The sequence below is a fragment of the Vidua chalybeata genome, chromosome 2 (assembly GCF_026979565.1).
Source record: "Vidua chalybeata isolate OUT-0048 chromosome 2, bVidCha1 merged haplotype, whole genome shotgun sequence".
Lineage (NCBI taxonomy): Eukaryota > Metazoa > Chordata > Aves > Passeriformes > Viduidae > Vidua > Vidua chalybeata.
This window is the reverse complement of record NC_071531.1, coordinates 30,214,569-30,285,537: the sequence shown is the minus strand read 5'-3', so window position 1 is coordinate 30,285,537 and position 70,969 is coordinate 30,214,569. Positions and strand designations below refer to the sequence as shown.

The following is a 70,969-nucleotide window of genomic DNA, read 5'->3' as shown; positions in this document are numbered from 1 at the left end:
CTCTTCACCATGTGCAGGTCAGGACAGGACATACCCTCTATAAAAGATTTAGCCACCAAGCTCTAGGACTTTACCAGATTGCATAGCCTGTGTTCTTCAAAAGTTTGCCATTTTCCCAGGGGTTCTATTCCACAGACAGCATGGGGATATTTCAAACACCAGAGTGACTTCACCTTCTCACTGAATTTTAAATCCTTCATCCCTTGCAAGAGACCAGGGTAGCACAAGACTTTTTTCCATCAAGGGCACAACACAACCTAAGTAACTTTACTTAAGGGTATTCTCAGAAATCACATAACCACTTTAGCTCTTAGATACCGTCAGCAAAATTAGAAGTAATCAAAGCCAGAAGTTTATAAAGAAAGCATTTCAGAAGCCTAATTGCACCTGGCAGTATCAGTTCTACAGCCTGTAAAAACTAACCACCTCAGCCAAATGCCTTCAACTGCTTGTAAGCTCTGCCAAGTTGAAGATGGGGTGATCTGCCCTTGCAGAACTCATCTCAAGTAACAGATGTTAAAGCAAAACTCAGGTAACTGCATGGAAGTCCAGGTCCCCTGACACTCTGGCCTCTCAGGTGGAGCAGAGACTACACTAGATCTTTCTGTGCCTTTAGCTCAAGTGAAATGCCTAGCAGACAGCGTGTTTCAGAATAATACTTTACAAAGAAAGCCCTCAAATACATGTTAAAGTTTCAGATGGCAAATCAAAGTACTGCTCGCAGTCTGGAACATTAGGTTGCTCCAGATTGCAAGTACACCCCTGATGATTGGTGTGTCAGGGAAAAATTAAAATCATGCATCAAAACAAGCTCTTGACAATATTCTGTGTACCCTTTGTTAGCTGTAAGCACTGGCAGCCTACATGCTAATTTCATTCCGCATGATTGAACTCAGAGGTTACAATTCTCTTCTACAGGTGTTTGCTGATAATAAAGCCATAAATATTTTAGTTCTGCTCTGTCTCCTACAGGAACTTTTCACACTTGCTAAACATGTTACTAATTCCTTCAGGACTTTGCCTCAGTCCAAAAGCTTTGTTTATAAGGCTCAGCCATCAATAAAGCTTATTTGGTGTGCTGCCCCCCCCAGTGATAGCTTCATGTCTGACAATGGCAGATCCCCACTGCATAAAAGTGCTCTTTAATCTCCTCTTTAGGGACAGGAAAGAGGAGGTGGATTGAAGATTCATGATTCATTTTCTAGAGGAGATACCTGTTGGAGTGGGATCAGCAGAGCCTGCAGCAGTGATGCCTTGCAGAGGTCCTTCTGAGCAATGACATCTACATGCACTCTGCCATGCTGACAGTCAAGTCAGTCTGCAATTAGAGATGGGATATCTGGATTTGGAGTCTGGTTGCAGCATGCTGTCCAACCTCCTCCCTGGATTAGGAAGGGAGAGAGGCCAGGGATCCCAAAAACTTTAAATGAAGAACTTACTCCATGAGACTCTTTACCTCCCCTCTTGTTTTCTACCAAGTCACTTCTGTTTGTATCAAACATCAACTCAAACATGGACAGGGGAAGCACCATAAGCTTTCCACAGGAACAATAAATCTTCCACTAAAGAAAATGTCAAGGAATTCCCAATGTGCTCTTGGCTTCTTTCAAAATTTGACATTTCTTTTACCATCTCTAAATGTGATTAAGTGCTAAAGAAGAAAATGGGGCAGGAGATGGCAATATCTCCCCAGATATATATAACCGATGCCATGGCATACAAGACTGGGCTGAAACTATGTGGCTGTGCAAAACTGGCCCCACTTGCCTCTGTGGATCCTTCTCCTCCCAGTGAGACCACCCAGCACTCATGCACCAGCCCTGCCCTGCTGTCTTCACAGCCACAGCTCACTGGGCTGAGACAAGAGATGGGACCTGGAGGATAGCTGGGAGCTGGGGTTGTTAGGGGAGACCATCTTGCTCTCTACACCTACCTGAAAGGAGGTTGTAGCCAGCTGGGCATGTGTCTCTTCTCCCATGTAACAAATGACAGAACAAGAGAAAATGCCTCAAGTCGTGACACAGGCGGTTTAGAATGAATTTTAGGAAAAAAATTCTTCAGTGAAACGGTTGTCAAGCACTGGAACAGGCTGCCCAAGAAAACGGTAGAGTCACCATCCCTTGAAATATTTAAAAGCTGTGTGGCTGTGGCACTCATAAACATGGTTTAGTGTTAGGTTAATGGTTGGACTCCATGACCTTAGAGGTCTTTTCCAACCTAAACAAGTCTACAAAGTCAAGGCCTCTGCTGCTTGAACAGGCAGTGGTATAGCACCCTGTTATTATTTTGCTCCTTTTGTATATACCAAAATGACAACACACAGCCTCAGGGTAGGAAACCTCCTCCTGCTTTCCAGCCTCAGCTGGCTCCTGGCCAACTCAGACTGGTTTGTCTTTGTGACTGCATTGTCTTCTGGCTCCCCTCCTTCTCTGATGTGAGATTCTCTTGCTCCTTCATTTGTCCCAGTACAGGTTTAGACACCTTTAACACCCCCTTCTCCTTTCCTAAGCTTCAAACACCAGCAGCTCTGCAACTCTGCCAGCTCCCCAGAGTCACAGCTGATGAGAACTGGAAATGGGCTGAAGGCAAGGCCTCTCCACAGCCTTAGTCACAAGACTCATATTTATTGGCCACTCAGTAGTGTGGCCAATAATACTTACCAGAAATACTTACCCGGATGCATGCAGAATCAGGTGGTAGCTTTTTCACAGCCATGTTACAGTGCTGGCTTGTTCTTCACAAAAACCTTCAGACTGTCCTTCTGGGGTAGCCACAGTCCAATTACACACTTCCCAGTGCAAAGTGCTTAAACCTTAAACAGTTTCAACTAGAAGCTGCAGAAAAGAGTTCCCAAAATAACAGAGGTATGAAATTTTTGCCAATACTACTTTAGAACAGGAGGAGAGTACACAAGACAAATCTACCATGCTGTATTTTAAGACCCAAATCCACAAGTAAGAGGATTACAATAAAAAAGCATCATCATCTAATGAAGTTATTTTCCCCTGACTGGTAAGCAATCATATGACAGATCCTTACATGGAGACAGAAGCAATGCACCTAAGTTGTTTTCCATCAGAACGGCATTTCCAATGATCTATTAAATCAACTCTAAACCCACAAAAACCAATTACAATTTACTGCAGTACTTTACTGTCACACAGAGGTGCATTTAAACAGCCTGCTAAGATTAAAAACACTGCTGTTATCACTGGTCATCTTCCAGAAAAGTGAAATCATGTTTATACTCTCTGGTAGTCAAGAGAATTAAGGAACACACTGTTACTGCTCAGAAAGGAGAAATAACACATTTGCTCTATCTTTGCTACGCAGTACTGTAACACTTGATGGAACAAAGGTCTCACCTACGAGAATGTTCCCCGATTCCATCAGAGAAGAGCAAGTGTGTGCAAGCATGCAACCAAGACACTGAGAAATGCAGCTACACTACACACCATGCTCCCTGTAAGGCCAAGAACCTATGTCCTAAAAGCTGTCAGAGTATATAAGACAGAGCTAAAGGTTTGGAACTGTGAAAGGGGGTGTGTGGAAGCCCTTTGCTCATGCTGTTTCTTTCTTTCCTGCTGCAACACTGTTCCTAATCCCCTTCCTCTTACACATTTTGAAATCTGTAGCTTTAACCACAAATATGTACCCCAATGGGTTTTAGAGCAAAGAACTAGACAGAAAAGATAATGAAAGCAGATGCTGTAGATGGAAGCAGCATACAAATAAAGGTCTGCTTTGGAGTCCTGTTCTCTCCAGAGTATTTGTGACTCTTCTTGATCATTCCCTTTTCACAAGTACAAGTGCTACAGCATTGCAAAGAACAGTCAGAAATCAAAGAAACTGAGTAAGGGCAGAGTCTGTACTCTTAACAAAATACAGGGGAATGAGAGCAAAATAAGTGGATCCAAATTGAAGCTTTGTGGCATGGCAAACTTCAAATTTTACATGCTGTAAAACCTTACTGAGAGTTATTCAAAATGTAAGAACAAAGATGCCAAATACAGAACAGTGATAATTTCTCCCTAAGTAGATTTCTGCCCAACACATGAAACATCTAAGAAGCAAACCATGCAATCTTAATGTTTCAGTCACCACTGAAGTTCATTCATGATTGATAAAAACTACCTGTATTTTTCTTGTGTTTCTCAAAATTATGGAGAACATTTTGTATTTCCTACAGCCTCTTCCACCCTTCTGACAAGAAAAGAATGATGTGTCCTACTGCAGTGTATCATCCAAGGACCTCTCAGGACATAGGAAAGAAAACTGAAGAAAACAGACAGGCTGCAGAGAATAGGAAAAAAAGATGTTCAAGAGAAAATGTTCCTATTTCTTAAATCACAGCAGGTGCCTAACACTTGGTTGTTGAGAGAGCTAATTATCCCCCAAGAGCTTTTTCTACTTGTATGCTTTCACTATAGCTATGCATTTTTCCTAGATGAGATCCACTTAGGCACAACTGGGAGCCTTGGCCAGCTTCTCAGTATTAAATCACTTTCCAGAGCACATATAGATGCCCTATGATCGTGGTTTACCTTCCCACTTGCAGATTTGCTTTGGTCCTTCCTGCAAATTGCTCAGAAATTATTTGTGCACATCCAGGGCAGTTGGCATGTTTCTGGCAGTAAGACTGGGTACTGCATTTCCAGGGGCGCCGCCTTCAGGATTATTTTTCCATTATTTCCTTCCCACCTTTTCTGTTTCTTTCCTCCTTTCTGTGATTTCAAACAGATACCCACAGTGGATGCTTCACACTTTCAGCCTGCCATGTGCGTGCTGTCCCATCAGCATCTGCTCCTCTGACACCTACCAGGAAGCTTCAGCAACTCTCCTTCAACATGTTCAGCATCTCTGGGGGCCTTAGAAAAACTGCCTATGTTTTTTTTTTTCAGCATTGCTCTCCCAGACTTTGCCCTCATTGGGTTTACCAGTCTGGAATTTCTAACAGCATGGTTCCTTTTCATGACTCAAAGCAAGCACACATATTTGTTCCCTTTCACTCCTGCCTGGATTAAAGGGGAAAATGATGATTTTTCATCAGGAAGGCCCGAACCATTTTCGTGCTTACACCAGCCAGTTGCCACTGGCTGCATGGCTGCAGGCTTAATGCTGCTCTCTTCATAAGGGAAATGTCTCTTGCTGCATAGCAAAACAGGCTGCAGGCCTTTCAAAGCCACTCTGGTGGCAAAGAGATGAGTCACCTCAGGCTACTGCCACATGCAGGAAACCAAGCTGACAGCTCAGCTGCACACAACTGCATAAAATGCACAAAAATAGAGATTTATACAAGGCAGCACCAAAGCTGGCTGCACACATCAGTGGGAGCTGAAGTCACTCCTCCTTCCAGGAGGGAGGCACTCCGTTCACCAGCCCAAGCACTGCAGGCTTTGCTGCTAATAGGATCATTTCCTTCTAAAACCTTCCCCACAGCAGCAGCCCAGGAACATGCTAACTTAGGCTGAAAGGGAATTTTCCACCACCCACAAGCCTCTTTCTACCTTGCATAAATCTTATCAAGCACAGGCCACAAAGAATCCACACCAGCTCTGCAGATAACATGTAACAAATAATTGGACAGGATAAATCTCCAGCAACCAACTCCCATGTCAAGTTTCCTTTGCACCCTCACATTTCAAATAAGCATATGTTGACTTTACACCTCATTCCAGGTCCCTTCATGTTGCTATAACAAAAAAATAGGATGGGGGCTTAGCATAAATCACTACAAGGCCATTAAGCAGAAAGATCATTCCCTCTCTGTCAATTAAGAGATATCAGATACAGGCAGATACACTGACAAGACATCCTTTTTCATCTGAGAAAATAAGCTTAAGCAATCCCTATATAATCACTCTTTTTCTCAGCAAACTTTCTGGAGCACAGATAAGATCAAAGGCTGCTTTCCCAGCCAACAAAGTTATTAACACCTCAAGGAAAAAGTGATGTTGCACAAAAGCCAGAGCTGCCTGATGGCTTCCCTAATCTGAGGATGGAGACACAACGGAACAGCAGGGAGCCTTACCCCCAGTACAAACAGGGCAGCATTTGCACATGAATCAGAAAACAACACGCTTTTTTTGGGAAGAATTCATATTTTTGAGACATTTTCTTTGACAGAACAGTTCCCAAAATAAAAAAAAAAGAAGCACATGTATTTTTAACTACAGAAAAACATCTTCATGGCACGCAATCAGAAAGCACAGCAGTGACAATGCGCTGTGTGCTGAAGTTAAAAGGGGATAGGCATTACCACAAAGTTGTTTCACAAGCAAATAAATTCTGAATCTGTTTTCACAAGACAAACCCTCTTACTCCCAAGATCTCAAAAAACCCAGTCAGCTCAATTTTATTAGGAACGTGAAGATAACAGACCCATGCACTACAGCTGAATTTAATTTTTGTCTTTGTTAGCTAAGAGGCCAAACTGTACGGAGCACTAGGGAAGGGAGTCCATTAGAAATCAGGAGATCCATATGAGCAGATACAGTAAAACTGTACCCCTTGAGTTTCCTTTGCAAAATGTGTACCAAGGATTCAATGGGCCAAAGGATTCAAAAGCTGCTGAGGAGAGACAACAAAGAGACACAGATGCACAAAGTAAGGATGTGAATTTGTTTTCTGAAGCTGTAACAATAATAAGAAAGAATAATCTGGGCCAGCAGTTCCAAAAATATGACATAAGTATCATCTGCAGTTTGAAAGTGGTATGCAAATAACATCTGAACAGCCAAATGATGTTTGTGCGTGCCACTGAGACTACATTTGTAAAAGCCTTGTGCAGAGTACAATCAAGCTAAAACAAACCACAAGCATTTAATTTATCATAACTGGCGTTGCAAGAGCCTCCTCCCTAACACAGCACACTCTGACTGTCCTGCCTGCACTGCACCAATTTAAGGAGAGCCCTGCCAAGGACCATCACGGTATCAAAATTGCACCATTGTTACTTCAGCCATGTAAGGAAGAAAAAAAAAAAAAAAAAAGAAACCACGCTTCTAGAAAGAAAATATAGCTCAGGAACATATAACTGAAAGGAGAAGCTTCATTTGAATTGAAGAAATGATAACATACATTCCAGTTCCAGCCTGAAAAGCATGGGAACACAGAGATGGGAGAGGATTATACACCTCTGCCTACGTCAGTCCGTAACTCTGTTCAGAGCTCAGAACTCAATGCAGAGAAAGTTATCAGAAAAAAATATTATTACTTAATATTTATGTAGCACTTTTCATCTGGCAATTTTTAGGCAAGCAATACATTAAGTAATTTACCAAGGAAAAAGAAAAACATACATTGGCCTTCTGTGTGATCAGTAGCTTATACTTTCAGAGGAAAACAATTCTACTTTATTAAACTTTAAGGCCTGAATTTACTATACATTATTCACTGTTACATTTCAAATTGGCAGCAAAGTAATCAATCAGGTTATTAGCTCCAAAATGCATTTAGTAGTGCATTTTACTAAGTTTCCATATTAAGAAAACCACAGAAAAACCTGGAGCTGTTAACATCTTTTTGTCATTGGTTAAGAACTAACAAGTTAGGGCACTGTAATTGTTGTTAAAAAAACCAAAACAAACCAACTTGAAAAAATATCCTACCTTCCAACTTTGCCACCCTGGATTATTCTCTTGCTAACAATGCCCAGTTAATGATTTTCCTTTATTTCAGTTCATCTGTTGAGATCTTTCTGAAAACATTTCCACCTACAACAGGGCTTCCTGTTTGTGGGTAGCAGCACATGTCAGCTTGGCACAGTTTTCCTGTTACACAAGTGCAAGATGCTTCCTTGTGTTAATACAGAAAGCTATCAAAACACACAGTGGCTGGATCTAAAAGCAGATTCCATAGCACTGGCCATCATTACCATTTCTAGGAAACAACATTATGCTGATTTGAAAATAAATCTTTAGGGACTATGATTTAAAAAATACAGTTCACATGCTCACTGCGACAGAGCAATTCCTATTTCAGATATTTGGTCTATCCCTCTTCTGGCAGCACGCTGATTTTTATTGCTGGTGAACTCAGACAAGAGACTGCTCTTTATATGACACAAGACAAGCACAAGCAAATATGATGGCTGCATCCACTCAATACAGTTCTTCTTTTTTTTTTTTTTAATGCATAAAATGGGTACACAAATTTAGGTGACATTTAAACTTTTGGCAAATAGCCAATTTACCATGTCAGCAACATAAATGTTAGTAATTTTTGACTTGAGACACCATGGCAGTAAATCACTGGAAAAATCAGGGATTCATCTTGTCTTCTTCTCTCCTTTAGCAGTAGGAAGATGAATTTTCAGAGGGGGATAATCTTTCTGTTCTCTGAGGTACTGAACTGGGCAAGGCTGGATATAAGAAAAAGGTGGATCTTTAATCCAAGTAAGCAGCTCTTTAATATGACATCTTGCTTTATTAATCTTAACTGTTAGAAGAAAAGACAAGTTAAATTGTGTGAGAGCATCTTGTGATTATTATATGTACTCCCACAAATACAACTGATACTTTAAATTAATTTTCCTTAACAGTTTCATATTTCTTCTATGCTCCACTTGCAGCTGGTGGTCTCACATAACTTACATAGCCAGGAGTTAAATAATCCCTTGAAAATCAAAAGTAGAATTATGAGGCTCAGTACACTAGTAGTAAATACAGTAAACACTTGGCAAAAATACAGAAAATTGGGATGTGGAACCAGTTCATTTTCTTACATCCCTAAAAACGTCTGTCTAATTAGGTTCATTTTTGGACAAACAAGAATGGGATTAGATCAGCGTTATTGTAGCAGTCACATGGCAGAACACAGATGGTTATATTTGTCAAGCATTTAATTAATTTCTAGTCTTGTACTGGCCTCTCATTTACAAAGCTCATGGGAGACTACATGACTTTCTCATGAGCAGGAATCATTATGTTTACCCATGTGTCAGGGTTAACCTACAGTGAAATTGCCATCTTTACAAATACTTCACAATATTTCAAAAATGGCATTCTGTCTGGGAGGAGAGGAAGACCATAGCCCATTTGTTCTCCCTTTTTTTTTCCTGGAGGGAAGAGGGGAGAAGTCAAATTCTGTATTTTAGATAACAGAGACATAATTCCTAACAGATTGCAATAATGTACGGAAAACATTGTCAGGAAACAACAACTGTAAGCCCCTACTTGTTCATATGACAAATATTTCACTGAAAAGAGGAGCAACATCAAAAAGCTAGAAAACAAATGGTCATTCTCAGCTCTGCCAGTGTTGCAGCTGGTATTCACACAGGATTAGATTAATCCATAAGACACTTTTTCAGATCTTATCCCAGGTGTCAGTTAAGCAAGAAATCAGGCTCACGATAACCAAAGAGTTTAAAATCACCTTCAAATCGTGCATAGAGGCGTCTTATGTCTCTCTTGCTAATTCCTGAAAAATACCGCTCTACTTTTGTTTTGTTGTACACTGTTATGCCTGGTGGGATTGTGGGGTATGATACCAAGTGGTCTATGCCAGCTGCTTTCAAGATATATGGAGCGTCGTCCTCCAGGGTTTCGTGGTGTCCGATCACACTGTATGTGATTTCACAAGGAGCACAAAGTTCCACATACGTTACCCAGTGAATGATGTGGTCACCAAACTGAACATCCAGCCATCGGTGATTAGGGTCCCCCAGGTAGCGCACAAAATCCTCAAACTGCAGCCCTTTGGTCTCTGTGCGATTCTTCCTGTACTTACGAATGATGCCGGGAGCAATTTCATGCCGGTACCAAGGTTCAAACCGAGGATTGTGCACAAACTTGTCCTTAAACGCAGAAATAAGTCTTTCAAATGGATCTCTAACAATAAAAAACTTGAAGTATAAATTCAGTCTAGACAGAGGAAGAAAAAAATTAAATAATTAAAGAAAGTGTTTAGCATATACTTACAAAATGTACATGAACTCTGACCACAGACACAGCAACATGAATCTTAGAACACTTGCCTCAATATTATCATCAATAGGACTAAATACAATTTATGTCTTTTTACTAGCAGTTTTTACATACAGGACAAAGAAGAAATGGTTAATCCTAGTTTTCACATTTTATTCAAATTGAAGGACTTTAGCTTATCTCAATCCATAATAAACAGGAGACAAAAGACACTGAGAGCTCCAAGTTAAAGATATTTGTAATGTCATGTGATCAAGCTCAAAAAGCCAAAATACATAAGGACATGGAGAAAAGTGCATTGGTGCAGCTAAATGCATATAGAAGGCTGCATTTTTCACTGGTAGGAAGTTAGATAAATTGCTGCTTAAGTACAAAGAAGTTAAGAATGGTATTTTATTTTGATGCTTCATCATGCTTTCAATAATGGCTGAAAGCACCACTGAAACATGAGACCACAGTTTTCAACAGAATTTAATTTAATACTGTGATACTGTAATATGTAATATTCTGTAGTCAGATTATATGTAGGAGAAATAAATTTAAAACAAAGTTGATTTCAATAAATAGCTAAGAAAAGAGATTGAGAGCTCAGTCCTCACTGAAATAAGGATGGATGGACTGGACGTGGATGGCTTCTTCAGCCTGTACACCACTTGCATCATACTTCAGATACTCCTGACTTACTCCTAGCCAGGCAGGGCTAACAGAGGTCAGCAAACTGAGTCAACAAATCCACACCATCCTGCTTTCCACACCTAAAACTCTGGCAATTTCAGATCCAAACCAAACCCATGTTACACACCTCCAGCATAGCTTCCATGCTGAGCAAAATGCAGCAATCCAAGCAATAATGGATTCAACTTCATATATCCTAAATAGGGCTTACCCCCCGGTGAACAGCTCCTTTCTGCAGAGCTGCTCACAGGGAGAGAAACAGATCCACGTTCTCTAGAATGCAGTGACCGTATTTTCCTTTGCACAATATCAACACAATCAAGTGACCCCAATTCTACAGGCACAGCTGTGACAAATGTCCTTGTGCCACTGCATGCAACAAAAACCCTTGGGCTGAGCTCTACTAACATGTAACACAGGTATAAAGGGCTGACTTTTCAGAATGGTGTAATGCACACAAACTCATGCAAGCACATGCTTACAAGTGTCCACTGTCATCCTATGTCCTGTTGCCATGTTCCCACCCCTTACAGGGATAATACATGGCATAGGCTCTAGTAGAGATGAGAGCAGGCACAGTTAAAAATCTAACTAAAGTAATGTAGAAGTTCTATTGCAGAGTATTTTTGGCTCTGAAAATAACCAGAAGCACTTAAACAGGAAGACAAAGTGGTTCAGCTGAATGGAAAATATTCTGGGGCTAAGAAGCACTAACAATTGAAATCTAACCAGCTCAATCCCAGTAAGTAAGTCTGCTGCAATGACAATCTTACCTGTAGGCAGTAAGGTTTACCATACGAGACATCAGGATTGGCTGTCCAATTAAACCTTTGGCTCTGAAGGTCAGCTATCTAACAACTAGGTAGGCACTGAATTACAGAAACCTTATATCCCAGGGAGTTGGTTGGCTCACCTAACTAAATCACAAATTACACTGGTGTTCTCCTTCAAAGCCAGTGGGAAGGCAGATACAGCAACATCTGTGAGGATAACAGAATAGTGCCATAATACAAGTGATGGAGCAGAAACCCTGCTGCCCTCAGTTTCAGATGCAGACTTCAGCTTGATTGCTCATAACACCACTGACCTCAAACCCCTCCCACACTCACTGGCAGGGCCACTTACCGTTTTTTAATTTCAGAGTCACTGAAAGAGGACAAGCGTGGTAGGCCATTCTTCTCATGATCATGTACAATGTTTTCTGGGATCTCTTCTATGGAAGAAAATGCTCCTGGACAAGTCAAAATGAGAGAGTGAGTCATTCAAGGGAAAAAAAAAAAAAAACAGTGAGGATAAGCAAGCATGCATGCCTTTGGCTGACACTTTTATGTCTTTCTCTTTTCTTTATTTTTACCATTTAAAGGTACTATGTTTAAAACTGTTAAATTATGAGAGAGTCTGACTGCGAAGCTGAAAACTCTTAAAATTCTTCAGGGTATGTGACATCAAGGTCCAAGACCAAATGGCCCCAAAATTCTCAGAAAAACATATTCTACAAATTTCATCAGCAATTATGTCTAAGCCTGTAACTCCTCACATGTCAGTGTCCCCATTCTCTTTCCCTCTGCCTGCACATATAAATGGAGGAAGACTTTCAGGATTAACTCAGAAGAAGGAACCAGCTTTTTGGCTGAGCTTCAACCACCAACAAAAATAAATGCTATGAGCTGCTTTTGGAACTGTTTCAATGCAAAACTACTTTGCTTTCAGGATTCATAAAGTTTTTTTTAACAAGTATGCTGTGCTGAAACAAAAATTCCAATCAGAGAATACTCCACAGATTAAAAGGCACTAAAATTAACAACATAAGTCTCCAGATACTCATTTCTGCAAGCACATGAGCTGACAAGAAAAATAACGTCACTTAACTCTGCTGTGTTCATTTTAGTATCCTGATCCTGGAAGGTTTTATGACCTTGAGAAACATCTCATGTGGCCCCCTGGGCTTTAGGTATAAGCCTTCACACAACAGCATCGTTTCAGAATATCAACCTGCAACAAGCACAGGGTGCTACAAAACAAGCCTGTTAAGTGAAAGCCTCTACAGCCTTCTTGTTTCCAGAACTGAAGTGAATAATACACACCACTCAGCTGCTCAGTTTTCCAATTTTTTTTTCCTGGAGGGGGCAGGGGTGAGGGGTGAAGACTGTATTTTATCAGTTTCAAGTTTTCAATTGTATATTTTGGCACCATAGGTGAATCACATGTGGACAACAGATGTCAGATGAGATACCCTCAGAAACCAATATCTTGCATTCATTGAGAGAACATAGTCAGTACAAGCAGTAGTAAAGTTAGCTCCCTCACAGCACCACTGTTGCATTTCCCCCTCCTGAACCTCCAAATACCACTAAGGTATTTGGACATAAATTATTCCCCCTCAAGTATCAGCCTTGCCTTCGGAGTCTACCAAAAGAGGAGAAACTTAGGTCAACTACAGCAGTAGACTTCATCAGCAGATACCAATGCACTGGCAGCTTAAGGCAAAAGAGACCAATGTTTATGTGGAAGCAATTTTCTATCATTATCCAACATGACAGAACTAGGAAACTCAAGGTGAAACGTTCCCTGCTGTTCAGATGTGAGTTATCCTCCACTCAGCATAGCCAATACGTGCCTGCCCATCCTGAGGCATTCTTTGCATTTATCTCTCAAATGCTGCTAAGAGCAGGTACTTCCAATGCCCACACATAGTTCCATATTTAGTACTTTGAGTGTGGCTTTCATAGGTATTAAGAAACATGCACACACATAGGTATGGGAATATCTGCTAGATTTTTAGCTCACACCCATAGACCAAGGATGAAATTAACATTGAAGGTTTTAATGTTAGTAGTGCTTACTAGAAAAGCTTTGCTGAGGGACACAGCTCATTTGCTAATTATTCAAACACACTCGTCCCTTTATTCTTTCTTTCACCATCTTTTATAAAATACCTTTGGTGACCAAACTATTGTGTTAAGCACCTCAAAACTTTCGTAACTCTTTAGATGGTTCACTGACAGAACACACACAAGATTTCAGCAAGATAGACCAACAGGAGCTGCCAAGTTTTAACTGGCTTTCTTCATGGCTAAAATATCTAGTTAAAAGTCACTGGCCTTTAGCCAGAAATTTCATTGTTACTTAGCAATTATAATACCTTGTCACACACTTTCAAATTCTATAATTTAGTACACCCCTTCAAAGATAAGAAACCTACCTACTACATACATATGGGTACTCTGTCATGACTCAAATAACTTTAGAGCCATGTAATAACAATACTTACTTTTACAGAAAGAACAGATCTAATTTTAAGGGGATGTTTTGAATGGAATAAAAATAACTGTGATAAATAAAAAGCTGAAATTAAGTATGAGTGTACAGACATGCAGAAAGAATCCATTTCAGTTGCCCCAGTTAGAGCAATTCCATTTCCTCCTCCTCCTCAAAGAAACCCACACACCCACAGAAAAGTTGGTACCATTTAAAACAATCAAGACTTTTTTCCACTGAGTGTTGCCCACTTTTGGCGTCTGACAAAACAGGATCTTGTGCTTGTCACACACAAATATTCGGTCCAAGACGAATTTGGAAACTGCAGTATGAGAGAGATCTCTCAATGCAGTGTCTCTGCAGACATTCCTGAGAAGCTCAAGTCTTTCCATATGAACCAGGGGCTGGCGGATCAGATTTCCTGAAAAAGCTTTTCCAGTTGGCTTTATGAAATGCAGAGGAGAAAGAAAAAACAAAAGTTAAAGATTTTAGTTTTCAGATCAAATTCTAAAGTATAAAAATCCCCAAACTATGCACCCTAATGACTCCCAGATTCATGATTAAAACATTGCTACGTATTAACTAAAGGAGTAGCCCACAGTTTGCTTCCTGTGCTGCTGCTGTACTTTGGTTCAGCTCTTAAGACATTACATGGTAGTATACAGTAGTAAGAGCTTTTCCATACAACAATTTAAGTCTGCTGCACAGCAACAGAGCCTTATCTGTGTGGATAAAACATGCTTTGATCAAATACTGGAACTCCCACAGAGTTTCAACAACCTGTAAGAAAGCTTTTGAGAGGTTAGGACAGGAATTTCAACATAAATTATGCTTTACGCTCTGAGAAGATGGGGTTGACCATGGTGTGATTCTTAGGGACGTCCTGTGCAGGCTAAGAGTTCGACTGTATGATCCTTGTGGGTCCTTTCCAACTCTGAATATTTTGTGACCCATCTGGCTGTGAAAAAATTTAGGATAAAAGTTCTGTGTTGTTGTGTTGTTTTCTAGCACCTGTAGGCATCCAGTGTTTCCATTTATCCAAGTTGACATAAAATCAGGTAAATAAAAATGTGAACAATGAGCATCAGTGTGACAAATAAAAGTAGCAGGATACCATTCCCCAAAAATGGATGAGCTGTTTCTCATGTCTCATTTTTATGAGACTAAAGAACCACAAGCACCTTTTGCCTCACAACTAGTGGAGAGGAAAAAGGAACTTCTCTACTTAAAGAGGTGATAGGAAAGTTGAAATTTCTACTGACAAATTTTCACCTTTCCACTAACTGAATGGCAATCCCTAATATCAATACAGATTAGGGGATGAACTGATTGAGATCAACCCTGCCAAGGACTTGAGGATACTGAAAAGTGAAAAATTGGGTATGTCCTGGCAGTGTGTACTTGCAGCCCAGAATGCCAACTGCACCCTGGACCACATAAAAAAAGTACAGTGGCCAGTAGGTCAAAGGAGGTGATTCTCCTCCTGTACTCTGCTCTACTGCCACCTGGAGTGCTGCATGCAGCCCTGGGGCCCCAGCACAGGAAAGACATGGACCTGTTAAGGGAAGGTCCAGAGGAGGCCATGAAGATGGTCCAAGATGGAGTACCTCTCCTATGACGACAGGCTGAGACAGCTGTGGCTGCTCAGCCTGGAGAAGAAAAGGCTCCAAGAAAACCTCACTGCAGCCTTTCAATGCTCACAAGGGGTTTGTAAGAAAGACAGACTTTTTACCAGGGCCTGCAGTGACAAGACAGGGGGAATGATTTTCAACTGAAAAAAAGCAGGTTTAGACATTAGGAAGGATTTTTTTTCCTCTGAGGGTGGTCAGGCACTTGAACATGTTACCCAGAGAAGCGATGGATGGCCCACCACAGAACTGTTCAAGGCCAAGTGGGATGGGACTCTGAGCAACCTGGGCTAATGAAAGGTGTCCCTGTCCATAGCAGAGGGCTTGGAACTAGATGGTCTTCAACAGTCCCTTCCAACTGAAACCATTCTGTGATTCTATGATTTTAGGTACCATGTCCAAACTACAGATGAAAAAGGAATTATTTTACTTTTTGTCCCAACCTTTCATAAGGAAAAAAAAAATCTGCTTTTTCTGTTTGTTATTCTTCTCCAATACCTCCTGCTCAGAATGTAATCTGAACCATCTGTCAGATTATTTTATCTGTCCAAACAATTCTTTCTGCATGTAACCAAAATTAATGTTGTTAGTCTACGTTCCATGCTGTCAGGAAGTCAAGAGGGAATTGTTTTAGATCCAGAAACCTTATTATCCTCTTCCATACTAGTAAAGAAAGCTATTAAATCTCTCTATACATACCTACCTTCCACTGAACAAAGTGTTTTTCCCAAGTATTTTGAAGGTAACTGAAATTTTGTGCTTTTGAAAAATGAACACAAAAAGAGTCATGTTTACACAGCTAACCTACCTTCCATGCTGCATCACAAAAATACTTTAAACACAAGATGACTTATGTACTAATGCAAAAAAAGAAAAAAAAAGATTTAGTGAACTTTGGAATTGGTCTCAAATTTACATTTGTATAAAGGATTTTCAGAGTTTAATTGTCAATTTGCTGAAAGCACAGAACTATGCATCTAAAAGATCAACTGGTATTGACTACTATTGTGTTCATGTTCTACTTTGGAAAATGCTGAAATGTGAAACAGAAAGAGCACAAAATACAAAGAAGAAATTGACAGTGATGAAAAGAAACAGAGAGATTGGGCAGAAGTCTAAGAGAATAGAGCAGACACAGGCTTGCCCTCAACAACCACAAACCTGATTGCTATGGCAAGACAGAACACAAGAAATCCAAAACTGGGCCATTATATTAAAAAGGCTAATAAAAACAACTGTCCTGACTTGATGAAGGAGTACTGTAACAATTTTCTCCTAGAAATGGAAACACATTAAGTTGAATAATTCAGATGAAACAAGACAGCAGGTTACTGTAACAAACCAGCTTTGTGAAGTAAAAATGAATTCTGTCGGCTCTATCTAAATAGAACAGTCTGAATAAAAAAATCCTGTCTAGCAATTCATCTTAACAGCAGGAAGCCCTTCCATAATCTCTTACTTTCTTCTACTCTTTAATACACATAACCCTTATCTCAACAATATGCACCTGGAATTCTTCAGGCCAATGTTTTTCCTCTGGCACATGTACCTCCTCCACTTTTGTAACAGCTGTCAGTATCAATGGCTCTTGCTTGGCACCATAGCCTAAAGAAGGGAGAGATAACAGCATTACAGAAGGTGAGGGGAAAGTACCTATTTTTGCTTTACAACTAAAACACATGAACTTTACTGTCTGTATTAAACTTCCAAAACACCCTAGTGTTTCTACATGGAAAGGTACTAGACAAGACAGACACAGACTATGAATATTTTAAAGGATGTACTCTGAGAATTTTGGATGCAACTTTATTTGAGTTTTATCAAAGAAACATACCCATTATATTTGACTTGGTTTTTTGATTGTTTTCTTTGCTTTTTTCTAAAAAGTATGCAGAGACATCAAACTCGAATCCAAATCGCAGTTGATAGACAATTTGTTATAACTATATGGACTTGTGCATAGCAGATTTTTGTTTTTCAATGAACTTGCCAAAGCATGTCCAAATAAAAACTTAAATCTATCAGGTTCCTCTCTCCCCTTATGCTAGTAAAAAAGTTTCTTCTTTTGTAGACTATTAAACTTGCAAAAAGAAAAGTGTCGCTATGGACACCCTTTTATTTCTGTGGTACTCTAAGTAAGCACCTATAATCAACAATAAAGATCCCCTCTTCCTTTATTACTTGGACTGATGGCCTTCCTTAGAGAGTCTCACAACAACAAACTCAGCTAATATTCTTTTTTAGTGATTTTAGGACAGCTAATAGTTTGAGACCAAATTAAACCATGTAAAGAAGAACTCTTTTCATCTTTTGCATTTAGTATGGTACAGAAAAGTCAAAAAATAACACAAGGTTTTAGCTTTAGTCTACACCGTGCAGAAAAATAAAAAATAATTTGAAGCAGCTTTCCCTAACTACAAAGCAAAAATAACATGTTTTCTCCCTGAAAATTTATTTCCATCCATATTGGATTACTTTTCTCTTCACATAGATTCTTCTATGAATAATGCTTCCTCATCTGCATCCACAGGGGCTTACTGTTTTATGGTTGAGAAAATGTGTGCACTGCCTATGTCCTTTTCTTCAGGGAGTACTCTACTCTGCCTACATTGGATTTTAACAAAGGGCATGCATGGAAAAGCAAGTTAAAACTGAAAGCAATGTAAGCATTCAAGCATTCAGAAACTGTAATTGTTGCTGTGCACAGACTTGCTTCATGGTGTTCTTCTGTAAAATACAAGTAATCTGATTCAGTGAAAGAGCAGCTAAACTATTTTTCCACTATCATTGTGTAAAAGCATGCCTGTAGATGCTACTAGGAACGATGGACAGAAACTTGCTCCTTAAGAAGTTCCTATTGCTCATGCACCCAAGACATCAGTAGAAGGCTTAAACAAAAGAACATTGATTCACTGAGCATCTGATGGTTTTATTCCTTCTGCTAGGAGGACACATCCAAATAAGAAAAATTTCTGACAAGTCATATTTTATTAAGTCTAGAAGAGGTTCTCCAGGATTTGCCATCCTGTTTGGACTTCCTCCAAAATTCTCTTGGTATATTCAAAGTATTTCCCTTAATTAGTTTTATTACAAACATCCCAACACATATATACACTTAACTATAGTCATGCCTTTGCAGGACAAGCTTAAGAATTTATGTATTATCTGCTCAGAAAACTATTCAATAGGAGTGGAAGATTCAGCATAGGAAAAAAAAAGAGAAAAAACTTGGCAAGCCAAGATAATAAAAAGCAAATAAATGCAGAGGCTATGCTCTAGTAATTATTTTTTAAACTACATTTTAATTTTCCTGACAAATTCTGATGAAAAGAAACACACAAGGAATACCTGAGCTGGGAAACTAGAGTTGTCATAGAGTGAAATACTGAAAGATATAACTACCTAACATAAGACTAGCTGATTTGCAGATGTACGAGGACAGAACAGCTGGGTCCAAGGAAAGCTAAATTAGTCTACATTTCTCCTCTGTAAGACTTGCTGAATAAATCTTCACACAGATGCATATTATTTAGAAAGGTACATCTAATGTATTTATCCATTATCAAGTAATTGAAAAACATGGCACAAGTGTCAATTTTTCAAAAGTTGCGTATTTTTTACATGTCTTAAGAAGATGCAGAAACACAGATCTCTTAAGACTCGAAGCATATCATTACCTTCACCCAAAACTCTCTCTAGGGTAGCTTTGTAAGAGCAGCTCCCAAGCAGACACAAAAGTAACATACTGTGTGGTGTCATCAATCATCAAATGGCTTAAATTCCTCATCATCTTAATAACATCTCAGCTACTTAAGCTGAGCAAAAGCTTATAAGCTGTTTACAAGTCAAACAGCAGGGGATAAAACTGAACGCAAGAAGCAGGCCAGAGGTGGCTAGGCAAAGTACATTGCAAATGAAATAAAACTTTCCAGAAGTTTTACATAACGCCTCAGCCACAAGACAAGCAGTGACAGAAAGACAGAAATTAGTATCATGTGAAATGAACTCTTCAGTACCCTCTGAGTCTCTTCTGACTTTAAACAGGTAATAGTGCTCTGTTGTTTTTGCACATAACTTCTACCCCTAGTAGATAACGATACTGAAACTAAATGCATTTGAAAAAGCAGACCTGCCAAGACAGTACAGCCAAACATGATCCCTTCTGTTCTTAACCACCAAAAAAATCTCTGGTGAGGTTAGATTTGCAAGAAAAGGAGCTGAATATCAGCACTGTCACTTCCAGAAATTTAGTTGTTCTGTTCTCAGTCCTAATGAAGAAGTGATAACATGCCAAGAACTACTTTCATAGAAAAGAGTATTTTTGTGAAGCACTATTCAGTTTTTTGTTTCCCTTCAAACATTAAAACTAAACTTACCATCTGGGTCTTTAAAAGTCAATGTGATAAACTTGCTAGCAACCATGAACATGAATATCACCCAAAAGCATGCAGCTAGCAGCAGCCACTGGTGGTGCATGTTGTCAGATGTGAGCCATATAAAGTTGGCACTCCCTGTTTGAAACAGAAAAGATTGACACATTAATTATTTTTGTTACAGTTTAGAAAAAATACTTTCCATAACCAAAAATAAAAAAACTTTAATACGTATGTGTGTCATAAAACATAGCAGTAGATTCCACGTTTAACTTTTTGTCCATTCAGCCATATTTTTAAGCAACATTGAGGCTGAGACAATGTAACCACTGACTGCTATCAAAGGGAGGCTTCACTCCTTCACCCCTGTGTACACATTCCCCACTCCTGCTTGTGCTGGGAACAGCACTGTCTGTCTGACTGTTTGGGGACATAAATCAAAACCCCCATTTTTTTTAAAGAAGAGTTTCCCTTTGACTCAGCTTAGCAAGACAGCCCGTTGTAGGAAAGGAAGGGAGAATGAAAAAAGCTGTGCTCTCAGTGGTACATGTAACATTAACACTATACTTGGTCATCCCAAGTTAGCTTATGACATATAACATGGACTCTTCCCCTGCCCAGCCTACAGAAATTACAGGCTGGAAGCTACCAAGCTGGAACACTAAGCTTAAGCTGACCCGATATTTTTCGGTTTCCTTGCAGCACTGCCTACTACCTGTAGCTGTTTCCCTGCAGGTAAGCCTCAAAGACAGAACTTCCTCAGGAGTGCACGAAGGGTTACTCAAACAATTGAGACAGCAGTTTTAATGTGCAAAGAAACCACCCACAGGAACCAACTGAATACACACGGTTCTATCCTGATTTTTCAAACTGCTGTCTTAATAATTTTTTTTTCTATGAATGTAAGATTAAATATAAGGAAATCAATGATAAAAAATATTGAAATTCCCAGCCACTAAGAGAAATAGAAAATATTAGGCTGTATCTTAAGCTGAATTTCCAACTTCTGATGGGCAATACACACGGGGATGGACACCAGGTATCTGTGAAAGCTCTACTGCAAATTAAAAAAATTACCTACATCCAAAACCTACAAAAATATAGCACTATTGTCTCTACTGTTGCTGGAGAGATAAGACACCTGAGGCACTGAACTCAGGTGCTGAAAAGAGTGAATGCTTCCTTTTGAGAACACATGCAACACAACATCCAAGCATTTAACCAAAGAGGATCTGATACAAAAATCTCATACAATGACATCCTCACTACAATCCTATAACTTGCAATAGGATCAAACTCAGTCCTAAAGTAGCCACATGCAACTTCAATGAGAGAGGGTCATTGGTTTGCGATCACAATTTCTATACTGGCATTTAAGTTAATTGCCAAGGAATACAAGAAATGCCCTCATTCCCAGTTATGATGCAAAAAAAAAAAAAAGTTAGTTAACACTTCTAAGGAAGTCTTTATTAAGTTTCTCAGTCATATACCAGTATTCCACTTTCTTCATTCCCACAAAGCTTCAATAACAAAAGTAAGCCTGGTTTTGATGTTGTTTCAGCATGTCCACCTGCAACATCACTACTACTGCTACAGGTGCCAGTGCTTTTCCAACTAGCTTTTGCCTTCCAGCAATGCAAATATTTTCAGGAAGAATTCTCTCCACAGCTAACAGCAGTGAACCATCTTCAGGATATGCTGAAAACCTGTGCAGGCAGTCAAGCACTGCCTGTTCAAAACAGACTTGGGACCCAGACAATGTATGCAAAATGGGTAAGAGGATGAAAAGAACCGAATATCTCCAGTTAAAGGAAAAAAAAAAATCAGCAATTATGGCAGTGTTCAGGCCTACTTTTATCTTCTCATTTTTCAGCTCAGCTTCTGAAAATTTCTTTCTTTGCCCCCTCTTCTTTCTTGAGTCCATTTTTAAGTACTTCTAAAAACATGACACCTAAGTATCAACTGTCTTTTGGACACTTGCAGGTGCTGTGACCTCCATTAAGACAATGTTTTTCATCTCCTGTTTTTTGCTGCAATTCCCTGGTTGACAACTGATCATGCAACATCCCAAACATGTTTATTCTTCATGATCTGGAAAACTGTTGACCAGGAAATACAAATATTGTAGGAATTCCATCAGACTGGCCTCTTTTCAGCTAAGTAGTTCAAAAGTTATTCCCATCCTACCACTGCACTAGTGCAAGCCTGCCCTAAGATTCATGCTGAAAACCACCACGTCTCAAAGGTCCTCATTTTTCAGTCTGCTGTGAAATGCACCATCTTCCACTTAAGCACTGAGATTTGTTACCTTTACTCTCAGACACTGCATTCATTTCCAGCCCTCACATAAGACAAAAATTCAGATATGATATCAAGACATAGAACTGTAGCAATGACATTTTGTATTTTTAGGTAGCTCTGCTAAATCCATGAGAACTGTTCAACATTCAAAATGCTGAATGCAGCAGACTGACAGAAGCTTGCAGAGAACACTCTGCAGGGGAAAATCTCTAACAATCAGCTATGGGCTTTTCAGAGGTATAATGAGAAGTCTGGGCCAAACCTCTCTGCCCGACTCAGTATATTTGTCCTAGATAAAGCAGGGTAGAAATGGCCTCCAACATTCACAGCATCCCTGCTAGTCTGCCCACTTCTGCAACAGTGATGGATACACACCATTCAGTAAGGACTATTGATCTATATCCCCTTATGTAATTTATGTATTGGATTTCTAAGAAAATGTGTTCAATCACATGGGAAATGCAGTTCTTGTGTGCTCTGACCTGAAATGCAGTTAGTAGAGAGAGGACCCTGCTGCCAGGTCCTGTGCTGCAGGGACAGGAGAACATTTCAGCCAGTCACCTACAAGCAGTACAATTCTCACCTTAAGGACAGGGCTTAGAGAGCAGGAAGGGGTCAGAACTGCAGCCCCATCCATAAAGAACCACCACTTTTACCCTTCAAGAAGTGGAAGCTAAGAGGAAAACATTAAGCAGTTTTGTCTACTCTTTTTTTTTTTAATGTGCACAGGAAATCTGCAACCATACTCATGAATGTAAGAGTCTTGTCAGAGGATCTGTCATAATGTAATTATGATGTTACTACAGTGTTACTTCTAGCATCCTAAAGTATATCTGTATCAGCAGCTCATCACTGATCTCAAGAAGCAGAACTATTCAAAGTTACAGACAGGAGTACCTCAGCCATTATGCTCGCTTAAATGTAACGATCAGTACTTTAAAAAAAAGAATGTGTTTATGCTGTTTCTCTGTCTCTACCTTAATATTTTTGTTGTTTTCACATAGGGCAGTTACATTTCCTATTTTATCTCTAACTTTACTGCATTTCTGTTGCCTCTCCTGCACTTATTTTCTAGTAAATACAGGTACTAGTTTCTGTTTTTTCTCTTTAAAAGGCTCCTTCAGCTTCCAAAACAGTCTTTATTTCTGATTGTCTAAAACACAATTTTTCTTTACAAGTAGACAAAAGCAAGAAATATCTTGAAGGTTTAATCCATTTTCTCACAATGAAATGCACAGCTCTCTGGTTAGTTTCTCCCTCTTATTGCAATTCTACACTTTTTAGGAGCATGAGATTTCAAAACTCCTGTCCCTACCCATTCCTCTGTCCTTCCCTCTCAGGGCTACCACAAAGGCAAACTGTCACATAACCCTCAGATTAGCCAGATGAAGGGTTTTGCATGAGAAAAAAATGGGATCACCAACACACACGCCCTAACACAAACATAAACCAAAGACCGAGACACAGAGTTGCAGGCTTGACCCAAGGCCCGCAAGTAACCTGCTACCTCGAATAAACACTCATTCTTTGCAGAAGACTGCTGTCTTCAAAGGGCGAACGATGTAAGCAGCATTAAAACTCAGCGCACAGTCTCTGGCTCTGCAGCTTATGCTGCTTGCACAGGGGCTCCTTGGCAGGACAGTCCCTGTACGCATCGTCAATGGCAGTGACACGCCAGGAGGCTCAAACTCCCAACTGCTTGCCCATCAGCACATGATGACTCACGTCACTGGAAATGGAACTGGTAAGGAAGGCCAAGCAACAGCTAACTGGGACAACCTACTTCATTTTCATCAATGCTTCCTTTGTGTTATTTTACAGGTAAGAAAATCTGGCCAATTTGTTACACTTAAAAAAAAATTCAGACTAATATATATCACAGACACTCCTTTGGCAAGCTGCGTGGTGCTACTTAACGTTCTAACATACATTGTAACAGGCTGGTTCTTTCCTAAGGCTCTCCTCCTCCCGAGGGCACCAACAGGCCTGTGTGTCTGCTCTTCCAGCTCCTGCTGGGGCCCGGAGCGCTCCCTGAGCGCGCAGTTCACCTGTCAGCGGCATGTGAACCAAGGACCAGGGCAGCAGCGCCGGCACCAGCTGCGGCACCCACCTCGGCCCGGGGCAGGCCCGGCGTGCGCCCGTCCCGCGGCCGCGGGCTGCGACCGGGACCCTGCGTCCCCCCCGCACGCCGTGCCCTGTCTGACAGACACCAGCTCCAGTCCAGCGGGCACCCCGCGCTCTTCACTGCTGGGAACGGCAGCTTCCAGGCTTCATGGGAGCTCCATTCATACCGTAAGACCAGAGCGGTCCCCGCCAAGAAGAAGGGTCAGGACCGTGCTCTGACGGCAGGGGACGAGCCGAGGCAATGCCCAGCGCCAGTCCCAGCCCGGCTCCGGGCGCAAGGACCTGGGACGAACAGACATAAACTTTTCCCGTTCTGGAGGAGGAGGACGAAGCTGAGCGGACTTCCCCTCACCCGGCAGAGACGGACAGCACATGCCCGCAGCGCCCGCTAGCTTCCCCGCCCGACCCGGGGTGCCGGAGGAGCCTCTGTTTGGGGCTGGCGGCCGCCAGGCCTCCCCCCGCGGCCCTGCCCGGCCCCTCCCCGGCTTACCGGCCCTCCAGCGCCGCTGCGCGCAGCCCCGGCCCGCGGCGGCGGGGTCTCGCCTCACTCGGCGGCACGGCCGGCCCGCTCGGGCGGCCCCGGCTGCCGGCGCATCCCCCCCGCCCGGCTGCGGGCGGCGGCGGCTCCCCGGCCCCGCTCAGCCCCTGCCGCCGCCGCCCGGCCCTGCCGCCGCCGCCTCCATCTCCTCCCGGGGCCGCGGGCAGGCCCCAGCCCCGCCGCCGGGAAGGGGAGGAAGGTGAAGGCCGCCGCGGGGACGGCCCGGTTCGGCTGCGAGAAGACGCAGCGCCGCACCCGGCCGCCCGAAGGCGGGAGGGAGGGAGGGAGGAATGGAGGAATAGAGGGCGGGCTGGGCAGCTCTGCCCTCCCCTCCCCGCCTCTTCCCTCCTTCCCCTCGGGCGGGCGTTCCAGCTGGACTCAGGAGTATACCGTTGTGTACGTGTGTTTGGGATGTTACGTTTGGGTTTTTTAACTGTTAAAATATCTTTCGTAGATAGATACGCTCATGTTTAAAAAATATATATGCATCTGGAAATTACAGAATCATTTATACTGGAAAAGACCTCTAGGATCTTTGAGTCCAACCGTTCCCCCAGCACTGCCAAAGCCACCACTAAACCTTGTCCCCGAGGGTCACGTCCATATGGTTTTTGAACGCATCAGGAAGGTGATTTAGCCATTGCCCTTGGCAGCCTCTGCCAATGTTTGACAACCTTTCCATGAAGAAATTTTCCCAAAAAATTTCAACTTGAGGTGCAACTTGAGGCTGTTTCCTCTGGTCCCATCACTTGCTACTTGAGACATGAAATCAGTCCTCGTCTGGCTACAACCTCCTGTTAGGGAGTTGTGACCAATAGGGTCCCTTTCCATGTGACTTCCTCCCTGATGTTTCTCCAAACACCTCTTACTGTTCCATTTTCTGAAGCCCACCATCAGGCAGGAAAGTTGTCCTTGGTCAGGCAGGAATGAAACAATTCACCCAAAAGCAGCTGGCAGAGCCAGGCATTCCCCAGCCCCTCACCCTGACACGGCAGACACAGAGTGGGTGCAGGTTCCAGGAGAAGAAAGCTGCCCTAAAGCACTGTGAAGAACAGCTGTAGTGTGATGGCAGGTGTTATCTGAATGCTGCTGTAGCCCAGCCCAGGCTCCTTTTCCCCCAACGGCACTGTGTAGTGCACACAGTCACTGCACGCAGCTGTGCATTCAGTGCTCTGCTCACTGGACAAAAAAAAATGCTCACCTACAGGACTCTGATACCCACAAACACCATCAAAACCAGGTGTGCTGATGTGTTTCTTTTTAAATAGGTCCTCTTGACGACATATTGCAGTCTTACAGTGCACTCGTCCCTGTTAGAGGAGGATTTAGACCATGATCTGATCCATGCATTTTCAGACTTGACTACTGTGGTGCACTTTGCTGAAACCTGACCAAGGAAGTCCAAGGATTCTGTCACTGGTACAGATACCATGGCCAACCTATGGAGTAGAACAGGTTAATGCAAATATGTTAGCAACCATGTGTTCAGTGCTATGCTGATGGCTGCTGGTCTCCAGTGAAGCAGCAGAAACATTTTCTCACTGGGAACCAGTGGCCAAAAGCCAGTAATCAGAAACCTAATTCTCTGCCTGACTGTGTTTGTTTGTATCAGCACCTTGGGACACCACATCCTTGTGCATCCCTTCCTCTCTGCCTGTGAAGTAGAAATGATGATTGTGACAGTTACCTTTTTAGCAAAGCACATTGGAAATCTGTGGCTGTCATCAGTCTGAGTCTTGCACAGGCTAGAAAGCTGCTCCTTTCTCCAGGTTTCAGTGATGACTGCAGTTGCAGCTACACATGGATTTATTAATAAGCAGTCTCCAGCTGTGGAACCAATTCCTGCCAGATTATCAGGCTCAACCTAGGAATTTTAACCTTTCAAGGATGTTGTTACTGACATGTATAATAATTAATCCAGTACAAAAGAGACCAATTTTCCAAATTAAGCCCAGTTAATACGCTTTGTTGTGAGTAATCGGGCCTGAAAGTGTCTGATGAAGTTGAAGAATGTGTTGCATAGGCAACTGTACTGTTGGATTATACAGTTGCTAGTTCAGGCCAACAGGATTCTTGCTACTAATAATGCTAAGCTGTAGTAGGGTTTAGTGCTTTAAATAGGCAGCAAAATCAATGTGTGAGTCTGGGTTCTTTTCAATGCGAGAGAATTTTTACATTGCCAGAGCAATGTAAAGGATAATTGAGCTGGTGAAAAGTCACCCTGCTCTCTCTGGAATATTCTAGAGTGTCTTTCTCAGATAGATGATGCTAAAGCCAATGGAAGTGATGTACCCATTTTTTCTGTAAAGACATGGGCCTAAGCCTAAAAAAATCATCTTAATAGCATGTTCAATGTTTATTTCACTAAAAAAAAAAGGGTGTATACCCTAATAACTCTTGTGTGTCTTTATTCCAGTTTTCACATTTCTCCTGCAAGGGTCTTACAGAAGATCCACATTTGCAGCTTTGCCAGTCAGGAATGACCAGGTGTGGCTCATTCAAGCATTTTAAGAAGTTGTTATCTGTCAGTGGCAGGCTGTCTTGACTGCCCTTAATGTAAGTTAACTCTAAATGGCATTTAAGCATATCAAAATGTTTAAATGAGCCCCTGGACAAGATAAGTAATCATCCATACTGCAGTTTACATTTGAACACATCCAGCCTAATCACACTGAAAGAACCTTCATTTTCCTTCACCTTCCAAGCTCATCCTTACATTCAGCAGAAGCCTAGGCTTGCCCATATTGTTAAACTTATGCTATGCTTATTTTGTGCTTTTCACTGTTATTTCAGGATTTAATCCAATGCCAGTTACTAGGATTAGTCTTGGTAGACCTTTTTGGTCATGCTTTGTTTCCATAAGAGCTGATCTTAAGGCAAGTCACCTGCTCAGCATCAAGTACTCACGAGGATTTAAATAAATCTTATTTAAATCAGCAGGAAGGCATGCTTTTCTTAGTGCAGTGCCATTACTAGTGAAATCATCTATCTGCTTCATGACTGCAATTTTGAGGCATGGCTTACCACCAGAGGAGATCTCTTATGTACAAGTACCTTGATTTACAGGTCAGACATGGCACCTTTAGCATGTAATATATTTATTAGAGTGTGATCTTCATCACCAGATTCTGTCTCTTTCTGGAACTTATTTAAATGTGGTTTGGGTTGATACAAGATAGAATACTTGGTGGCCTCTACATTATTAAGAGACACTGTGGAAACAAAAAAACAAACAAACAAAAAAAAAAGCAGTCCAATGCATTCAGGGAGGTACAGCCTCATACAGATGCAGGATTTACTAATAGCATAAATATTATATCTATGAAGTAGCATGTGTTTCCTGGATTGTTTTGTTTTTATAGAAAAGCATCAAAAAGTGCACATCAAAAACAGCTATTTCATAGGAAAGATTGAGGTGTGTGGAGGGACTGGGGGGACTTAGGGCTAATATCTGTAGCAAAATCATACTGGCTGTAGTAGGGGTAAAATTAGATCCATAAGCAGCAAATGAGATATGTTCATTTGAAGATTAAGTTAACTTTTTATTTTGAGTTAGAAGTAAGTGTTACCTCATGATGAGTGACTTGGAATTCTTAAATCTTTGCACATTATTACACCATTTGATTGCCTTTTAAGAAGGAGACAAAAGTTTAGATTGAGGTAAGTAGGTCATTAGCTGAACCTAATCTAATTTATCTTACATTCTTCAGATGTTTAGTCTGAGTTGATAGTCTGAAAAATGAAAATAGATTTGTGAACTGTATTAATAGCAAAGAATGAAACATGCTGCTAGGAGTGAGCTAGAGTAGCGAAGAACTACATTTAATTATAAAATCAATGTCAATTAAAATTGAACCTAATGATTCAAAGTTAATTATATGGGTCATAAAATGAGTGCAGCCAATCAGCAAATTATCATGTCATTGTAGCAAGATAAGTAAATTCTTTAAATAAAAATCAGAAATAACAATTGAATTTTAAGTCCCAGTTATGGGTGTTTTCCATACACCCAAAGCAGTGAAATTAAGACAATTGACTGAATCAGTGTGCAAAACAAGTATAGCAAAGTGACCTGCTACCCTGTTTTAACCCTCCCCTTTCCCCACGGCCCAAATCAGACAGCTGGAGTCAGCTGACAGAGGCAAACTCATCAAGCACGTGAGCCTTAAATTCACCTGCTGCATTCCCCAAGAGACAGATTATTTCCAGGTGACAGAGTTGCTGTGACCCTGCAGGTACAATGCTCATGGTTGCATCTGTGACTTAGGCTCTAGTGTGGATGAGCTGCAGGTACCCATGGACCTGCCCGTTCTGTGGCTTGACTCGAGAGGAGCTGCAAGAGTGACATTGCACAGATAGAGAGCACCAGAGCTGCTCTAGGCTCACATAAAGAAGGCAGATTTTTAGGTGGGGTTTTTTGGCTCATTGTTTCTCAAAAAATATTATTGACTGGAGGCAGCTGTGCTACTCTGAACTAGTACTTCTCTCAACCAGTGTTTGAGATTACACTCTGAAATATTGAAAAAAAACCTAAGGACAGCATGCTAAGGAGAAGACACAATTCCTGAAGTATCTGATACCAGTAGCACTGCTGTAGCAAAGGTTGGGAGAGCTGTTATCTTCTGCTTGATTATCCCCAGGTTAGAAAACTGCCAGGTTTGGGGTAAGCAGGAACACCTGAGGGAGCCTGAGGTGTGACTCGGGTCATAAGGGTGTGAGATTAAAAAAAAAAAAAAAAAAAAGTGGAGGCAGGTACAGAACCTGGGTCCCATGTCCTAATGAATGTATGTAGGATTAGAATGTTTTACATTAAGTGGAACAGCTTTCACAGGGACATTGAGTGCTTCAAATAATTTATAACTTGCTGTTTATGGCTGGCTCTTGGGAGGTGGCAGATGCAGTATCTATCAGGAGGAATTTGAACATTTGTTTCCCATATCCTTATAGCTTAATAATTAACTAGGAACTGCACCACTCTTGTGAAGGCAAGAAAAAAGTGTTTGTGCCAGAAATTCAAGGAGATGTAAGTCTAAAAGGGTTATCCTAAAATGACAGACACTGTGCTACAATCCAAACTTAGGAGGGCCAGTCTGGGAGAGGTGGGACTTCACAGCTCTTGGCACATCCTCTTGACCAAGACCATGCAAAGGCAGGCTGTGCTCTGGCCACAGGGAGCAACGCCCCAGGGAGGTCCCAGGTCCTCCTGCATGGTATGGCCCCTGTGCCATACCTCAGAGTGTGCTCCTCTGGGGGCATGGTTCTCATCCAAGAATAATTTTGGAGCTATTTATGTGTGAATGTTTTCAGTGGAAACTAAGAGCCCATCATTTTACAGAGTCGGGAGCCTATTCCATAGCTTCCTTGACTCTTTAAAACAAACAAACAAAAGAAAAAAAAAAGCCAAAGGAAAAAAAATCCCCTCACCCACAAAAAGAAGAGAAACACAGTTTGAAAATTCTTTGTGTTTTTCACAGATATTTTTTTGCTGCCTTTCTGAATATGAGCTGTTAACTATGTTACCATGTGTCCTTGAGCTTACCATGCGTGTTCACGTTACAATAGTAAAAAGAAAAAAAGAGACAAGGAACTTCCCCAGTCACCACATAGACAGAAATAGGGATGGGAGAAGTTGGACTGTTTTGAAGAATGTGATCTTTGGATTTGCAACCCTGAGGTGAGACAAATTCTTCAGTCATTGAAACTTATGTTGAAGGTTCTTGCCCTTGAAATAGAGAAACATCAGGCTCACAAGACCTAGCTTTGCCTTGATTCTCTGTCTGTGGCAAATTTTATTTCCTTCAGCTTAATGTTTCCCATGATATTAGGGCACAGCCAATGTTGCACTGCAACAATAAAAACTTGTTCTCACCTAGGTGAGAACACATGGGAAATTGTCTATTTGAAAATGCTCATTTTTAAAATAAGTGTAGTTTAACCACTTATGGCAACCATGACCAAAAAGAACCCTGAAAATATGAGAGGTAGGGTAAATATAGAAAGTTTTAGTGACATTGCTTTCATCCTCACTACAAGGAAAGGCTTGAGAGTATATGATTTCAACATTTAATAAACATTTGACATCTCCCAAAGTATAACTGATGGTTACCAACTAGCCTCTCCATTTATTCAGCTCACCCAAAGAGCAGTTGATGTTTTGGAATTTTGTGACCACCAGTCATTCATCAAACCTTGTGTCAGGACCAGCCATGATAGATCAACCATGAAAAGCGTTATGTTTTATCTCCAGAATTTCTTCATTTAAAAAGAGGGAGAATGATTTTACATCTTCTTGCTATGTATTCCACTTAAAGAAGGTTAAGAAGATTGAATTCACCTTCACAGACAATCTCTGACAAGTATTTTAAGATACTCAGTTACAAAGCCCACAGTTAAATTAATAAGTTTCCTGTTATTATTGCAATTGGAAGTTGCCAGCTTTATACTTCAACCAAAGAAAAGCATGATTGTTTAATGCTTTATACCCATCACTCTAGTGTTTAAGAAAGTATCATGATGTGTTATCTCAAGTCATGTCGCTCTATATTGCAAAATCTACTCTGAGCTCAAAATGATGAAATCAAATAAAAAAAAGAGTAAGCCAATCCAATATGTGGTTTTTAAGTGTGAACTAAGTATTATAATAAAAAGTACATTGGTTCAGTGATACAGGGCACCATCTTGTAGCACAGATCCTACAGACTCTTTTCGCAGTTCCTTTGAAAACATTGTGAGTAGCCCATATCAGCTGTATTAAGCATTCCTCTCTTACCATATAACATCATAAATTCTTACAATCTTTTTTGGCCATTCAGAGCCAAACCTTTCCTCTTCTTAGGCTGTCAGCTCTTGCCGAAGGGCACTAGATCCTCTGTTCACCTTCAGGCTCTGCTCACAATAATCTCTGAGAATTACAACTGTTTCTTTTTTTTAGTATAAGGAACAGCCCTGCATTTGGAAGCATCACATCACTTAGGCAGGCATATTTCCACAGCAATACTATCTTTGTTTTAAGTTGTATCCCCAGAAAAGGAGGCTGCCATCCATCCACCCACTTACCAATTCCCTCTAGACATTCTGTCCTTTTATATTTTACATCATTTAACTAGTGGGGTTTCCTGGTTTGAAAAAAAACCTACCAGAGCAGTTAGCATGTACTTTGCTGCGACATTCTTATTTCCTAATTTACACATCTTTGTTGAGCACTCACTTCATTAAGGAAACCGTGTCACTGAGCAACGACCCACCGATCCAGCCACTGCAAAGAGGGCAGATTATTTTGTCCTTCAGGAATGATAAACAACAGCAACACACTGAGCCTCATTCTCTTGGATAACTCATGGTGCCACACTGTGCCTTGCACTGTTGTTGTCTAGATGTGCTCTTGTTACAGAACATCTATAGCTCATATAGAAGCTCATATAGAAGCTCATATCAGCTTCTGCTATTTTCTTGATATTGCTGGAGTTAGAACAGGAAAATTACTTTTGGCTATGTTTTCTCCAAACAGAAGGTGGGGAGCTCTGCTTGACTGTGTTTTTTTGGGTTTTTTTGTTTGTTTGGTTGGTTGGTTGGTTGTTTTTTTTGTTTTGTTTTGTTTTGTTTTTTAATTTTATTGTCACACTGTAGTCATTATGAGATTATCCTTAAGCCATTGCATACAGATTTCATCTTATCCAACTACGTCACACAGGAAAAATCTCTTTTCTTCAACTGAATTTTATAACTGGACAAGCAAAGTACATTATTGATTCCATGGCAAAAGCAAAGCTGCTTTGAAAAAGTGTTTGATAATGGTAGTTTGATACAAAAGTTGCTTTAAGACTGCCTTTCTGAGTTGCAAGGAAGAGCAGGAAATGCAGCAGCATCTCTGGTTTATGCCAAAAACTCAGCAAATTGCTAGAACCTGCCAGACTACACTATAAAGCGAATGTGTATTTTTTTTAATGTAAAACCAGCAGAAACTGGATACACAAATATGTTTCCTCTGTAGAACAGAGGACATTTAAAATATTCTTCAAATAATAGCCAGGATTTTGGAAATATATTTAATATACTCGCTAGAAATTGCTTTTTGTAAATTTATTATGCCTCCTGAAGCTTTATCATGCTCTTTATTGGCTTCTTTAACGTTGTACTCATTTATCTTACTGTAAATTGTTATAGATTAATTGATTTTAACTTTATATCATTCCTCACTATTCCATTAAACATCATCTTCTTTAGGCAGTCGATATTGCCAACATGGAATATGATAACACTTTCAACAGAAAGAAAAAAAGAAAATTGGAATTGAATGCAATTAATTCTTCTGTCTCAGGACTATTCATCCAGCAAAATAAACATAACATAATCTCCAGTTCCATGTGACTTCATGATAGTCACATACCTCTGGCCATAATAAATCTCTGAGGTTTACAGTGATAAACCAAACGGATTTGCCAGTTACTGCACTGTATCTTATTATAATAACAAATTATGAGATGCGGTCCCAATGTGTCATCTCTGCTAAACCTCTCCCCAGTGACATGTACTTAGGAGAAAGGTACCTGATATAACCATTGATGCAGCTGTCTGTTTTAGCTTTTCCTTCTTCTTTAACAATTAAGTTAGGTAAAAACCCTAAGTCCTCTGCTCAATTTTGTGTGGGGTACAGCAAGCTATACTGCAGAAAAATGTCTGTCTTCTCCACTTATATGCTAGAGAGGCTCCAGCCTCCATATTTTTGTGTAGTAGGGCTGAGAGAAGCAGAGACTGCATTTGACAAAACACGAGTGATTAAGTGGTGCTCTGCCAAGTCAGAAAGTCGTTTTCTATGTGGATAAGCGCTCCACTCTTCTTTGTCATTATTTCCCTCAATTTCTCTTTCAATTTTTCCCCCTTCTGTTTTGTCTTTGGAGTCATTCCTTCTTTATCTTGGAGCCTTCAAAACAAGAAAATAGTGCAGCAGTTGCCATTGAAGACAGACAAGATGCATTCTCAAGATGCATTGTTATAAAGGGGAAGAGCAAGCTGGCCTTACTGCATTTCATGCACAATGTTCCTAGCATTGAGGGATGTTCAGGTGCATAATTATCACAGGGAAAAACTTTGCATAGTTTAAATCAACTCAAGACTGAAGTATTTTATTGAATTATTAACAGCACATAATTGATCAGCAATTTGTGAAAAATATATTCAAGAGCTACATCAACAGATAAACCTCAACATTAGACACTTACAAACTGTTACTGAACTAGAAATTTTTGAACGCCCTTGTATAACCAATCCCCAAATGCTCAAATTCTGCACAGTGAGGGACAAGTGCCTACCTCTTTCTCTAGGGTAAGGGGCTCCCCACCTTCCCACTTCTCCTTTGGGGGATGTGTGTGCTCTGGCTATGTGTGATCCCCCACTGCTCCAAACACTCCCCGAACTCTCATGCCACCAGGTAAGTTCTGTTGGAGCACAGGTGCAGAAGCTGCACTACATCCACTGGGTCACTCTTCCTGGGTGCCTTCTGTGTCCCCCAATCCACATGGGTGCTGCAGTTCTGGTGCTGAGCAGGGCCCCTGTCATTGTCAAACCCCGCTCTGTTACAATCACCAGGGCCCTAACCTCTGTTGCAAAATTTGGTGCGTCTTTTGTGCTTCTTTTCAAGTTCAGTTTGTTTCAAAAGACTTCAATTTCCTGGTTACTGTTAAATCCTGGTGATGGTCTTCTTCCTCTATAAGCAGCACCAGCTTGGGCAAGCATCTTCTCAGCCAGTTTCTGGTGTTCCACTCATGAGCATTGTTGACACTCAACTTCCTGTCTTACCAGGCTATTTTGTTGAGGGAGGTCCACAAAAGCATTCCCCCACACAATGTTATGCTGTCAAGAAATACTTATGAAGAAGATAAAGTAAATGCAGATGGAGGATAAGAATTCCAAATGTCTGTATTCCTGCCACCACACTATCATTTTCCCTCATTTGTCTTGTCTAGTTGGTGCATCATATTATGGGAGGTCTTTTTCTATACATTTATGTCTAATGGTGTATCTAGATCCTGGACTGGAACTTTGGCACCTGTTGGGCCTGGAAAGGGCTGAGCAACACACAGCTCCCAGAGCAGAGATCAAGCAAGCAGAATAGCTCATTCACGGGCTCCTTCCGCAAGCAGGGAGAGCTTTCTTGATTCAAGGTTTGGCCGACATGGAGCAACTAAACTCCAGAAGATAATATGTAAATAAGGTGTTAATGGACACAAATTAATTCTGCATGTATAATAAATCTCACTGTGCTTCTGCAAACAGACCTTTGGGAAAGGATAACAATTTAAAAAAAAAACCCTTACTCAAATTTATTTGAGAAGGAGATTAAAGGCTTTTAAAAGACATTCAACTGTAAAATGGTTCCTTCAAAGGAAAACCTGCCTTTTGTTTGCCTATGATTCTTCTGCACAGCTGCTTACAGGCAGACAAGGCAGATCTTTTGCCATAGAGAAAAGATGTATGTGTTCTGTGCACAAAGAGCTCTAGGACTCAGGTGTGGAGAGAAACAGCTTCTGAGCAATTCTCAGTAGAGGCTATGGACAAGGCATCACTACTGACAGACAGGTTTGGACCCTAACCCAAGTAGTAGAATTAGTATTAATGGCTCTTAGTTTATTGTTGGTTTACAGTCTGGTCTGATTGCTAGACCCAGGAGTGGCCATTTCCATGAAACTTACAATTCCTATATTTTCAGGCCAATAAAATGCTCTATCAGCTGAAAAATGTTGCATTTTGCTACAGTAAAGCTTTTGTGGAGTGATATAATCTAATGATATTTAAAAAATAATAAGCCAATGAGTGTCAAGGCATAACTGCTTTGACCAAAGGACAGTATAAAAGTTAGCTTAAGTCTTACAGCTGAAGTCAGGAGCCAGAAGGCATACAACAGTTCATACGAATGACATTTAATATGTCAAAGAAGTAATCACTGCATTTTCAATACCAGCAATACTCTGTAAAGATATAGTTTACTTGAAACAGAATGCTTTCATATTAAGTAAGTCAAATTACTTAAGAAGAAAAATACAGATACCTTCAGCAATAACTGTGAGTGACAGTGTTTGAGTACTTACTGATTTTGAATAGCACTCAATGCAGATGTCTGACAGGATTAAGTGCTGGTAAGTATGGCTAAGGGAAGCAGAGTCTTGGGTTAAACTCTTTGCTCCTCACTCAGTGATAAGTGACACATAAGTTGGAGTGTCCAAGGCCTGAGCTCCAGTTATTTAAGCAGTCAGCTTCCCAGATGAGTTGGTTTTTGTGTATCATATCACAGGCAGATGATGGGTCATATCACCAGCACAGGGTGGATGGGTCATATGATACTGAAATGGATTAATATAGTCTGGTGATTTCTTCTCTCTGGCTGGTGGGTTTAGGGTGAGTGATCTTCAAGGAAACATGGTCAGGTAGTAAAAATGGTCTGGGATTGGCTCTCCCTGTAGTCAGTTCTTGGTGAGAAAAACATTTCTTTTCAGCTACTTTCTTCTCATATAGTAATGAAGATGTAGGATTTGGGTATTTGCCAGAAATCTGAGATGTGTGGTATGGATGTTAATCTAAATCCTTTATTCTGTTATTCAGTGTATGGTGTCCATAGACTGTGGTGATCCCTTTATAAACACAAAATTATAATTTACATATAGCTATACCCAAAGAAAATTAAAGCTACAGATTAAATCATTCAGATTTAGGAGGCATGGATGAATGAGTGTCAGCATTATAATTCAGCTATTAAAATCAAATTTGTTCAGCTGGTGGTGTGAAGTATGTGTCAGCCACTCCAGCATTTGACTCAGAGACCACCTGGAAATTTACGGCAGGCCTAAGATGCCAGGAATGAATCATTCTGGACAAATCCTTGGTGAAAGCTAAACTGCAGATATTGAGTTATCCCACCAGTTTGCCTCAGTGGAAGAACATACTGCTTCCCTATCCAGCTGGGGCAACGCCAAATAAAATTAAGCCAAGTCAGAGCTCCAGGTTAAAGATCTTTTCAAATGTCTCAAAATCTAGAAATGATACTGATCCTTTATCCCACTGTTACCAAATACAGCCCATTGCTACAGCACTGTTTCCATACAGCACAACATGGTAAGTGCAAATTGCTCCATTTCAGAGGAATTTACACTTCTCTGGCTGAGTGTAGCAGACATAAAAATCACATTTCTCCAAAAATTAGCCAACAAGCTATCCAAAAGAATGCAAACATTCAGATTCCTGGTCTAGTTTCCTAACTTCGCCATTAGCATTTGTCCTCTGTTTTGATGTTCTTGGTTAACTCTTGTTTTTGAGCTCCTGCCCAGTGGGACATACTTTTAACTGATCCCCTTGAAACATTTACTTGCTGGCCTACTCAACTTTATGAATGTGGCTTTACAGCTGTAAAGTATAGCAACGCAACCACAAAAAAAAAAAAAAAAAAAAAGCATAAGATTGTAATTACTTGATCATATCATACTTAGTTGACATTCTGACAACCAAATCAGCACCTTTAGCAGACATCAGTTTTAAAAAAGTATGATATGTACTGGTAAAGCAAAGCTTGGGCATACAGCTCTGAGTGCCGAGTAGAGCCTTGCCCATGTAGAGCCTTGCCCATGTAAAAACAAGAATGAGACAAGCTCCCACTGTTTGGACTACTTGTCTGTGCTGGAAAGGTAAATGAGTATTAACTAAAACCACATCAAACACAGTCTTGTATTCAACATAAGTAGGCACTGTCATATGTAATAGAAGATGAGTAATGGGAGCTGTCTGCAGGCTCTGTGGCAAGTTTGCCTAATAAATATCCTCCATTTTCTGCAGCTTTCCTCATCTTTCCAAACAGGTCGTGGGTGAGGTATTGAAAGCCCTCAGAGCAGGATAAGGCGTTGTACAAAGTACTGCTGAGCTGCAGAGGGGAAGAGGCATGAGCAAGCAGAAGCAGCTTGGATGAGCTGGGATGCACTCAAGAGCTGCTCAATCATGACATTGCGCACTCTGTCCTTGCTGTCTGCAACAACTACTGATTTCATTGCAGAAATCATTTACAAAAAGGAAACCAGCCCTTCACCTTTTTTTGCCCATTGACGCCACATTTTCTTCTTATTAATTTATCAATCACAGCATGTTTTATTCTAAAATTATGGGTGTCATAATATTGCTATTGCTAAATATATGCCAAGACTCCTTACTCACAATAAAAAATCCTTTTTTTTCTCATCAACCCCCTGCCAAAGCTTCATTTTTGACTCCCTTGTGAATCACTGAGAACACTGAAAGTCACCCTATTTTTCTCTCTTCATGCAGAGAGCCCAGGACCTTGAAAGAGGAATTTTATTTATGTAGCGAAAGTATGGCTCATTAATATGGCTTGGCGTTGATATATCAATTGGCTGCACCTTAGCTAACACTTTTGAAATGAAACATCCAGCAGCAAAGAAAGTTCTGATTTAAGGAAGCTGAATGTGTTCACAATATAACACCATCATATATTTGAAATTTTAGTTTTCAACACTTTCCCCATTCTTCTCTCATACTGCATAGCTGTGATAAAATACTATTTTCAGTTAGGAGATAAGTTGTGAATTTTTTTTAGTGGAGCTTGAATGAGTTATTTTTTTCTTATCTTCAAGTATTAAGCCTCACTTGATGCAAATGAATAGCTCCATGGGCTTCACTGTAGGCAAAATTTGCTGAAAGAAGGCACAGAGTACACTTAGGCTACTCCCTGGTAAATGGTGAAATAAAGCAGCAGATGGTTTATTGTGCATGAAAAGGAGGAAGGAAAGGTCCAGATAGCATCCAGTATTTTATGTAAGGTAGAAGTAGATTTTACCCACACAACATGATCACATGCTATTACAAAAAAAATTTCACTACTGAACTCAAATGTGTTTAAAAAAGGGGAAAGAGGCTACCATATAACAGACAAAAAACAGAAGACTGAGCTTTTATCACCAAATAGGGAAAGCCAGAGAAGCACATCCCATTACTGTGATCTATCACTAGCAATCTGGTCATAATTTAATATTTTTCTCTTGTAAAAAGTTAGCAAATTATTAGGATTTAAAAGGATTGGTATCTCATATGTAAATATTAAAAAAATAATAGCAAATGGTGAATCTATAATGGCTCTCTAAGATCCTGTGTTTCTGCAGCATGGGAGTGATTTGGATGCAAGATCTGTGATAAGCAGGGCAATAGAAACACTGCTGGTGCACAATAATTTTCAGGTTTTTTTAATATGAAAATGTGCAATCTTTCAAAGTATCTTTACCTTCTCTCATTTTACTGTCTACCTCTGATGAGCCCAGCTCACACTTAGTGGGGCTCTGCTTTCACAGTTCTGTTACTACATTGGCTTAAATAAATTAGACCAAACACAAACCTGCTTCTTGCTGCCATCAAAAATAAAACACCATCCTCCTTTTATGAGCAAATTTAACAAACACAGAGAATGCTTTCACTCCAGGATTTCATGGGCTTGGGTAGAAAGCATGGTCTCTGCAAAAAGGAGTTATGGGCTTCCTGGAACGCTGCATCTTCTTATTAATGAAAGCCTGGGCATATTTGCTGTGAGAAACCATCATCACAAAACTTGCTGCAATCTGCTTTAGCTCCCACAGAGGATAAAAATTATGCAGTCAGAGGGACTAATCTCTTTGAATTCTATCCTGTCTTGAATCTCCCATTCCACTTAAGACAGTGAGAATCTGACAACTGAGTGTCTGCTCCAGCAACATCTGACCTCTCCTGACATCTCCCCACTCAAATTATTGCCCCCAAAAGGCTGTGATGAGGCAAAGACAGGGGAAGAAACAAAGGGTGAACTAATGGTGCTGGAGTCACTTGCCTGCTCCTGTGCCTCTTTACTTGTTCAGGACACACAGCTGTGTAGCTGACAAAAGTCGATGAAGTCTGGCTCCCCTTTCCTTTGTGAGAAAGCAAGTGTGTCTCCTCCCTGACTGTTCTGAGATGCTCCCACCAGGAACAGTCCTGCCATCATCCTTTTAGTGTGCAGCACAGCCATTGAGGGACATTATGAGATGAGGTGGGATGCTGTGACAATAATACCTTCTGCAGCTTTTTGTGTCTCATATCCTACGCTGGAGCCATTGCCTCCCAAGCACATCTAATACATAGAATCATAGAATAGTTAGGGTTGGAAGGGATCATGTAGCTCCAACCCTGCTATGTTAGAAATTGGACAACTGAATAAATATTTGCTTCAGCAGGCCCAAAGTCTATTAAATTAAAGAGTTCAGGAGGACTCTGCTTTTCTAAGTCTGTGATCTGATTAGAAAGCATTGCTCTTAGAACTTGCACAGAGAAAACCAGGGAGAGTTTTCTATAGTCAAACCCAATGATTAAACCAGGAAGAAAGGAGAATCACTTTCTGTTGATAGCAGATCAACATCTTTTGATGTATCTTTTCTACAGCCATACCCACTAAGAAATTAATTAAAAGGTGGATGGCTTTCTTTATTTCGTGTGAAGGCAAATGTAGTAAAATGGGACTTGTTCAATATGAAAGTTCACAACTCTTCTAATTAGAAGGCAAACTTTATTTCCCAAGCTGCCATGAGGAGAAATAATTTCCAAACACTCAGCAAGACCTACTACAAAACTGATTTTTCTGTTGCTCCGTCACTTGACCAGGCACAGCATCTTCTCATCTCTCGCTCTTTCCTCTCGGTCACCTCTTCTAGAGAAGCAGCTTTGACGGAGGGTTCCAGAGGGGGTGGAGAGCGGGGTTCCCAATGCTGGGGTGGGGGTTTCTCGTCACGGCGGGCCGAGCCGCGGGGCGGCAGGGGCGGCAGTGCTTGTCCGGCACCGGGAGCGACACTCGGAGCGACAGTGGGAGCGGTGCTTGGGACCGCCCCGGCGCCCATTGGCTCGGCGGCTCCATATGGGGCTCGGCGAGGCTCCATAAAGGCGCCCGTCCGCTCGCCCATCCTCCCATCCATCCCATCCCCGCCCCGCCATGCCCTCGCCGCCGCCCGCCCTGCCCTGGCTCCTGGCCGCCTGCTGCCTCTGCGCCCTGCCGCGGGGCTCAGGTACGTCCCGGCACCGGGGGGAACGCGAGAGAACCCTGGAAAGGGTCGGCTCCTCTGGTGGAGCCAGGTCCTGGCTGGGCTCCGCGGCATCCCAGCACACCCGTGTCCCGTCCCGCAGGGTTCCCGCAGCCTTTCTCGCGCTACCGGGACGGTGTGGAGCTGCCCCCAAACCAGGTACGTCTGTCATTGTCGTCTGACAGCGATGCGAGGTGGAGAGGTAAGGAAGACACGGGGAAGGTGGGAAACGAGGCTCGTCTGTGGCTGGGAAATGAGGTAGGAAATCGGCATCGGATTGGCAATACCTTATTAAATCCCTTATTAAATACCCTGGGGGTTGGTAAAGAGAGGAGGGAGGCTGGCGCCCTTTGCCGCCCGCAGCGGCAGGTGGAACAGGTACGGGCAGGGGTGTGGAGTGCAGCAGGGTGCAGAATAGGACACCTGGGTCAGCAAAAGACGGACAGGCTAATAACAAGCCAGCCCCGACTTCCCGAGCTAAGGCACAGGTCCGAAGGTACGATAGACACACTGTTAATGTCTATTCTTTACTTTTTAAAGCAACTGGCACTCTGTTTCAGTCAGTGGATGGAAATGTCTGATCAACCCCAGGTAACTTGACTCCTGTAATGTGTTTGATCTGCTGAGACTCTCTCTTCCCAACGTACTAATTGTCCTCTATAACCTGGAGCATCGATGTGTGCAGGTGGCAGAGCCTCCGCCAGAGAGCCAGCAGCTCTGGAGAGAAGAGCAAGTTTGTTGGTGTATGTGCTCTCCTCCTCGTGAAGCTAATGCAGACCTAAAGAAAAGCACTTTTTTCCCCCATTCTTGCCATGCCAGTAGTAGCTAACACTGAAGGAAGAAGTGCCAGACAGTTCTGCAGGATTTAGAGGTCCTGTTTTGTCCTGGCTCAGTGCTTGGTGGGTGGATGGTTTTTTTCTGGGGTGCTCAGAGGAGAGGGGGGAAAGGGGAAGTTTTCATAGATAATTTCTGCTGGCCCAAGGCTTACAAACACTTTAAAAGAAAAGATCAGTATGTGAAAGCTGCACTGCATTTAATATTGAGCCCAAGGGTCATTTTCCAAGCAGGAAGAAAAATATTTGCAGGATCAGGAAGTATTTGGAAATTTTGAACATTTTGTGCTGTTTTTTTTCTTTATGAAATGTTCAGTTTTGTGAACCAAAACTTGTAGAAAACAGTTCCCAGAGCCTGTTTTTCAGGTGTCTTACACCTCACTTCCTTTGGAGCTGTAGTTCTCATCTAATGCAATTGAATGCCTAAGCAAATCTCTGTCCTGTGGCAATGTATGGGACAGTGCATTTCAGTATATGAATAAAGATGATATGATTGACCAAAAGGCTTGTAGTTAAAAAGTAGCATAGATTAAACATGCCTCAAAACAAAGCTACCCCTAGAACAATTAGCATAGAAAAATGTATTTTAAATATAAGAGGCTGATTTTGATCATTTATATCACCAGACTGTATTGACAATAGTTGTATTGTGTGTATTCTCCTCAAACAAAAGACTAATTTTTCAGCTCATAGTAGCATCAGTAAGTTTGCCCTTGCTCTAAGTGTTTTTGGTCAACTCTGCTCAATCTAAACTGATCTGGGATCAGAATCAAGCTTATTTTCTATCAAACCATGTACACCATGTTCTCCCAGTAAGTGTATTAAAGTATTGCTTTTTTTTTTTTTTTTTTCAGATCTCGAGCACTGTTTTGGATCTTTGTTATTCCATATTCAACAGCATGCATAAAAATGAGGTAAGGTGTAATTGCTTGTTTACTTCCAAAGCACTCCCTTAAACACAGAAATCAACCACTCCACGACCAACTTTCTGACATGTCTCTCCAAACAATAATGTATAATCTAATACTATAATGGTTTAAGAGATGTAGGAGGGTATAGAAAATATTTTCTTCTTGTTAGTAGTTTGCATGTAATTCTTAGTTACTTTAAATTATTTATATGAAACTGCTGTTTTTCACCAATTCAGAGCTTAAGAACCAAAACATTCACTTATAGTCAGAGTCAGTATTTTAACCTGATCCTCAATTTTGAATAACACAGTGTTAAACACACTAAAAATATATATAACATTGGATCAATAGCAAACCTTAGATTATGCTGAACACTGATGTGTATGAGTTGCTTTACTGATTTTAATACTCTATTTGTGTTTGGGTTTTTTCTTTTTCTGACTCAGAGTAAAGAGATTAAGTTGAGGAGTTATTGAGTATAGCTCTTTTTTGTTGGTGCAGTCATATAAGGACCCACCTCAATGCCAGTTCTGCTTTATATCACTTTTTTATTAGCACCATTCCATTAAGAACCTTTTCCATAAAATTCACTCAGCCCCTGGGTATATGCTAAAAAGGCCAATTTACTTGTGGAGGCTGAGTCCTCTGCTTTTTCAAAAGAGGAGCAGATCCTTCAAGACAATAAAGGAAAGTATTTTGAAATGCATTTTAATATCTCTTCTTGCCAGTGTCTTTACCTTATTATAATTCCAAGCATGCTTTCCTGAAGCAGTCACTAAACTCTACAATACTGAAGCTGATTGTATAAAAAATTCTAGCATTTCAGTCATAAAGTCTAATAAATGTTTTTGAGTTCACTCTTGATTCTTATACTTCCACAGCTTAGCCAATGAGGGAACGTCCAGAATCATCTGGTAACTTTGAACGCAGTCCTATTCCTGGTTACTATTTTAGTTACTAACTTTGCAAAAAATTATGTGTCCTCAAGACACAAGCTGAATCTCATACAATATCCTTTAAAAAGATATGAGCTACACATCTGCAATATGATTGCTAGGTGTGGTCTGAGTAAAGCAGCAGATAAAATAAATATGTGAAATATGGAAAAAGAACTATGTGAAGTATTACCCAGCTGATCAAATCTCATATTACATGAAGTCCTACTTTCTTAGCCCACAAGGAATCTTCAGAAGACACTACAAACTTGAGCTGTATGTAGTGAACCCAATGAAACAGTTATGAAATCCTACTAATGTCAGCTGAATTTAACTTTCTACATTATTCTATATTTCTGTGAATAAAAAAAACCCATTCAGTCAGAGTTACAGATCCTATAGAGAAGGTAGATGGTGTTTTAAGAGAAGGAATGAGGCCGCAGCACTGTGAAAGGCAAAGTCCATGGCAATTTGGGTTTGAATGGGACTTGAACCCACCTGGGGAATTTAAAATATTTTGTGAGAACTAGGAATATTTAGCATCAATATCCAATCACTTCACTGTGTGTTTGAAATTTCCACCCCAAAGATATTTAAAAGCTCAGTTTTTACCATATTTCTTCCACATAGTAATCTCTCACCTGTTATAAATTAGTTAGGATAGTTGAAACTGCAGGCTGAGTCATGAGCCAATCTCTATCTCTGCTTGGTGTGTAATAATCAAATCAGAACAAAGGTAGCACTCATATTGTCTCTCTGTGGTAGTCTCCTCCTTTGCATCCTTTAAAGCACCTTGATTGAGCAAGCATTTTTTTCTTCCCTAGTATTTCATAGCCCTGTAAGATAATGTTAGTCACTTTATAAATTCTTGTCTTGCAGCTTGAACCAAAGAAATTCTCTTCTCATACCCTGAACCATGATTCCCTCTTTCTTGTTTGTGTATTTTGTCTTTTAAAACTCCTTCTCTGCAGTTTCCCATCCACATGCTTTCCTGCATTCTCACCCATCTTCCCATTCTTGCCCATGGCATGTATTTGTTTTTCAATCCCACTCCAGGTAACTAAACCCACTCACTGGTGGGTGACTGATGGGCTGTGGCACACAGCCATCCCATCTCGTTCCTGGCTGGGAGCATACAGCCTGGCAGCTGTGTCATGGGCAGGAGGGCTCCCAAACCAGGCTCTACAGTTCATCACATGTTGAACTTAGTCTGCTCAGAGAAAGTCATGGGGAAAGTTTCTATTCCTTGAAGTAAGGCTGAGTAGAAAAATGAGCAATTTTCTGAAGAATAAAGAGTGCAGGGGAAGGCTTAAACCCAGCAGTCTTTCCTGGGTTAAAACCAAGGGCAGTCTGAAAGGTGAAGAGCAGCCCCATTTTAACAAGATAAGAGCTATCAGCACAATTCAAGCCTGAGGAGTGGAGCTCCAGGCTGAGCTCTGCTTCACCCCCCAGAGCACGGCTGCACTTTGCTGTACAGCAGGGGAAGCCTGTTGAATGATGGTAATCAACAGAGCAACTTCCAGGCAAGGCTTCACATCAGTCTTTTAAAAGATCCATTTGCTGCCGTTCTTACATCTGTCTGTGATAAGTGTAAGGTTATCTCTCTTCTCATACCGAGCGTACCAACCTCATCAGTACCAGAGGGTCACTGTAACAAACCAAAACGTGCCGGCATCTTGATTAACGTACAGTGTCCACTTGCAGGAATCACAGATTGCTTCTGCAAAGTTTACAAAGAAGGTATGTAAATATGAAGACAAGCAGTGGGAGTAGCAGTGGATAGGGAAAGTATGTCCCTTTCCTTGTTTCTTTTAAAGTCAGCTTGAGTTTTTCCAGTGGTTGGGAAGTGATCTGTGCTGACCCTGCTCATACCCTACGTGTAAAGCTTTCTTTTATATCTCTTTTAACCCTGTGAGTCTTTAATTATGGTAACCTAGTTTATTTACATTAGACACAATGTGCCTCAAGCATTAATTTTTAATCAGCATTCCAGATGAATGGGCACTGGGGACTATCAACATCTTGTTTGCATGCTGCTGAAAAAGGCCCCAAATTACCAATATTCTGATAGAATGGTAAAATTTGGCAACAGATCTATGGAACTGAGTCTAAAGTATTTTGTTATTGTTTGTGTTTGATTTTATAGGACAGTCATGGAACTCTGGGGCGGCCTTTCTTCCTTTTCAGGGTATCTGAATCTCTTTGCTTTAAAGATTCTGAATCTCAGACATTGTTATATGTTCACAAACAAGCAGCTGTTTCACAAATTTTTGCCACAGTTGTTTTGAATAGAAGCCAAATATCCCTATGCTTGAAAGCTTAGGGGGCCATTTGTTCAAAAAGCTCTGGTTTGACTAAAACATGACAAGATAATGAGATCTGGGGTACTGGTGGATTAAACACTTTTTTTTTTTTTTTGAAGATATGGCTCTGCAAATGTTTTATCTTGAGCCAAATGATCCATGTGGCTTGTATCTCTGAGACTGTCAAGGTGCACTGATGCTAAATAAATTAGATCAAACATGTGCCTGGGCTGAGTGCCCACCTGGTCTGAAAGGTCTGCCCAGGAAGCGATGTCACACTGCATAATGGTGAAAAGCCAAAGCAAAATAATCATAATTCCTCTCACATTTTTCACCCATTGGCTTGCTGAGCTATGACATGGTCTAATGGCCAGTGTGCTGGTTTAGACACACTCCAATTAACACAAAACTAATTTTTAGGAATATCTTCAACACATTTTTAAAAAATTTAAAATACTGTAAAGTAGGTCACGTCAGGTAACCAGAGTACCAATTCAGCTGTCATTTATGCTTAATTTCAAGTTATATGTTGTTTCAAGTGTGTTCATCTAGGTTCTTTCAGTGCTGGTATTTACATGCTCTTTCTTAGCCATGTGCCTATATTACCCCAATGAATTTAAACCCAAACCGTGAATGAGAATAATTAAAGCCAGAATGTTTAGCTTTTTGGGCAGAGGCTGAATGAAAATTTCTCATATTTAAAAGCATAACCCACCCTGCATGGATCCCCCTGGTATTTGACATGTTGTTTTAAAGAAAGTCTCACTGCAGTTTTATACAGTACCCTGTCTGCATGATGGGGATGTATTTTGGTGTGCTTATAAGTCTGTAATCCATTGCTTCTTTATAATCATCTAATTATGATGTTTTTCAGCCTCGAAATGGAAGAACTATTGAAGGCAGTGGTAAGTAGGCAACCAAAAGTGTCAAGAATTTCTTCTGCCTTTTCACCTCATGAGAAAAGAAGGTACTGAGAAGCATTACAAACCTAGTACAAACCTAGATACACATATTTCATCTGGCCACTAAGAGTTGTTGTGACAGAAATGTAGGGTTTTTTCATGCTCAGAGACTTAGAGAGCACACCCTTGACAGAGGGATGGGGTTTTTCTGTCATGCTTCCATACTCTAAAATAAGGTCAGCATGGTTGCGACATGTTAGAAAGAGAACTATGTGAGAAGAAAGGATTCATGTTTGAGTACAAATAACAGATTTGAGTGCTTTTCTGGACCTTCAAATATCAAAATCTTCTGGTTTTAGAATCTGAAGCTATTTAATTTGTAGCTGTGAAAAAAAAAATGGATGTACAGAACTGAGTACTAAGTCATATTCAGATCAACATCTCAACATAAAATATGATACTGTGTTAATTTGTTTCAGAATATCGTGGAATGTGACGTTCATGGATTCATTCACCAGCTCGATGACTTGGTTTACATAAAGGAAAGAGACTTCCCATTGCAGTGGTTGTCTATTATGTAACTCAGTTGTCTGGAATTTGCTGTTCCATTTAATAAATTTGCAATCAGTAATTCTTTTTGTTGTCCTTTTTTTATTGAAGCCCATACTAGGCTTCCTTGGGCCATAGTCTAGCATTGCCTGGTGCCAGCTGTAATCAAAGGAAATCCATCATCTCAATATTGACAATTTTCAAATGCAACAGTGGATTTTATAACATCTTCTTTAATAGGGTCATAAATGATAAGCTTGTCCTTTTGACTAGATAATATATTTCCCAATTATTTCAGAATAGGCATCCTGAACAACACTATACTAAAATTATCATGGACATTTTAATGATTTATTTTGAGTAACTAAGTGCTCAAGTGTGATAATTGATGAATCCAAAGCACTTTGAAAGAAGAGTACTGCTGCTATATACAGATGTTATTTGATCAGATTATGTATTTTTTTCAGCCTTGCCTTGCTGGCTATCATAAAGCACAAATGAGGCACTTTTGAGAAATATTCTGAACATCTGCCCTTTTTTTCTGAAATCATGCATTTGAAAATGTAGTGCAGCTGATTGTGCTTGCACTGTACGGAATGTTTTGGTATGTGGAGGCATTTATGGACACAAAACCTTAAGTACTAAGCAGTTACTTCCTTAGGAAGAAAAAAGCATAGTAAAATTGAGGTTCTGTGGATACAAATGAGGCCGCAGTTCCTGAACATAGCATTGAATTCCTTGAGCCCTTTGTTATCCTTCCATCTCTTTGGCTACTGTGGTATAGTACTGTTCCAGTAATGCTGGCACAGCCACACGTGAACCAGATTTGGAGACACCTTTGTTTTTAAAAACAAACCCTGAGATACCTGTGTTTTGTCATTTTGTGGGATTTTTGGTGGGGTTTTATCTGGATAAGTTCCCAGTTTGAGCTGGCAGTTAGAGGGAAGGGATGAGTTTTTTGGCAATTGTTGACTGCATCTAAGGCAGAGTATTCAGTTTGGAGGCTCAGAAGACAGGAAGGCCATGGAAAAAGTGGAGTGAGGGCCTCCAAGGTGGTGAGAACTCTATCACTTGCCCCTGAGGAGATGCAAGGGCAACTGGGCTGGTTCAGTCTGGAGGAGGGATGCCTTCAGACCCTCCAGTGCATATGAGGGTCATCTAGGAGACAGCTGTTGTTCAGTGTGCTGTCAAATCCTGTAGGGAATTATTAGCCCTTGGAAAGACTACCAAAGAGATGGTGGCTTCTCAGGTATCTTGGACCAGTTAGGATGTCCCTCTGGAAGGAACAACCAAGCCAAATACAAATGGTAGGGATGCACTCTGGCAATGCAAATAAATAAGAGTTAATGATTACGAAAGCACTGCAATGGCACTTCTGGCTTGTTTCATCTCAGAGGCCAAAGCTGAAAAGTATCAAATTTTGCTCAGTTCTACCTAAGTATTTGTACTGGTATTGGCTGGGATAGAGTTAATTGTCTTCATAGCAGCTTTTATGGTGCTGTGTTTTAGATCTGTGACCAAAACAGTGTTGATAACAGAGGGATATTTTAGCTGTTGCTGAGCAGGGCTTGCACAATCTCAAGACCTGTTTCCCACCCCACCAGTGAGGAGGCTGGGGGTGCACAAGGAGTTGGGAGGTGACACCGCTGGGATAGCTGACACAACTGCCAAAGGGATATCCCACACTGTATGCTGTCATGCTCTGCCATGAAAGCTGGGGAGGAGAAAGGGACAGACACATACACATCCCTTCAGAGTGATGGTGTTTGTCTTCCCAAGTCACAGTTAGGTGATGGAGCCTGGCTTTCCTGGGGATAGCTGAACACCTGCCTGCTGATGTAAAGCAGCGAATGAATTCCTTGTTCTACTTTGCTTTACCTATTAAACTGTCTTTATCTCAGCCCACAGCTTTGCTCACTTTACCCTTTCAATTCTCTCCCCATCCTGCTGGGGAAAGTAAACAAGATGGCTGAGGTGATACTGAAGCAGTACTGTACCATAGGCAACTCATGCTGTGCTCTCAGAGTCAGCAAAGGCTTCCTCCACCCACAATAGGTTTCAAGAATAACATCTATTTGGGCCTTGAAACTTAAATAAGGTTGATAAATAGGTGGTAATTTGCAGGTGAGAACCTATCTTAGGTTCCTCAGTCATATATCTGTAGTAACTGTGGCTTCTCTGTAAGAAGCACAGAAGAACTCTTCATTACTCAGTGGAAATTTTTGCTCCCTGGAGCAATTCAAATGTCACCTGTGAAAGAGGAGACATTAGTAATATACAAATGCAAAGGTCATCTCTGGCCTGAAATTCTTTCTGAATATCCCACTGCAAAACTCACAGCAGAATTTCAGGAGTGCAGACACAGGTGACAACAATTAGAAGCACAGAAATATTTCTGCAAAGAAAAAGAGGTGAAAGCTCAGTTCTCCCTGTCAGGCAGAGAAGAGACAAATCTAGAATTTTATTACAAGATATTCAAAGTACTGAGTGTGTTTAGAAGAGTAAACTGGGTACTTATCCATCCTCTTGTCACAAAAAGCAGCAAGGAGGGACACTCAATTACACTGAGAAGCAACATGTTTCAGCTGCAAAGGGGAAAATTTTCCTAGCACTTAACTCCTGAAACCAGTTGCCACAGCTTAGAGCATGTGGTTAAGATCAGCTCGGTGGACTCTTGGAAAGGCAGGAATATTCAGGAGTGCACATCTTCGTGCTGCCTAACTTGACTCAAAAATCACTTCAGGCTGGCCTAGGACCTTAAAAGCCTGGCCTGCTGGAGCTGGGCTCAGCAAGGCAGCGTTCAGCAGAGCACACAGCAAGGGACCTGGAAATGCACTGGTCTGTGAGGGAGCAAGTGCTGCCCAGCCTCACGACATGCTGCTCACCAAAGGGACAGAGCACGAAGCACAAGAGGAAAACCTTCTTGGTGTTTTACTTCCCTCACTCTGGTCCCTTCGTGATCTTGTGCTTTGGACAGCCTCGCTCCCTGCTCATCTCCCACAGGGAAGAGCTCACTTAGTAAATCTTGAGGGGATGGCAAGCTGCGAGGGATGGCAATGCTGCAGGACAAAGTCAGCATTCAGAATTACCTTGGCAAAGATACATATGGGAAAAAATATGTACAGCTCACAGAGGATGAAAGGAAGTGATTGCACATAGTGAAGAATAATTGATTGCAGCTTTGCAGCAAAGGGGATGGGTAACTGTAGACAGTCAAATATCATAGTGTTGAGGAGAACACAAAATACAATGTGGAATGAATAAGAAACTGTAGAGACTGTTACATGGGAGGGGTTGCATTGCTGAATATAGGTAAGGCTTCATGTACAGAGCAATACAAGTGAAGAAAGAGGGGAACAACCAGCAAAGAGGAAAGGCAGAGGTCAAGGAAAGTTGAACTCTGAATGAAGTGGGATTGATTTGCAAGAAGGAAAGCGTGAGGAGAAGAATGATAAAATGCTTCATTTTAAACTCACCATTCCTGTCAGCATTCATTAATGCCTGTGTTTACTTATTTGCTGGGATTTTAGAGTCGAGCAGTGATCCCAGGATGTCTACTGGTTGTTTATATGGCGATCACTCTTAAGACTTACTTACCTGTTCCAGACAACTCCCACATTGCAATTGCCATTTCTCTACCTTATTAAACAGGGTAGAAATATATCTTTGACTGGGCTGGACTGCATAAACTGTCTTTATTGCTCTGATAGATTTCTGCACTGAACAACTAGAGGGAGCTACTAAGTGTCCTTCAGTCATTTCTGGATCAACTTTTTCCAGTGTACAAAACCAAAAATGTGACTGATCTTATAGCATTTTATGATTCACCACCTAAAATTTTGACATTTCTCTGGTGCAAAGAGCCTTGTACACCAAAAAACATCTCCCTATTAGCCTTCAACTTGCTGAAAGATCACTAGAGGAAGTCTGAATGAGAACATAATGCAAACTTGAAAGAAAAGAATTCTGGATATATTTACTACAAAGCTTCTGCACCCAGGGATTACTACACAGCCATTTCAGATAGTACCTGCTGGATCATGGCACTGAAAGATGTGTACACATAAATACAGGTTTCTGGAGTACAGCTGTCTAAACATCAACCAGAAAAATACCTATACATGGACTAGAACTTCCAGCAGATAATGCAAAAATGTAGAACGTGCATGAACTGACCTCAGAGCACCCAGAGGCAATCATGTGTGATCCATCTGAAAAGGTGCAAAATTCAGGAGCCTCATTCAGCATGGCACCAAGGTCGTATTTCCTCTCATGAACCTGGTGTGAACTGATGGGCCACAGCCACTTACCCTGCTGGGCAGCATGGCCTCTCCAGGAACAACACCAGAGACTCTGCTACATGAAAAAACACCAAAATAGCCTTTGATTATCAGTCGTTTTATATGACATCTTTTCCTTCATTTTCACAGCTCTGTATAGTCTGCAGAGTTACACAGCCTATACATAATCTCAGATTATAACCCCAATTCACTACTCTGTGACTTTCAAAACAGCAGCACTTAACTTCCAAGAGAACAACGGTGTTTAGGAATTGCAATATTGAGACCGGTCAGCAGAGGGCAAGGCCAGCATCAAATCTGGGATGTTCAAAGCAGAGGCACTCCGGGCTTTACCCCTCTCCACGGTGCGCTGGGCTTGACCAGCTCGGGTAGTGAATGGATTCAGACCTTGTGCATCCCTTGTGCTCACTAAGACAAGACTCTCTGAGGCCGTAACTTGGGATGTTTCCTCTCCTTACAGAGAAAGTGAAGGTGACAGAAGATATCAAGTTTATAAACACACAAATCTCAGTGCAGAGTGAACTACAAGCACCCTGCACAACCAAGACATCCATCAACAGCATCCCGTCCTCTAGACAGGTAAAAGAAGAGCTTTTCCAGGCACCATTTCACCCCTATGCTTCCATCTGCTCACCACTTCATTGAATTGCGGAGCACCATGTGCACACATTCTCTAATGGGTGTTATTGAAGGCATCTATTTTCCTTGACACCCTGGTGCCATGGCATAACTGAGTTAGGAAAGTAACACCACATCAAGATAAATGTGTTTTGTGGCATCTGTAACAAGAGAGATGCCAGAGGAGCTGTGTTTTGAATGGGTTTTTTAGCTTTGATTTGTAACTAAGTCACATACTAGCCTCAGCTACAGGTGACTGAGCAAAGTTGAAACCTATAGCATAAGACATGAGAACTAGACATGTGCCAAAATACCATGCAATTAATGTCTTGTTTCATCAAAGTCAATGAGCACTTTGGTGATCAAGAGAAGAAGCAAAATGGTTGCTATTGTATTTGCAGTTTGAAGAGGATCTCCTATACTGTATTACATGAAAGAAAGTTTTTATCACAGTTTCATTAGAATGACATAGATTATGATTTCTATACTTACCAAGCACTTTACTGAACAGGGCCTACCTGTGGCTATGAAGCTAAGCATCTTCACTGCTAAGATAACACCTTTCTATCTTCCCCCTTTGTGAAAAAAAGGGTATGGTTACCTAGCCTCGACATTTTGCTATATTATTCTGTGCATTCCTGTTCAAAATCATCCAGAGTGCCTATTAATCAAGATGGATACAACCCCAACTTTCCAAGGAAGCCAAGTGTTCATTATCTGGATATTGGTCTGAACTTGTTCCCAATGCCTATGTTTGGAACAAATAATGACATAAATGACCATAATAGACCAGTAATATTTGTTGAGAGTTTATCTTATAATCAAATAAGACACTTTATCCTTGAAAAAACATTGTTTTATGATTACATGAATGCATCATTATTTGTCAGTGTAATTAGTGCTACTCCAGTAAATATTTAAATACTCCTCAGCATATGTTTTGCAAAACTGGGTGCCAAAACTGAGTTCTGCATTTTCCCCCCTGTCTCAGAGTGGCAACACCTCTAAGAAAAAAAACCCAAACCCACAACAAACCAACTTTTCCTCATTATTCTAGCCCCAGGTTTCTGAGGATCTATAATTTCTCTGTTGATGTGTTGTAAGGCAGCAGTGAAGAGCCATAGCTCTGTTTATTTCCTCTTCAGCAGCAGAACATTTGATCTGTTGGTGGCCCCTGCCAGTGCTGGTTTGAAGCTTAATGAGCTGCATTAAGTTTTAACAAGTGTTGTGGAAGGAAGAATATGTCTAGAAAATATCAGTAGTAGTGTTATGTAAGCAACAGGACAGCAGGTATAAATGCAGAGCCAGAACAACTAGAAAGTATCCTGACAGTGTTCTTGCTTGACAAGCTTTATAGTGTAAACAAAAGAGTATCACCCAGTTCTTCCTGCCAAAAAGGGAATTATTCTTTGCTTTATTCTATTGTGAAATGCTACCTCACACAAATTTTACATTTGCTTCCTGCTGACATCTATGCCGCTCTTTTCTTCATGTACCTATTTCTCATTCTATTTTTACAGCATTTTCAGCTCCATTCTCACAGTTCCTCACCACTTCAGAACTATTTCTTTCAGTAACAACTTCTGCTCAATCCTTTCCTCCTCCTGCTGCCCCAGCACAGAGTGTCCCAATACAGAGGGCAAAGGCAGTTAATATGCTCTGAGGAAGAACATGCTGTAAAGACCAGAGCAAGTCTCCTTTGAGAGCACCTGTTGCTTGTTAATTACAGTCAAAGTAAGTTAAATGCCCCTGAATATAGAAGAGCCTTTTTTTTAAAGATGCAAAAATGACTCTTTAAAAAAATTTATGGCTCCATAGAAGAAAACCAACAGACTTTGGAGGGGAGAAGGTAGAGGGGGTAGACCCTTTCTCAAGTTATTGAGAACTTTGTACAATGGAAAATACTGAATTTGTCATCTGTGTTAAGAGAGAAGATGTGGCTCTACCACTTTCTGCATGCTTTGCCCTGATAGAGACTTAGTGTAATGATGGAGCAGTCCAAAAAGAAGCAGATGCTCACTACAATTTTATGAGCAATAAGGCTTTAAAAGACACAGGGTTACTAACCTCTAAAGCAGAGTTATCCTCCGAGGCACTGAACTAATTGCACCAAGACACAGTGTGTGTCCTGACTCCTTTCCCTACTTCATAACACTTACCTGCAACATGTTTTCAAAAGTAAGCATGTACTCAACTTTTAAAGAAGTTATTCGGGTGCTATGCTAGGCTATTTTTTAAAAATCTCACTTTCTCTGTTCTTCCATCCATGAGAAAAGAGAAAAGGAGACCAGAGTGATGCATTCTAGAAACTTTATTACACACTTTAAAAATGCCTTAAAATTAGCAGGCAAAATACTGAAAGAAGTAAGCACAAATTAGTGGCACTGAGCCCCAATAAGTGCACAGTGCATAAGTGCTCCCATAAGTGCACAGTGCAGTGGTACTGAGTCCCCATAAGTGCACAGACCAGACCAGAAAGAACAAGTTTCACTGGCTGCCACCATATTCTTGAGAAAAAGCAACATTTCCACTAGATGTCTTCGGAAGGAGCTGAGAAAGGATATTTGGCATAACCCCGCCTTGAGGAATGGTCACACTGGCAAAGACCTTGCTCAGCTCATCATCATTTCTCACAGCCAGCTGAATGTGCCTGGGCAGAATCTTTGTCTTCCTGTTTTCATGCGCAGCTTTCCCCGCCAGCTCCAGGACCTCTGCTGTCACGTACTCCATCACTGCAGCCAGGTAGATGGCAGCGCCAGAGCCAATCCTGTTAGCGTACTTCCCTCTTCGCAGGAGCCTATGGACACGGCCCACAGGGAACTGCAGACCTGCCTTGGCTGATTTGTATTTCTTTGATGCACTTCCAGGGCTGCCAGCCAATGCTTGTTTCTTTCCACGTCCAGGCATTCTGACCAGCGAGGAGACACAGAGGGCTGGAGGTCTTCAAAACACTTGGGTGCTTGGGCTAGAGCTAATGGATAGCAAGAGGAGGTAACAGCAAGGTCACTTCTGCTCTTCCATATCAAGGAGAAAGCTCAGTCTTTTCTTGAGGAAAGAGCTCACCACACACCACAGTTCATCAACAGCAGAGCTAAAATTTTAAGTTATTGCCCTTTTACAGCCTGCCTTTTAGGAGAAGGATCTCATTGCAAAACCTGTCAAGGGTTATTGAAGTTAGATATGAAGGGCTCAAAAGAAGAGAAGCTTTCCCCTGCTACTTGGAATATATTTAGGATTGAGGCACAGTGGGTCTTCTTCAGCAAGATTTTTTTTAAACACCACAACTGTTACCTCAAAGCTAACTTGAGGCCTGTCTCTTTCAAGAGCAATCTGCATTACAACTTCTACTATCAAGTTACAACTTCCCTCCATTTCAAATCTAAAAATGGAAAAATTCTTGCAGCCTACAGCTTGTTATACCCAAAATACTCCAGGACATTTTCACACATTTCACACAGCTTTAAATTAATTCCTTAAACAGTATTCTCTGGATTCTATGAGAATACTACTGGAGATCTTCCATACCAGGAAAAGGATAAATTGATTTGGACAGCACAATGCAGACTGAAGAATAGAAATTACCACCTCATGATGAAGGAAATTCAGCCCAGCTAGAACACTCTTACAACTGGAGTAGCAAAACTACTTATTTAAATAATGTCTCTAGTCTACAAGTAAATAGGACAGTTAACTTCCAGCACAGCTGGCTATAACATACAAAAACACCCATCACTACATTAATACGTAGGGTTTTTGCTGAGAGATTTAACTATTTAAGAAAAATCAGAATAAGCTTTGAAAAAATAGTAATATGTAAAAAACCCCAGCTCCTAATAAAATCCAAGCAAACAAAACCCTTATAACTCCTTATCCCTATTACCAGACAACACTTTTTCTATATTATTCACAGTACAGTCATACTGTGTAATAGAGGCAGCTAACTTACAAAATAACATGAAGTCCACAGCCCCAAATTTTCCACAATGCATCATAACATAAAAGTACATCACATTACCTTTAAAAAATTCTTATTTTGTCCTAGTCTGTGCCTTGCTACAACCTGCACTCAAGCACAAACAGGCCATATAACACCTCTACCGCAGGCCCAGAACCTTTTTATTAGCAACTTTTTGTTCTCATCGGTGCATCACCTGGATAATTAATGAGTCATTTACACACGTGCTTTATCTTCCTTCACCTAGTCCCTGATCTGGGGCAAAATGAAGAAACACATTACAGCTGTCAGAAGCAAATTGGCTGGGGTGAGGGGGAAGAAGGCAGGCTGTTTGCAAGGGCTGAGCCATAGCTGCATTTCAGCCTCGCTATGACACTGCTAGTTCTCGCCCACTCTGGCTGGAGTATTTCTGTCTGCATGCTATGTGTAAAAACAGCCTCTCTTTTTCCTGCTGAAGCTTGATTTAAAAAGTACATAGGGAAAATGGGCTTTGTAAATATATTTTTAGTTGGGTGGGAGGAGGAAACTGTATTTTGCTTTAGATGTGTCCTGGGTAGAGTCATGCTTGGTTCACATTGTGTCTGAGCCCCACCAAATGATGTGATGGGGCTGCTCCCTCTTCTGGTAAGTCTGTCCCAGATGGGGCTCAGAGTTTACTGTGGTTCTGGTGCTGAGGGTGCTTGGCTAGTTCCTCTTCGTTCATCTAAGCAAGAATCTCACCTCAGGTAAAGGACTATTTTTGAGCAGCCTTTAAAGAAATGAGTGCTCACTTCCTGCTCATGCTCTTTCTGTGTTTGTTTTCTGGTATTCAAAGAAGTTTCCAACCAGTAACATACTGAGAGCTGTGGGTGTGAATGGTATTTCAGCCACAGAAGATGACTATTTAAACCAGAAGGTACTCCCAGAAGCCCAGGTTCTGGCAAAATACTCAGACAACAGAACTGTCACGAACAGTTCAGCCTTTGGTTCTGCCTGCCAGGCACCAGATGTGGGTCAGAGCTTCACAGCACCTGCTTTTGTGGCACTCACCCACTTTTCCTACAAGGATGAGCATTTAGTCTAAGCTGAGTGAGGCTAAGTTTCCTGCCACCTCAGGGCATTAAACAACCAGTATGGGGTACCATCTGCACGTCCAAATGCCCACCATGAGGACTGATGTCCTCTCAAAGCACAGCTGCCCGTTTCTCCTAACTCAGAGCCAGAAAAGGTGGCTGTGCTTTCCCTTCAGTAACCCAGACTTAGCACAGGGAAAGTGAGCAGCCCACTTCAGAATAACTGGCTGTTAATGGGATGCCCACAATCTTATAACATGTGGAAGTGGCGCTTCTAAATTTTCATTTCAGGCCCTTGCCAGAGCTGAGACAGTCCTTCCTCCACATGTTCAAACAGACCCTTAAGACCTGCTGGCAGGTTCTTTAGGGTTCTTTTACAGGGATTAAGATCTGGGTAAGCATGCTGTCCATTGGGCTAGAGCATAAAAAGGAGGGGAAGGGAGGCAGGAGCAGGTCCCTTCCCTCTGCTATGTCTCTTTGAAAAGCTGAAAAGATCTGCTCAGTTCTTTGAAAGGGCAGGCCTAGGTGCCTGTTTGTATTGTGATAAATAGATATGATTCGTGCTAACTGAATTGTAACTATACCAATAATTGTTATAAAGTAATAGAGGAAAAGCAGATGGGCCCCTTCACAGATGTTACATGTGAAAAACAGGATACAGGATGTAGTATTGAGATAAGCAAGATCCCAAAACAGAATCGGCCTTGGGATGAACAAAGTTGGGATGATTCCCAAAGCAGAATCAGCCTTGGGATGAGCAAAGTTGGGACGATTCCAGGAATGGAATCTAAGTAGTGGTTTTATCTATGAAATAATAAGACTGATTTGGAAGATAATGCTTACTTACATAGCACAAAGCTTAGTGCACATGTGCAACCTGTAAAGTTATTCAGAGGACAGCGAAGAAGACAGCAAGCCTTCCTCTGAAAAGACCACCAAAAAGCCAGGAGACCCCCTAACAACAAGTGGAGCATGCACCATGCAGTGTAGTGACGTAGATGTCAAGAATCAAAAATAGGAGGAGATTTATGGAAAAATATTGATGAATATGTATTAGCATACAGTATATAAGTTTAGTTTGGATTCCTTTGTTTCATAGGTGAGGCAGGGTGAGAAGCCCTCCCCGTACCCCAGTCAGTTTTGCTTATGCTTTATATGAACCTTAATCATACTTAATTAATCACTGCCAATTTTTTTGTATATGCTTGATTATATTTAATATATTTGATTGTATTCATTTATACAAAATTGCTGTTCAATTAAAATTGCCGCTAAATTCAATTTTGTTGTTTATTAAATTAGACATATAGAACTTCATTTATAACAGTATGGAATGGGGTGTGATCCCAAACGGATTTGGGTCACCACATTCAACACACTTTTCAGTGTTTTCTGAGTTTAACACAGACTCAAAACTGAAATAAAAGTTACTGTCAAGAGACAAGTTTCTGGTAATATCAGTTGGCTATGATCCAATCATAACAATACTGCAAGTATTATAGCCAATTATGTCTAATAAGAATACATAATACAGGCTTGATTGCTTATTTTATTTTTTAACAGATCAGGGAAAGAAAAGAAGAAGATTAACAAGTGGGGAAATAAAGCAGGACATGAATACAAACAGATACAAAAGGCTCAGTGAAGTGGAAACAAAAGTTACAGGGAATCACAAAAAAAACCTGGACGGGACCACAGTGAGTCACCTGTCCAACCACCCTGCTCAGGCATGGTTATTCTGTGTCAGGCTGGATGGGGCTTGGAGCAGCCTGGTTTACCGGAAGGTGTAAATCCCCACGGCAAGGGGGATTTACGATCTTCAGATGCCTTTCAACCCAAACCGTTCTGTGACCCCTCTCACCGCCCCTGACTGCCCGAGGCCTCCCGCCGCCGGTGCCATCCTTATTAGGCGGTGCGGGAAGCGGCGGCGGCGCTGGGCCCGCCCCGCCGGGAGCGCCGCCTCCTCCGGCCGCGCCGCGCACGCCGGGACCGGCCCTGCCCGGCCTTGCCCAGCGCCGCTGCCCGGGCACGGCCCGGCCCCGCCGGCACCATGCAGGTGAGCAGCCGCGGTGCCCCCGTGTCCCCGCACCCGGCCGTGTGCGGGCGGTGCTGCGGAGCGAGCCCGGCCGGGCCGAGGGCTGGGGCCGACAGCCACGGGCCGACAGCCTGCCCGGCCGAGTGCCCGGGGCAGCCGGGGTGGGGGCGGCCCGGGTTCGTGCCGCTCGCTCGGGGCAGAGGTGGCTGTTACGTGGCGGTGTTGTTCGGTAGCTCCATGGCTGGGTTTGTGGCAGTTTGTTGCTTTTTTTGCAGCTACGGTGCTCATTTCACTACTGTAGTGAGCGGGTCGGTGTTTCAGGCACTGCATCAGCGTGATAATAAATGATAGGAAATGCGGGGTCGAGGGAAAGGTGACCGCCGTCAGAGACGGGGGAAAAAAAATATATGGAGTTGTGTTTGTTGAGCTACGTTGTTATTTTTCTTTATTTTCTTCTGTTTCTTTTCCCCTTCTGCCCCCTACCTCTCCCTTCCTGTCCTCGGTAGTCCCTAAGTACTGGAGCTTAGTCGGAGAAGGCATACGGTTATATATGGCTGTGAACAGACCTGGTGTAAGGTGTACTGATCCAGGCTATAGCAAAGCAGTATGTATGCTCAGTTTCTAAAGTGGACCTAGGCCAAGATAGCAAGGAAGCACAATCAACCTGTGGGTGTTTATCACCAAGATTTTTTGTATTTGAAAAAATAAAATTGCCTGCTAAATAGGAAAATTTCATACTCAGCTACTCAGCTTTTCAACAATACATAGGGGTGTGTTGGCCTTGTTTTGCAGGTTTATTGCAACTATTTAACAGAAAAATCTCAGGAATAGTCTAGCTATAGATTTAGATCTGAATCCTTAGCAATGGGCTTGGCTGACAGAGATGGCTTGCTTTTCTCTAAGCACTTACATAGTCGCTCTGACTTGAATGTAGCAAGGAGACTTCCCATGTACTGAGGGCTAGGTCTGTAAGGTTTGTGTCTGTGTGTGTGTTGTCACTAATGCTTCCTCATGCAGTGACCATTGGTTTGATGGCCTGTCCTGCTGAGGGTCTATAAGGAAGCCCTCTGGCTAACATGCTTCTCTGTCACCCAGCTAATACCCTCTCCTTTTGTTGCACTTTGTGAGAGATGCAGCAGTGGTTACAATGCTTCAAACTTTGGTACCCAGACAAGACCTCCTGTATGTGCTGTGAGTGGGATGGAATAAAACAAAGTCAGTCTTCAGGGTACTGCAGGTCTGGGGCTGGAAAGAAGCCTCGGCATCAGGAGGATTTGCACTGTGACTTTTTGGCACCATCCAGTTGCCAGTTTAGCAACTGTGTTAAGTTCTGAACTTCTGTAAAGCTCACCTTGAAGAAATATCTCTTTGTTGTTCTGTTCTAGGATCCAAATAAAGACACGGAGTGGAATGATATTCTGCGCAAGAAAGGTATCCTTCCTCCAAAGGAAAACCTGGAGGAACAGGAACGGGCAAAAGAAGAGGAGCAGTTTGCCATCCTTCAGAAATCTCTGGGTGAGCAATCAGCCAACTCAGGCAGCAGCAGAACAAGCCTTGGAATGGCTCCTGGGGGAAGCTTTCTCAAAGAAATGACCAGCATCAATGTTTATATGCCTGTAAAGCAATGTGTCATTTTCTAGGTCTGTAGGGATACCAAAGCTTCATCTGTGCAGGGTGATCAGCTGTTAATGGTATCAAACAAATGCATTCCTGAACACATGGATTCTCCCAGCACAGGAAAGCTTTGTTCTTCGTGTCAGCTCTGTATGTTTATGGAAGTAAATGTTTAGAAACTGAAACAAGCACAGTGCAAAGGGAGTCTGTCAGGTGAATGTGATGTCTGTGCTGCAGCTGCTAAGCTTGAAAGCTCATGCAGGTAGTTGGGTGCTCGTCTAGGCAGCTTTCAGCTCAGAGGCCTTTTCCATCATATTCTTTCCATCTGTATGTCTAAAGCACATAACACTTCCTAACAATCCAGTAGGAATAATAATGACAGGTTGAGAAAGCTGGGGCTGCTTAGCTGCTTAGGAGAGGAGAAGGCTTAGGGGAGAACTGTAGCACACACCTTCCAGTGCCAAACGGACTGAAAAAAGAGCTGGGGAGGGACTTTTTAGAATCATAGAATAGAACCATAGAATATCCTGAGTTGGAAGGGACCCAAAAGGATCACTGAAGTCCCAACTCCTAAGGGCAATTCCAACTTTACGAGACCATGTAGTGATAGATAGGACAAGGGGGAATGGCTTTAAGGTGAAGGACAGTAGGCTTAGATTAGATATTAAGAAGAAATTCTTTGCTGTGAGGGTTGTGAAGCACTGGAACAGGTTGCCCAGAAAAGTTGTGGATGTCCCATTGCTGGAAGTGTTCAAGGCCAGGTTTCAGGGGCCTTAGAGCAACCTGATTTAGTGGAAGGTGTCCCTGCCCTTGGCAGGAAGGGTTGGAGCTGGATGATTTTTAAGGTGCCTTTCAACCCAAGCCATTCTATTATTGTAAGATAATATAAAAAAAAAATCCACTGCATACTTCCTATTAATCTGTCTTTAGAGTAAATAAATTCTGTTGGACTGATGAAAGTTAATGAGTGTTTATCCTGGAATGAGGTTTTTGCTGATTTAATGTTTCTTCTATTCTAGTGAAAACTTATGAGGACATGACTCTGGAAGAGCTAGAAGAGAATGAAGATGAATTTAATGAGGAAGATGAGAGAGCTATTGAAATGTACAGGTCAGAGCAGCTTGCAGAACTTGGCTTTAATGATAATTGGAGAGTCTGTCTTTTATATGCTTTTAGATATTGTTGAAGAGAAAGTATGTTTTTAGGATGATGGAAGAAGGGGGTTGTGTTTCTGGTCTCTTGTGGACCTTCCAAGTGTCTTTAAAAGGATAACAGCGTTTGAATTCAGTATCCTTTATCTACAGCCTAGCTTTGCAGAGATAATGTGCACCTGCTGAGTGTATGGCCAGGAATCCTGAGAGCTTTGAAAATCACCTCCAGTATTTCCTAATTTTTGTGTGAATGAGATTAAGGTGCTGCAGATTTGCATAATTAGCGTTCGTTTCCCTCTGTCTCGTAACGTCTCTCATGGCTTTTGCCATTTAATTTGGTAGTGTATTATGTGCAGAAGAAATGTCTAGTGAAGCCAGAAATTAGGGAAAAAAAGCATTTCATGAAACATAGATTTACCTCTTGCATATGTTTTTAGCCTATGATGCAAATACAAGAGCATGTACTGTGTCATTTTACTTTTATGGCTCTGGGATTAGAAGAAGTTTGTAATTTGTCTCTGAAGTCTAGGCCTCAACCAGCTCCTTCAAGTTATGTTCTGTCAAAAGAATGCATCTATTCACAAGATGTCTTTTTCATTCCTGGCTATTTAGGCAGCAAAGGTTAGCAGAAATGAAGGCAGCTCAAATGAAGAATAAATTTGGGGAAGTTCTGGAGATTTCGGGAAAAGATTATGTTCAAGAGGTTACAAAAGCTGGAAAAGGTATATGGGTAGTCTTACACCTCTACAAACAAGGGTAAGAATTTTTTTTTAAACCATTAAACCTTGCACTGTCAATAGCTGAATATGCTCCTAGGTAAATGTGTAGTTACTGTAGAACTAAGGGCTGATATTGGAGTTCTAAGAAATAAAAACAAATTAGTAATTTTAATACTGTTGAGTCAAGACTGCTGAACTTCATTCTAGAATGATGTTACCATGAGGTGGCTTTTTTGTACATCTCTGCAACACAGCAAGATGTGTACCATACAGCTTCCATAGAGGTAGCTGCTGCCACTGAAATATCCAAGCACTGGAAATTATTCTGGATTAAATGGAAGGGCCTGTGAATAGGAAGGATCAATATGTATTTAGCTTGGTTTCTAGTGGCATACAAATGGAGTGAGCAAGGTTTGCAGTCTTGTCACTATGATAGAAAACCTTGTCAAAAAGGTCTGTTAATGTTGCTAGATTTTTTTTGGAAAGATTATAAATACTTGCTGTTGTTCTTTGTCTCAAATTGCCTCAGAGGTGTTGATCATCATTTGCATACCTTCTTCCAGGAGCAGCTTTGCTTTTATTTTGCCCATGCTCATGCAGTTTCTAAGTATCTTAAGTTCATTAACCAGTTTCCCTGAATACACAGGGGGTAGAGGGGAAGGTTGCATTACTAATATATTAAGACAAGAAAACCACCACACACCAAAATCTCCAGTGGTGCTGATCTCCTTTGAATGCTGGAATGCAGAAGTTGCTTCTGGTACTTTTGCCTTTCCAGAAAGTCATCAGTCTGATATTTCTGACCTTTCTTCTGGAGCCGTTTACTTTTTAAATTGTCTCTTGTTTTCTCCTCATGTATGTCTGTTGCTGTTCTTCACAGAATTCCACTGTGTGCCTTAATAAATCAACATATGAGCGGGCTTGCAAAGAAGTTCAGAGATGTGAAATTCATCAAAGCTATTTCTACCACCTGCATTCCCAACTACCCCGATAAGAACCTGCCCACGATATTTGTGTACCTGGAGGGAGACATCAAAGCTCAGTTCATTGGGCCTTTGGTGTTCGGTGGCATGAACCTGACGAGGGATGGTGAGTGTCTGCACATCTGCTCTTCCAAAGGAAAAGAACTGTTTTGCTGGGAATGAGAGAAATGAGGCTTAGAAGGGACGTACTGAAAATTATACTAGATTTTTTTTTCACCCCTATGGCTCAACCACATGGCTGTCTTGTAAAAGCAGTGATAGGCCAACATGTAGGTATTTGTCTTGTGTGTGCAAGTATTTATGCCCTGTGTTGGGTGAAACAAATTTTGCTGGATATATTAAAGGGTAAACAGTACCCATGCTTGTTCTTAGGGTGTCTTGGACATGAATGACTGCCCTTGGCTGCAGTGACATGATAATCTGTGCACTTGCCTACTGGATTGTAGGGCTCTTTGTTTCATTTTCAAGATGATGGCATATGTTTGTCTGTTGTCCCTGACTGAGTCAGCTTAATTCAGTCATCACAGAAAGCTGTGTACTGAAATTTCTGCACTTTTCTTTTATGTCTTCCTTCTCCCCTAAGCATAGGTGCCTTCCACTGAAGATTAAAGAAAGTGTGAGGCTGTGTTCATTATTCTGTAATACCTGAAAGAAAATAGATTTGATGATAGGATTGTCAGCAGGAGTAGGGGAAAGGTTTCAACTGAATGTGTTGTATTGACTTTCTACCACTTCTGGGAAGCAATTCAGTCCAATTTGGGCCTACTGCTGGTGGTGAAGTCTCTCTTTACTGTCTAAAGGAACTTTTATTTAGTGTGTGATGTAGAGGCAAAGGGGTGAATTCTATTTATAAGGTACATCCCTGGAAAATACCTATAATTCAGACGTGTAAATGAAATTTCCAAAGTTTATTCCCTGCCTCTTCTGATTGTGATGAGCTCAGTATATGATGGGAACAGCTGTAATGTATGAGCAGTATTCCTTCACTGGCAATAGATGTGCAAATATATCTTCTGCCCTTATGTGGTTAGAAGGAGGTAGAATTCGCTTTCATGCAAGAGTTGCCTCTAAAGCTGCTGCTCTGTATCCATCACCTCTTTTGCACTCCTGGTTACAAGGTGAGCAGGGTGACATTGGGGATGTCACTGGTGGGTACAGAGCAGTACCCTGACCTTTGTGCCCTGGGCTGAGACCTGTGCCAGCACTAGGGACTGGGAAAGGAGGGCTTGGCTGGAGCTGTTGTGGTAAACAGGGCAGGAGTTGGGATCTGGGTATGGAAGAAGAAGAGGAGGAGGGCCCTGGTGTGGTGGTGGTGTGGTAGGATGATAAAGGAAGTCATCTTGGGGAGCCAAGGGTGTGGGCTGTCTCCAGTTTGCCTCCTACATTCATGACTCTTGTTTTGCACTGCACAGAATTAGAGTGGAAGATTTCTGAGTCTGGTGCCATCAAGACAGACCTTGAAGAGAACCCCAGGAAGCAGATCCAGGACCAGCTCATGTCCTCAATCAGGGTGTGTGTCCCAGCCAGAGGGGAGAGTGACTCAGAGGATGACTAATTCCTGCGGCTGCATCCAGATTGATGCAGTGCACTTGCAGCCAGTGTTCCCACCTCAAGCACTGGAGACACTCCTCAAGGCCTTGCTGAGCCCCAGAAGGGTAGCATTTCAAGACATTCATTCTAGAAACCTCTAGAAACTAAAAACATTTATGTTTTTTAAAAATTGCAGCTTCACTTAAGATGCTGAAAGACATTTTGTATAGTGAAGCCTGAGTAAATCTTACTCAAAGGTTTTAAAATATAGACATGAGTAGCAACAGGTCTCTTGTTATTATTTTCATACTAAATTGCTACTTCTTAAAAAAAGTTGAAACATGAAGTGGCCTTAAGTACACTGTTTTTAACAAACTTAAATGGTACAAATCAAATTAAATAGCTGTCTTAAATAATTGTTTATGACACTTTAATGGACCATCTCTTAGCCCACTGTGCTCAGACCTCTGACAGCCTGGACTTCACAGAGAGCTGGGGCGGGTGGTACCCATGATGCAGGTGCTTCTGAAGGTGGTGTGTGGTCCTCTGCTGAGATGTGCTGGCACCAGAGGGACAACATGAGGCTATAAGCTGGGATTCCAGGCATCCTGAGAGAGGCCTTGAGGATAGCCAGCCTCTCCTGGGACCTGCTGACTCCTGAACTCCACTTTCGAGTTAGCAGCACTGTTTTGCCTTTCACAAGGGCTGAACTTCATGCACCATCTTGCCTGCTAATTGCAGAATGAAATTCAAGACGGTGGTGCTCAAGTGTGAAACTGCTCATTTCTTCAACAATATGAGAAGTCAGGTGTTCCTACAGTAGTGCCATTGCGAAATGGGAGGGAGGATGATGTTTGAGGAACTGACATCTTGCTATATTAAAAACTTCCATTTTCCAGCTACAGTAATAATAACTGAAGCCTTAAAAGAGCATAAACTTAAATATCACCTTGATTATAGATCTGCTGACATTTGGAGCTGCTTGATTATTTTAGGTTGGATTTAATGTCCACTTACACTTTCAGTTGGTCTACATTCAGGCTAACAGTCTCCAAGAGCTTTTGCTAATGAGGCTGCCCCAATGACATTTTGTTATATTGCTGGTGGATTCTGTGGGTGGATGGTAAAGAATGCTATACTCTTTAAGCAGTGATATTTTTAAGATTTTTTTATTAGTTTGTAGTGACTTTCAAATACACTTTTTGCACTCTGAGACAAATCAGTGTGTAGTTCAAACAACAACTAACTGTTCCTTAGGTGAAGTTATAAGATTCTGATGGAGAGCTTCCTCTTTGAGATGTGAATGGTGATCTGAGTCTCAGTTGTCTCCTTTCTTTTATGCGTGTTTTGGCAGAGTAGCTAAAATATTAATCCTGTGCAAGTCAACCAAATGCAGCACAATAGAAGCTGATAGATCTGAATATGATTACATAGCAGCACTCTTCTCATGACACAGGACAATCCCAAGTGCTATCAAGACTTGATGCTTCTTTGTGCTCACCTACAACTTCATACAGTCTAGGAAGAGAACAACTCTTCTTCTCTATAGAAGCCTACAGTGCATATTTTGCTTATCTTTTGCTTGTTCACATTGAATTGTGCTTTGGAGTGACCTCTGACTACATGGACTGCATTTCTTTTGGAGGAAACTAGAGAAACTAGGGGTGAATAAAAAGAAGAGGTGGGACTTCAGACTGTTTCCTTCACAATCTCTTCTTCCAGCAAGGTCTTAAAACCATAGCTGCCTTCCCCTTTTGTGTGTGGTATAATGGGGTTTGTGAGATCTTGGACCACTGAGAGGACTGAGGCCCTGAAGAGGACTAGGGCTGCGTATGGGTTGTCCCAGGCTGCTTAGCTGTGGGGAGCCAGATAGCCTGTGCCTGGGAATGATAACTGTGGCACCCCCAGGTCGCAGTTTTGTCTTTCGTCAGAAAGAAGCGGACCTGATCTGCCTGGGAGGTTTAAGCAGGAAACTGCCTTGGGGAGTGGGAGAGCGCCTGCTCCCTGGTGTCGGGGCTGTAGCAGGGACTGCCTTGCAGTTTCATAGGCAGCTGTATTTTGGAGCAGCAATTCAGGAGAAATGGAGACATTTTGACCTCCATCTTTTACCATTAACTGCTTAATCTGCTGAAATGTTGGGGGATGCTACTGGAGAATGCCATGCTGAAAGGGGCAGATGTGAGAATCATCATAACCCAGAAGAGGCTGAATATCCTGCCCAGCTGATGAGACCCACATGGAACATCATTTCAAATGGTATCTATGCTTCTCACTCTTTGGCTAGGTGTGAAAACAGCTTTTTGTAATATTATTATTTTTTCTGCCAAACATATTGCTGTGCTCAAGGCCTTTTGTAGAAATTAGGTCTCTGCAGGAAACAGATAATGAGGTCTGTTTAACCTTTTGGCAGAGCAGGAGCTGTGGAAACAGTTAAGGGAATGAGCTTTAGCTTAAAAGGAAGCTGGCTGCTAAATAGCAAACCAAAACAGCCAATTAATACACATTGCAGAAAGGGGCAATATAATGGGAAAAAATAACCGGAGAGCATGAGCTCTCATTTGCCAAGGCTTGGGGCACTGTTGCTAAATGCACTATCAACATTTTTGCAGCCTGTCAACAGTTAGTGTCAGAACAATGCTCACTTTTCATCGGTGTGAGAAGGGTCTTTCTGTCAGCTATCATGGGAGAAATCAGAGGCAGTGATCCTGTAAACAGTGCTGAGGCTTGTGTGGGTTACTGTCCTGCATACTGCTGTGAGAGCATCCCTGACTCATCCCACACTGCCAGTGGGTGGTGGGAGGGGGAAAAGTAACCTTAGGCCATAGATGGGGGCAGATGATTTGCCATTAGTGGACAGTCACTCTGGAGTTTTTTGTGTGAAATGTAAGTGCACCACTAGTGATAAAACAGTTCTCTTCATGATGCAAGTCTGAAGTCTGCTGTTTAGCCAGGCCATGTGATCAGTTGCATTAGGTTCACAGCAGGCTGCCCTGATCTGGATAAATTACTATTCTGATTTTTTTCCCCTCCCAGATCTTTTATTCACAATATGGACTCACCAAACCTGCAGGGCAGTGTTTTACATCAATTTCACTTGCAGAGGGAGAGCCAGGTGTTATGCAAACAGAGCAAAGCCATGGTTAAGCTGCTAGTTCTCCAGGTCCTGAATCCAGCCAGGTCCCACAGTCAGGGACCTGGACATACATAGAAGCATCTGCAGGACTGTGGCTGCAGAAGTGAAATAAAGGAGAGTCCTTTGAATGGCTATGCTATCCTGTACCTGTTTTGGCCAGGTCCTATTTTCCCAGGGTTCAGGTCAGCCTCTCCTGCCTCTTCCTTGTGGCTGTCCTGTCACCCGCTTTCCCAAAAATGCTCAGGTGGATATTTGGTTGGCCTTGTTGCCGAGAACAATTTAATTCAGGTGAGATGGCTCACTACAAGAAAGCTGGGTGTGTGCATCCAGCTCTGTTGGATCAGTGCACAAGATGGGAACACAATGCTAAGCACAACTTAGCCTGACATGTGAACACTAATATTTGTCTTTGTAGAGTTCATGAAGAAAGTCATTCTGATCTACAGAGATTCTCATGAAAGCTAAGGTGCACTTTTTATTCCTGTTTTAAAAACTCAAGTTCAGAATAATTTGTCTTTTTGCTCTGGAAATCTTGGGAAGTTAATCTACTTCACAGGCAATGAGAAATGAAACTTCTAACAGAAACATCAGTAACTTGTTTTGGAGTAGCTCTTCTTTTGTGAAGGGGTTAAAATCCCTCACCTTTATATGAACATTTTGCTGCATATTTGTTGGGATTGGATCATGTCTAAAGAAACTTTACTTTCACTGAGATCAAAGGAGAATGCTTATCTCTCATTGCTAAAACTAACATATTCCCTGTCAATTGTTTGGAAGGCAGTTGAACTCATTTCTCATTTCTTATTAGGGCCCATTATAAATCACTCTTCATTTCAATCTCATTTAGTTAATTCAGTCATCAAAGGGTTGTAGGAGGCATAAAGTTTTTTACTGATGTATTTAGCTCTTCACAGAATTAAAAAGAAGTATTGAACCTCTTAGGTCTCTACTTGCAGATGGCTCTTGTGATGCAGGAAAAAGCTTCATTCCCTCCTGTAGAAGGCAGAACCATTAAAAATGAAAATGAAGCAGCAAGAGACTCTCAGCAAGAGATTTTCTCCAGGCTTCTGTGGGAGACTGATGAACAATATAACTTGTTTTCATATTCCATGTTAAAAAATTCATCTCTTGACAACATGCTAAATTTTTCAGGACTTCACATTAATTTGAATTTATGTAGCTGCCTGAAGAAGCTGAGTTCTGATAAAAATGCCAGGAAAATATCAAGTAATTCTGAGGTTGTTTAAGTTTAACACTTCAAATGTTAAAATAAGGAAGAAACTATGTGATCTAAGGCAGAACAGTCCATATAAAAGTTATTAATGGACAATAAGATGTATGTAATTGTGCATATTAGTAAGCCTCTGCTGCAATACGTCTCTTACAAAAAGTAATTCCAGTATTCCATCAAACACAAAGCTGATTCTTGTAAAGGCAAAAGTTACAGCATTTGCTAGTGCGAGCAAGTCTTGGATTTTCAGACAGCCATTGCCTACCCCCACAGAAACTGACTCATGTGTCATCCTCATCCCCCTCCCCTCAATATCCATGGCAATACTTTCATTTACCAGGAGGGCAGCAAAGACAGGTACCAAAGTCCTTCTTGCGTGACTGCAGCTTATCCTTCTGAGAATTAGTACAGACCATTTGGGGCTCTTGGGAAGCTTCATTAATTATCTGTCGTATGCAGATGATTTTTGTTAAGCTGAAAGTAGGGATATCCTGGATCCTCCAAGGTGGCTGTCACTTCCTGTGGTTTAGATATTGGCCTCAGGTGATTAGAAGAGAAATTGAGAGGGCTGGCTCCATGGCAGAGAAGCCCAGTAAAAGATACTTGCAAAGATCAGCAGCAACATTAAGGCATCAGCTACAGTCTTTAACAAGAAAGTGCTGGTGATAAAAGGGTGCAAAGTTTTGTGAGATGTAGCAAAACCAGGAGAACATGCAAGATGTGGAGTTGGGTCTCCTGTCTGGTAAACATCCCCAAACTTCTCCAGCTGAGATGCATTCCCTCTGATTATGTCTATCTAGAAAATTTAATAGTCCTGAGGAATGAGATGTGAACCAGATCTTGCGGGGTGAACCAAGTCCAGATCAAAGGTCTCATCCTGGAAGAGCTTGAAGAAGTTTTTTTTCTTGTCTTCCTTATCCCCCTGAGACAAAAGTGAAGGCAAGAGCCCTTGAGAAAGTGGAAGAGATGAAGGGCAAGAGACACAGGCAGGATGAAAGGAGCTCAGATGGGTAGCTTAGAAGAGCAGTCTGACCATTGCTAGAGAAGAAGGGCAAACGTGAAGAAGATAATACAGAAAAATGTATGCATTATGGTGAGTATTCAGGAATATTTGATGTTGGGGTAGACTGAGAGAAGCACTGTTCTCAAAAGATGGATTTTGTGTATGTAGCTGGAGACTGTGCAGGATAGCAGGGTGGATGGCAGCATTAAATCACAGAGGAAATTTCATGCAGACCTATGAAAACTTCTTCCCTTACTTCAGTGTATATGAATAAAAAAGGTAAAGATGAATGCTGTGATCTGCAGATAAATGTTGGCG

General features: G+C 41.5%; 4 protein-coding genes across 6 annotated transcripts; 2 read left to right on the top strand and 2 right to left on the bottom strand.

Moving 5' to 3' along the window:
- Positions 1–6,331: 6,331 nt before the first annotated feature.
- Positions 6,332–25,243, bottom strand: CHST10 (carbohydrate sulfotransferase 10). 3 transcript variants are annotated; one of them, XM_053935093.1, is made up of 7 exons: positions 24,779–25,243; positions 19,867–20,001; positions 16,998–17,095; positions 14,071–14,305; positions 11,730–11,835; positions 9,379–9,866; positions 6,332–8,362 (listed from the first exon to the last, which is right to left on the bottom strand). In XM_053935093.1, exons 2-7 carry the CDS (start codon positions 19,964–19,966, stop codon positions 8,292–8,294), a joined length of 1,098 nt encoding a protein of 365 aa, XP_053791068.1. In that variant the 5' UTR covers positions 19,967–20,001; positions 24,779–25,243; the 3' UTR covers positions 6,332–8,291. The 3 variants fall into 3 exon arrangements, with proteins under 3 accessions (XP_053791068.1, XP_053791069.1, XP_053791070.1); XM_053935094.1 differs by lacking the exon at positions 24,779–25,243 and adding an exon at positions 24,094–24,731; XM_053935095.1 differs by having other exon boundaries at positions 6,332–9,866.
- A 15,562-nt stretch (positions 25,244–40,805) lies between these two features.
- On the top strand, positions 40,806–47,289 carry NMS (neuromedin S). The gene is made up of 8 exons (XM_053936196.1): positions 40,806–40,878; positions 40,997–41,052; positions 41,434–41,484; positions 42,581–42,640; positions 45,277–45,312; positions 45,719–45,760; positions 46,750–46,780; positions 47,257–47,289. The coding sequence occupies exons 1-8, from the start codon at positions 40,806–40,808 to the stop codon at positions 47,271–47,273; spliced, it is 366 nt and encodes a 121-aa protein (XP_053792171.1). The 3' UTR covers positions 47,274–47,289.
- Positions 47,290–54,583: 7,294 nt separating this feature from the next.
- On the bottom strand, positions 54,584–59,210 carry LOC128784228 (histone H2A-beta, sperm-like). Its single transcript, XM_053935609.1, has 2 exons — positions 59,031–59,210; positions 54,584–55,216 (listed from the first exon to the last, which is right to left on the bottom strand). The coding sequence occupies exon 2, from the start codon at positions 55,150–55,152 to the stop codon at positions 54,733–54,735; it is 420 nt and encodes a 139-aa protein (XP_053791584.1). The 5' UTR covers positions 55,153–55,216; positions 59,031–59,210; the 3' UTR covers positions 54,584–54,732.
- PDCL3 (phosducin like 3) lies at positions 59,206–66,976 on the top strand. The gene is made up of 6 exons (XM_053935608.1): positions 59,206–59,308; positions 60,673–60,802; positions 61,921–62,011; positions 62,665–62,808; positions 63,652–63,860; positions 65,167–66,976. The coding sequence occupies exons 1-6, from the start codon at positions 59,303–59,305 to the stop codon at positions 65,307–65,309; spliced, it is 723 nt and encodes a 240-aa protein (XP_053791583.1). The 5' UTR covers positions 59,206–59,302; the 3' UTR covers positions 65,310–66,976.
- Positions 66,977–70,969: the final 3,993 nt, after the last annotated feature.

Excerpts from the sequence above, each read along its gene's own strand:
- CHST10 (XM_053935093.1), bottom strand. The coding sequence starts at position 19,966 with ATGCACCACCAGTGGCTGCTGCTAGCTGCATGCTTTTGGGTGATATTC. Across the intron at positions 14,306-16,997 it reads ATTGGCCTGAAGAATTCCAG|CCAACTGGAAAAGCTTTTTC; the intron begins GTGCATATTGTT and ends CATTTCATAAAG. Across the intron at positions 9,867-11,729 it reads GACTCTGAAATTAAAAAACG|ACTGAATTTATACTTCAAGT; the intron begins GTAAGTGGCCCT and ends TCCTCTGTCTAG.
- NMS (XM_053936196.1), top strand. The coding sequence starts at position 40,806 with ATGCCCTCGCCGCCGCCCGCCCTGCCCTGGCTCCTGGCCGCCTGCTGC. Across the intron at positions 40,879-40,996 it reads CGCCCTGCCGCGGGGCTCAG|GGTTCCCGCAGCCTTTCTCG; the intron begins GTACGTCCCGGC and ends CCCGTCCCGCAG. Across the intron at positions 45,313-45,718 it reads CTGCAAAGTTTACAAAGAAG|GACAGTCATGGAACTCTGGG; the intron begins GTATGTAAATAT and ends TTGATTTTATAG.
- LOC128784228 (XM_053935609.1), bottom strand. The coding sequence starts at position 55,152 with ATGCCTGGACGTGGAAAGAAACAAGCATTGGCTGGCAGCCCTGGAAGT.
- PDCL3 (XM_053935608.1), top strand. Across the intron at positions 60,803-61,920 it reads CATCCTTCAGAAATCTCTGG|TGAAAACTTATGAGGACATG; the intron begins GTGAGCAATCAG and ends CTTCTATTCTAG. Across the intron at positions 63,861-65,166 it reads CATGAACCTGACGAGGGATG|AATTAGAGTGGAAGATTTCT; the intron begins GTGAGTGTCTGC and ends TGCACTGCACAG.